Source organism: Rattus rattus, chromosome 9 (genome assembly GCF_011064425.1).
Source record: "Rattus rattus isolate New Zealand chromosome 9, Rrattus_CSIRO_v1, whole genome shotgun sequence".
Classification (NCBI taxonomy): domain Eukaryota; kingdom Metazoa; phylum Chordata; class Mammalia; order Rodentia; family Muridae; genus Rattus; species Rattus rattus.
Window position 1 is genome coordinate 43,772,361 of NC_046162.1, and position 72,089 is coordinate 43,844,449.

At 45.4% G+C, this 72,089-nt stretch overlaps 1 long non-coding RNA gene across 1 annotated transcript; it reads left to right on the forward strand.

The window, feature by feature from the left end:
- The first annotated feature begins 26,538 nt into the window (after window positions 1–26,538).
- Window positions 26,539–28,007, forward strand: LOC116909346. The gene is made up of 2 exons (XR_004389067.1): window positions 26,539–26,622; window positions 27,597–28,007. It is a non-coding gene; the product is annotated as an uncharacterized LOC116909346 (long non-coding RNA).
- Window positions 28,008–72,089: the final 44,082 nt, after the last annotated feature.

The following is a 72,089-nucleotide window of genomic DNA, read 5'->3' on the forward strand; positions in this document are numbered from 1 at the left end:
TGCACTGGGGACTAAGTCTTTGACATGAGCTGTCGGGGTTGGAACACCAACTCCACTGTTGTGTGAGCTCTGCTTAACATCTAAGGTGTCCTGGGCCTCAGTTGCTTCACCTGCAACAAAGACATATTACCTCCCTCGTGAGGCTACTGTTACAGAAATGGATACAGACAGCATCTACCTATCCAGAACCCTTCAAGTGTGGCAGGCTGGCATCTCTGAATGCTACCACTGGCATATGGGCTCGGTTCAACTGACCGGTAGAACGGGCCCTATCTGGAGCATCCGACTCCACCTGGGGTGGCCTGTCACTTGGGCAGTGACTCTGGCTATCACAGGGACCAAATGACCTGAGTCCTGGGATATACTGTGTTCCTCAGGCTTCTTGGTCCATTCAGCTCACCTTGGAAAGCTATCTAATACCTCTTGCCAAATGAAAAACAACCCCAGAGACTTTGGAGGTAACCATGGCAACTGTCTTCTAAACTGGATTATTGTTACTTTATCAGAAAGTTCTCTTCCTCCAGTATCCCAATGCCCTGAAGTTGGATGAATTTTTAAATGTGCTTTTATTGTATCTTGGAGCTAAATCTTTTCTGTGTGCAGCAGAGACCTGTCCTCAAATCACAATGAAAGCTGACAGGAGACTAAGATTTTTTTTTCTTCAAAGCTCAGCTTTCTTCTCCACTGCAACCCACAACTGCCATCTACCAGAGGGTCAAAGGGTAACGTCACACTTTCCATTGCTTTCTCATTGGCTGAGAACAGATGTTGATCACTCACGTTTATGGAGCGAATCTGAGTGAGGGATGTAACGACCACAGCGAGTATAAGCAGAGCCATCCCTACCCTCTTCCTGTGGCTGACCACCTCCATCTCCCAGATTCCTTTAGGCTGCTGCGTCTGCTGGCCCAGAAGGAGTGGAGACTGTGGGGTCCCGACACAGAGACCTGACTGGCTCTGCAGCTGATGGCGCAGGACGCTGAGCAGAGGTGAATGCATGAATGGTTGAAGCCATTCCGGGTTGTTTTTAGCAGTGGATGGTACATGAGACCGCTTTCTCTTTGGTTTCCAGGTTCCAGATTCTGATAGGGTTAGCCTACGAAGCTCAGAGCCCACGGACTAGCTGTGTCTTACAAGTGCTCTGTGACTGAATGAATGTACTGGCTCTGCTAATTAATTCCTTGCTGTGTCTCTTGCAAGTTTTAGATGACAGAATGATTATTGGAGTTCATTATGAGCTACAAAGTGCTCCTAAGTGCATGGGAGTGTTGTGTTGGATGGCAGTAAGAAGTTCACCAGCAGCTTGCCCGGCCCGTCAGCTAAATGGCCTACAAACTCAGCCTGGCTCAGGTTGGCGCCTTCAGGTTGGCCCTGCCACAAAACTGAATTCAACCCTTCCATCCTTAAGCTGATCTTGTCAGATATTTCATCACAGGAATGAGAAAAGTAACGAATACAGAGTCCATTTGCGAGATAACCTGTCCCTGAGGAAAATGGCCAGGCTGGCGCTTCCCTTCGTCCTCAGTCCTAAGCTTAGTCTTAATCCTAAGACCTAGCTCTATCCTTAACCCTAAACCCAGCCCCATTCACCCCTAATTTCAGAGCCTTTACAGGGGAGATTTGTTTTCTATTGATGGAAGGTAGGTAGGTCCTTGGACAGTAGAAGGGAGGAACGTGGATACCTCCACTAAGACAAGGGCCCTGGCAGGTCCTAGGACAGTAGCTACTGGGAGAGAAGTGTCATACAGATCCACAGGCTGCACGTGGTGGGGACAGTGGGTGCAAGACACCTTCTAGCAACTGTGAGGACTGATGTCCTCAGTCCAGGCTCAGTGCTAAGGGAAGTGAGCTGGGACACCAATCTCCTTCTATTTAGGGGTCTCCCCTTCTCAGAGAATGAATTGATGGTTTCTGGTCTTCCCATCTGAAACTCCAATACTCACTCTGTCCTGTCCTCACCCAGTAATGCCTTGGAGCTCATTCTTGGGCCCTGTGGCCCCACCTCTGTCTTTCTTTTTCTTGTGCCTCAAGCCCAGGCTTCTAAGAGAATTGGAGATGGACTAGCTGAGAGCAAGGCTGGAACGGCCAGGGGACAGAAAGCTGTGGAAGGGGTCTGGAGAACACAGGAGAGGTGATGACATTATGTAGAGGGTCAATGGCCAACCAGAAGGTCTGGACCTGAAACCCAGGGCCACTCCTTTTTAAGGGACATCTTGCTGGACTAACAAGGTCAAGATACTGGTACATGGATCATCATTGTCTGTTTCGGCCCCAGGCTGGCACCTGGAGAGCAGTGTCTTCATCCATGAGCGATAGTATTTTGGGGAAAAACTCACTGCTATTTAGGGGAACTGAAGTTAGGCTGCCTATCCTGGCAAGAAGCACGTGTGGTATAAAGTCATTCTCCCTATAGAGGCCAATACGTAAAAAGAGAAAGGAAGGGTTCAGGGTCCCTGTAGCATCATCAAGGGCATTCCTACAGTGATATGACTTCTTTCCATTAGGCTTGTCCTGTTAGTTTCATTTCTATAGCTATGTTACACCCCCGGCCCACCTCACACACATACACATACATAAACAATGTAGTGGAGAAAGGGCTTAGGTTAGATCACAACTCCAACTTATAATTGTTAATAGCAGGGAAATAAAAGTGTCAGGAGCTTAAAAGTCATATCTTATCCAGGCTCAAGAGCTAGACAGATGAAGACATTCCTACTTCCCAGGGCTCAACTCCTTCTCTTATTTATTTGGCACAAGATCCCCTGCCTAGGGATTGGTGCCACCTACAGTAGGCTAGATAGTTGTACCTTGGTCTTGGCTTTTCTACCTTTGGAACCATGAGGGAATACATTTCTGTCATTTTTGTTAACCAGTCTCTGATACTCTGGTACAGCAGAAGAAAATGAACCAAGACAACCCCTAATTTACACATGGGGGAGTTGAGTCTCACAATAGTTGACTAAATTGGCTAAGGGCCGTAGCTACTCAGCAAATCTGGGTTTCCAGTTGATATCGGTGTGACTTTACAGCCCTTATTCTTAACCCTTAGGTACGATTCAGTCCTCACGTCAGTGTCAAATTAAGTTTGTCTCCAGAGACAAAACGTCTCAGAGAACTGAGAAATTGGTGACATTTGGAGCTGTTGAGATTGAATGAAAGGCTGTGGCAGATGTGCCTGACTGCTGTAGCTGGAGGAAGAGCCCACTGAGGCTATGGCATGTGAACCAGTGAGGATGGGAGGATAAGAGCATGTTATGGAGGGGAGCATCATGTTGGTAGACACATGAACTGACAGAGGCATAAAAGATATGAATGGGACAACTACTATGGCTGTCAGCATCCCACTACATGGCCAGCATGCTGTGCCTCAAGCCTGTGTCATTCTGATCTCAATCAACCACAGCATCGTGCTTCAGATGCTCTGACCAAATTTTTGTGTCCTTCTTGACACTTTGTTCTTATTAGTCTTACACCCCGGCATCAGCAAACCCATTCAACTCTAGTTCCAAACTGTGGCTGGAGACTGGTCTTTCTCACCACCCTTCTGCCCCAAGACTTGCTCCAGCCTACACTTTGACCTTAGAAAGCTGCAAGAGATTCTGAACGTGTCCTTGTACTCAGGCTATTTCCCACAGCAAACAGAAGGTGATGTTTTAAAACTCAGCCAGAGGATGGGGAGATGGCTCGGTGGATAAAGGGAGGTGCTGAGCAGGCATGGTGACCTGAGTTTCATCCACAGAAAGGTGAAAGGAGGAAAATCATCCTGCAATTTCCTTCTGACCTCTGTGTGTGTGCATATACATGCTCACACATCATGCACACATGTACCTCATACATACATACACATGCTCATCATGAGCGCGTGCGCGTGCGCACACACACACACACACACACACACACACAGATGCATGAACGCACGCACGCACGCACGCACGCACGCATGCACGCACGCAAATCCTCCACTGGCTTCCATCAGTGGATCTGGAAAATTGGCATCAGTACCACCTTGTTTTCCTGATTTCTTTCTTTCTCCCCTTTGGTCACACTGCATCCAGCTCTTCCTTGAACCCCATACACACCCCCATTGCTGCACTTGTCCCTTGCCTGCTATCGCATGCCTCAGCTTCTCACTTCCTTCACGGAGTCTCCCCTCAGCTCTTCTCCTCTTCACTGAGACCTTGTCTAACGTCCTTTCCCTCTCCACAGTATTCCCCACCCTTCCTTTCTTTCCCTAACCTGTCAAATATCATAGCTAACATTATAGATGCTTACTCTGAATTGCTCAATTCTTGAGACTGGAGATATTTTATTTTACAAATCACTCAGGGACTGAGTTAAAGAGGAAAAGTTTGTTGGATGGAGGGGGACACAGGTTTGGGGAAAGGGATTTTGAGGCCCCAGTGTTCAATATTTGAAGGGGATGTATGCTGTGACAGACATGCGCACACACAAGTGCTCATACACATACACATAAGCTAATGTTTTCAAAATAAAAAAATGAAAAATTAAGGCTGAGAGTTATACAAGAGGCCATCTGATGTCAACCTCTGTCCTTTACACACAGGGGCACAACCTCCATACCCACATTAACATACACTAAATACACAAACAAGGAAACATATACATAAAGTGCTTAGCAGTGTATAGAGCTTGCGTAGTCCTCAACAGACAGTAGTGGTTATTTTATGACTGACCTCTCAGCATCTGCTGCCTCTCAGGATCCAGTGACACCAGTGTATAATGAGTTTGTCATTAGGACTAAATGAAAAAAATGTGGCTGGTGACAAACGTTTTCACAAACAAGTTTGTGCAACGTGAAAGGCACCCTGCACACCAATTACACACATTTTCCTGAGCATGCTGTTTTTTCCATCACACCTTCACACTCTCAGCTCTTTTTGTTCATTGGGATTTATTTCGCTTTCTGAGACAAGGTTTTGTAGTCCATGCTGACCCTAAACTTAGGGCAGTCTCCTGTCTCAGCCCTCCAAGTCTGAGTCACCTGTGAGTCACCGTACCTGCCCACACTCCTGGTTTTTGGCCAAGCTCTCTCTTCTCTTTGGTTGGAAGTTCCCTCCCTAGATCATGCTGCCCAGGTCTGGACATTCATGGCCCAAGTTCTAGTCTCTCTTAAGTGCCAATTCCTCCCGGACATCTCCCTCAGCACCCCTTTCCCAGAACTCAGCCTTCTGGGAACCAAGGCTGCACAACGGCTTCTTGGCTCCCTCGAGGCTCCCTGCTGGTGTGGCACTGAGGGGTTTCTCATACTTGGGGCCTGTAGCTCTGTGCCCCAACTGCACTCGCTTGATAGATGCTGGTTTAATTGGATTATAGTAGTGGAATACAGGGAGCAACTATCTCCTCCTTCACTGTTCCTCCAATCAGATGTCTAACTGCCTCTCCATGAAAGAAATTAATTGACTCGAGGGCCATTTTCCTAAAGAAAAGAAGCCAATTTAGAATTAAAAAAAAATCGCAAGTCTGTTAGGTCTCATTTGAGGGAAACAGGGGACTCAAACCACAGATTCGCAGCACGAAGGCAGAGATGGCACGGCTTCTCCTGGTAAATGGTATATTTAGTGTTTTAAGATCACTTTAAAGTGCCCCCTACCAGTTGAAGTTCCTTCAAAGGACTAAACATGCCACCCCACTCCACTGGGGGGTTAGAAAGGCAGCACCGGAACCTGCTAGCTCTGCTCCAAGTTCCAGTAGCCTGTACTATCCTTAGGTTGGCACTTCCCAGCCTCTGCTAAACTCTCACAGCTGTTTCCTAGACTGTCCTCTCAAACTTCGTTTATCTCCATCCTGGACCATCCTGTGGGCCCCTGTGCCATAAGTTATTTCTTCAGATCTCCCTATCCTGTCATCCATGCCAACTGTCATAGAATTTTCTGGAATGCATGTCTAGACATGTTCTTTACTGTTGAGGTTTCGTCTCCTGTTATGTATTGTAATGCTAAATTCCGTATCCCAAGATCTAGCTGGACTGAATTCTCACATATGCCATGTTTTTGTTGTTGTTGTTTTGTGCAAACCTTGCTCCTTGATTTAAAACTATTGTCTAATAAAGATGTATACCCAGAGACTATAGCTGGGCAGTAGAGAGGTAGGCTGGGCTTCTGTTCCTGGGCTTGAGGTCTGAGGTGAGACCACAAGGAGAGGGAGAAGGAGGAGGAAGGTGCCATGGGGGAGGTGGATCGAGAGCACATCCATGAGGGCCCGCCTGTTGGAGTAGGAGCAGCCTAGGAGGGCCATGGCAAGTGATATCTTGTGGTTTCTGATAGGGAAGTAGACAAACTAGCATAGAGGGTTGATATCAGCCCAGCTCAAACGCTTTAAGGCTTACTATAAACAAAAAGGTTTTGTGTCTTTTATTTGGAAACTAAATGACCTATGGTGAGAGAGAAACCCCCAAATACCATTTACAGCAACACTTTACTGTTCTTATTTTTTTTTCCAACTTGGAGAACTATTACTCATCTGGCTTTCCCTAGCTCTAGCCTGAAGTAGCCAGCTGTACTCGGGGGTACACAGGTGTTCAGCTTTTGTCTCTGAGAAGCAGCAGTAGCAACATCTACTCACCAAGGATTATCTCTGGAGGAGGGGCTTTCAGGGAGCTTTGCTTAGTTCTTTATTATTTTCAATGTCTTCCTGACGTTGGTAGTATACTCATTTGATAGCCAGAAAACACAACAAATGCTGTCTTTACATGTGAGAAGCTATTCCCAGGTTACATTGGGGGCTATGTAATTGGAGACTTGGAAAAGAGGAAGAAAGATGGTCACAGTTCTGGAGAGCTAGTGCCAGGGAAGAGTAGGGGACCTGCTTGTAGCCTTAGGAAGTTCTGGGATGGAAGGGAGAACGGACTCCAACACCGTGGGACACACATGTGGCTGTCACAGAAGGATGGGCTGCAGCTCTCAGAAGTTCTGTGTGCTAGGAGAGAGGTGTGAATATGACCTTGAAGAAGAGCTTGGGGGCCATCAGGTGTCATGATCAGTGGTGCTTGAGGACTAGACTGTGATGGACTTCTCTGCCTGTGGCATTCAATTAGAATGTGGCTGGCTGTCACAGTCAGAAGGAGAAGGGGTAGGAGATTGAGCTGCAGTAGCAGGGGCCTGGGGAGAAAGACAACCATGAAAGGGAGCGCTGGAGTCTGTTGGTACAATGTTCTGAGCTCAAGAGATATCAAATTCCAGTTGAAGAGATGACGTTGTGGGAAGGCAGGAGTGGAGGGGAATTTGGGAGCAGAGTGTAACATGCTTTTAATACTCTGAGTGGATCTATCTATAGCTCTCCTGATTCAGGCTCCCTGTGTCCCCAGTCTCCAAAGCAGCTCCCCCATCCAATTTCCAAGAGCAGCCACAGAGGACTTGACAAAACAGGCCTGTTCACACCAGTCAGTACTCATGAGTCCTTAAAATGCAGATTCAGGGATGTGAGTTCAGATGAGGTTGGAGAACCTGCATTCCAACAAGCCCCAAGGTGGGTCTCAGCCCACTAGACCTGAGGTAAGACCTTGAATGGTCATGGGCATGGCCTACACAATGAATTTGCCATATCCCACAGGCCAGCTGATGGAGGCCAAGATATATCACAACCCCTGAAGTGGGCCGGACCTCACTTACCCAGTTCTCCATTCTCATCCAACTTGCTTAATCCTTCTCTCTTTTCTCCCTCTACATAGAACATTCTTTGTTCATTTGTGAGCTGCTGTGTAATCTCCAGGACCTCCTCGTGTGTTGCTGTCTGTGATCCCAATTCTTCTCAATCCCCACGGAAGTCTTCTTGTCTCCACCTCCTAAAACATGTCCCACCCTTGTAGCACATGCTTTGTCTGTCTTCACATGCGTTCTGTGTTTCCCCCATCAGATAGTGGTAGGCACTCAGTACATTTCCCCTCAACAGGTCTAAATTCAGTATTCAAACAAAGTCAATGAAACTCTCAGGCCAACAAGCAAGAAGTTCAGAGACTCTAAGTCCTTCCTACCAAGAGTCACTTGTTCACTCACGATTATTGCTATTTTCGGTTATTCATAATAACAGAAACCAGCCTCGACATCTGTCAACAGATGATTGGATGAAGAAAGCATGGAAAGTATACGTGGTGGAATTTTACTCAGTCACAAGTAAACATGAAGTCATAGCAGTAGGGAGATAGATGGAAGTGGAGAGCAAGTGAAGTAATCCAGGCTCAGAAATACAAACATCAAATTTTCATTTCACAAGTAGAGCTTATATTCTAGTTTTATGTGCACATACATGTGTGGTGGATTGGGTCATAAAACTAGAAAGGGGATATGAGAGGGGAGAAAAGGGGGAATAAATGAGGGAGTAGAATTCATATCACAGAAAGTTAAATGGGAGTGTATTAGTCAGGGCTCTCTAGAGAAACAGAACTGAGGACAGAGGTGTGTGTGTGTGTGTGTGTGTGTGTGTGTGTGTGTGTGTGTGTGTGTGTGTGTGTGTAAATTGACTAAATTGCCTTACAAGATATGGATTCAGCAGTCCAATAATGGCTGTGTGTATACTACAGAAACCCTGTGTTCTGTCCCCTAGGCTGGATGCCTGAGCAGTCCCAGGGGCGCACTAGTCTTTAAATCAAGTTGGAAGACTCAAGAAATTGGGTTCTGGCAGCAGCAGTGGCAGGGATAGTGTAGCTGCACTCTCTAACAAGAGGTGAAAGCAGGCAGGCAAAAACTCACAGCTTTCCTCTCAGAAGATGCCAGCTACACTGGGGAGGGTCTTTCCCACTCAGTTAATCTTTACCCTCCCAGAAACATGTCTTGTAGTTGGTTCCAGATATAGTCAAATTGAGATCCAAGATTAATTATCACAGGGGACTACAGAGGAGAGGAAGAGGACCAGCAGGGGTGGGAGGCCAGGGAAGGGAGTGGGGAGGAAGCCGAGTAAAATGACAGCATTATTAAATGGAATGATGAAGACCCACTCTGTATCTGAATTTTAAAAAGTCTACCTAAGCAGGGCCCAGCCTGCCACAGGAACATGTGAACATCCAAACTCGAATTCCAGAATTTCTCTCCAGAGCTTATAATCAGGGTCAGCAGACATAGCTCTGAGACCCCTCCCCTTCCACCCACAGCCTTTGCTCTTCTGGCCCTGGGACCCAGGTGACACTGACCTTCTTCTGACCAGAGGCCTGAGTTAGTACTGACACATTGGCTCCCAAGGACTTCCCACTCAGCACCTCTTAACCCCTAGACTCAGTGACTACTTCTCTCATATTCTGCTTGCATCTACCAAGGACTTCAGGCCTTGGTTCTGCTGTCTGCTCCCCCTGGTCTGAGGCGCTGCTCTCATCACACGCAGAATCTGCTCCTACTAACTGCCTGGCTCTGGGGAAACTCTGTCCTCCTGACTGGATTTCCCGGATACCCTTTGGCAGCCTGGATGATGACCACCTTTTCCAGAGTTGCTGTCAAACTGGTGAGGCTCGAGATCTCCCTTTTCCTGGTTATCTTTATATCAACTTGTTATGAGGTAGAGCCATTTGGAAAGAGGGAATCCCAATTGAGAAAACAACTCTATAAGATTGGCCTGTAGACAAGTCTGATATTATCCTGATCAATGGTTAATGGTTAATATCCGAGGTCCTGGCTTACTGTGGGGGCTGCCACTCCTGGACTGTTGATCCGGGGTTCTATAAGAAAGCAGGCCGAGCAAGCCAGTAAGTGGTACTCCTCCATGCCTCCGCATCAGCTCCTGAATCCAGGCTTCTGCCTTGAGTTCCTATCTCTTAGTGACGGACTGTGACCTGAGAGTTTAAGCTGAAACAAACCTCCTTTTCATCCAGATGCTCTTTTTATATCACGTTGTATAGTTGCAGCAATAGAAACCCTAACTATGGCGCCCCTCTTCAGTGAGAGCTGGGCACCTCCCTCGTACCAACCACTTCTGTGTTATCATCTCCAATCCACGGAGGCAGATAATATTCTTGTGACAAGCAGGCCAGGAATTGCTCCCACTGTGATGGCTGCTTTTAAATGTCGAAATGCCACAACTTAGTGTCACCTGACACTAAGACACTAAGTGTCAGTCAGAGAGCCTTGATGGGGAAATTGTCCACGTCAGGTTGCTCTGTGGGAGCTTTGTGAGGATTTGTTTTGATTTGTCTTAATTGATGTGAGAATACCAATCCTAAGTGTGGGCAACATCTTTTGGTAGCGGTCAGATTTAAAAAGAAAAGAGGATACAGAGGAAGGAAGACATTGTTGTCTTGGCCTTCCCCCTCACCACTAAGTTCATTTGCCCTGTTGCTGCTGCTGTTAAGATGATGATGATGGTGCTGCTGGTGGTGGTGGGTGGTGGTGGCGGCGGTGGTGATTCCACCACTGTTATCAGAACAGCAGTTTCAGACTTCCAACGTGGACTGAGAACAAGCAGCTGCCTAGGACCCCTCCAGACCCCCAGAGAGATATTGAACTGCTGAGGCGCCCAGACTTGTGGACTGACTTTAGCCTCTCCCTGTTGTGAGACATCTGTTGTTTGACTATTTCAACTATATTGCTCAAGCTGATTTAATAACTCTCCATCTCCTCTCTCTCTGTCTCTCTCTGTGTGTCTCTCTGTGTGTCTCTGTCTCTCTGTCTCTGTCTCTCTCTGTCTGTTCATTCTACCATGTCTCTTTCTATGTCTCTCTCTGTCTCTCTCTCTCTCTCCCTGTCTCTGTCTCTCTCTCTGTGTTTGTGTTCTCTGTGTGTGTGTGTGTGTGTGTGTCTTCTGTCTCTCTCCCCTGTCTCTGTCTCTGTCTGTCTCTGTTTGTCTGAGGCTGTCTGTCACCTGTCTCTTTGCATGTGTGTATTCACTGTGTGTGTGTGTGTTCCTAAACTTCTTGCTTCTGTTTCTCCAAAGCCTGACTAACATGAGGATCTCCTGCACTTGAGGACCCAGGATGCCACTGTGTTGTCAATTTTTTTTGAGGGCAGTGCAGACCCACCACCCTTTTGCATGTGGGTGATATTCACTGGCATGGTGTACATGTCAGCCTGCATCCTAAACTTCTTGCTTCTTTGGTCTTTCTGTAAACAAAACCCAACCTAACATGAGGATACGAGACACCCACAGGACTCCAGGATGCTCACTGTGTTGTCCCAATCCCTTTTGCCCTCAAGGATCTCTCCTCCCCTTCTCCTTCCTTCCCTTCCCTCTCCTTCCTCCCCTCCCCTTCCTTCCCTTCCCTTCCCTTCCCTTCCTTCCCTTCCTTCCCCTCCCCCCCCCCCCTTCCCCCCCCCCTCTCCTTTCCTTTCCCCCCCCCCCCCCCCCCCCCCCCCCCCCCCCCCCCCCCCCCTCCCCCCCCCCCCCCCTCCCCTCCCTCCCCCCCCCCCCCCCCCCTCCTTCCCCCCCTCCCCCTCTCCCTCCCCTCCCCTTCCCCTCCCTCCCCCTCCCCTTCCCTCCTCCTCTTCCCTCCTGTTTCCCTCCTCCTCCCTCTTCCCCCCACTTTCCTCTCCTCTCCCCTCCTCACTTTTATTTTCCTTTTCATTTCTTCCTTCTTTCCTCTTCCCCCTCTTCTGAGAGAGAGAGAAAGAGAGAGAGAGAGAGAGAGAGAGAGAGAGAGAGAGAGAGAGAGAGAGAGAGCAAGCACATGTTTGAGTTCATGTATATGGAAGCCAAATGTTAATGCTAAGTGCCTTCCTCTGTTGCTTTCCACCTCAAGCTTTGAGACCAGGTCTCTTCCTGAGTCCGAAGCTTCCTGATTTCATTTGTTTCCTGATTTCATTTGTTTAGTTGGCCAACAAGCTGCAGGGACCCTCTTGGCTTTGCTTCCTCGGTGCTGAGATTACAGGTGTGTGTCACAGCACCTGGCTTTTATTTAGGTGGTAGGGACGTAAACTTAGGTCCTCGTGATTGCTTGGGAAACACTTATCAGGCAGAGCCATGCCCCCACCCTACTCCTAAGGATCTAATGGAAAATCCTTGGAATGAAATGCCAGCCAAACCATGGCATTTTGCCTTCACAAATTGCCTTCACTTGGAAACTGAGAGCTTCCTAGTTTTGTCATTTGCTGAGATCACATTCCAGATGCAGGTGACCTCTCCCAGGTCTGGGAAGGGCAGGAGAACAGAGGGACTGTTATCAGGAGGCTGATGAAGAGTTGATTGCTGCTAACCAGACTGGATTTGCCTTTTAAATTATTCATAAACACTAGCTTACATTGTTTATGTCCAGGCAGCTATCTAAGAACTAAATCAGTGGCTGCAGTTGGGAAAATGGCCTTGTTGGAAACACCAAAACCAGATTCGACATCTGAATTATTCAAAGAATAAATTTTCTTTGTTTAGGGGATTGCAACGAGATTTTTGTAATCTCATGATGGAAGGAAGGAAGGGAAGAAGGGAGGAACGGAGGGAGGGACATCCTATGCTTGCGTGGGTTTTGATTTTTTAACCTTGAATAATACTGACCTAAGTTTTTGTCCATTTATCCTGATGACTGATCCTTGTCCTGATTCTGGCCCTTTAGTTCTGAGCACAGTGTTATCTAGAGTCTTCTTGGCTTTATGTGTAAGAATGCTGCATGTGTAAGGTGCCTTTGTGAACTATTGGTTGGAGAAAGTGGAGACTTCCTAGAGTCAGACAAATCTCACATTCAGGATTCTTTAGTAAGGAGACCAACCCCAGTGGCATGGTAAAGGGGACAGGAAGCTCACTGGAACAGTGTCTAAAATAGACAGTTAGCTCAGAATGTCATCCTGTTTGGAGAACAAACACCAGAACTCTGCATATGACAAATGGGCGAGGTGCTCACAGAACCCCAGACTTGTGTTGAGACCTCTGGATTGCCACATTGAAGGATTAACAATTAAACTGAAACAGATCAGATTTTAAGTGATTAAAACCAGGTTCAAGCTACCACATCAATGGCTACATAGAAGGATTAACACATAAGCAGACATAAACCAGGTTTTACGAACTGAAGGCCAGCTTCAAGTTGCCACAATAATGAAATAGAGAGAAAAGTCGCATAATTGCATTACCACATGTGACAGTGCATACAATGAGATTTAATATACATTGATGACTGAAAACCAACAGAAAACCAAGTGTTCCTTGCTCTCTCAGCATGGAGCAGGTAATCTTCTTAGTGGAAGAGTATTCTTCTTTTCCCAGAGCTGTGAAGGATTTGCTGAGAGCAGTTCTGGTCTGCATGGTGTTGAAGGTCCTGCCATATACAATCAGGCCATCTCGAAATGTCCAGAGTCAGGAGGAAAACAGAGTTGTCAATTTCACTAATAAAGTAGCTGCATAAATGTGAACTCGAGAAACTCTAGAGGGAAATGTTTAGAGTAAACATTCAAACTTAGCAAGGCCACTGCACGAGACTAATGAGGTCAGTTATGTTTTATTTGGCATCAACAAAAGAGGGGGAAAGTTCACATGTACCTGTTACAGTATCTCTAAGGTGAAATACTTAGAAATAAATGTAATAGAAAGTTACTAGGCAAATCACATGGCATTGCAGGGGCAAATCGAAGAGGCCTAGGCAAACACAGGGCCCAGATGATGCAAAGTATAAAGATGTCGGTTCTTCCCAAATGAATCAGTAAGTTTAAATAACACTGTAGAAAATTCCAGAACGCAGAGATGCACCACTCCAAAACTTCCATGAAATGAAATGAAAAGGGCTGAGAATTCCTACAATAGTCATTTTCAGATGTCCGGATTGTATAAAGCTCTGGTGATTGATAATATTAGTACATAAGCCAGAAGTACAGTACTAGTACACAGATGGGAAGCTAGACTGGAAAGAGCTACCTACAGTGTGTGTGTGTGTGTGTGTGTGTGTGTGTGTGTGTGTGTGTGTGTGTGTGTATGTATGTGTGTGTTTACATGTGTGCATGCATGCATGTGCATGCATGTATATGAGTGTGTATGGATATGTGTACAAGTACTTCATAACAAAGCACCACACAGTCATGGAGAGGAGGTCTTCTCATTAACCAATGACAGCTCATGTCCACCCATGGAAAATGAATGAAGACCTTTGCCCTAGCCCCCCCCAACACACACACTAATGTCAGCTGAGTTTCATCTCTAAACACAAAGGATCTAATGATAAAGTTTCTGGGAGGCAATAGGGAAATGATACTTATGGACTGAAATTAAACTGGAAAGAAAGCATTGGGCCAGCTAGACAATGCTAACTTCAGAGCTTCTTGGATGATCCCCTGAGAGAATAAAGGACGATGACAAGATGGTGTGCAGAGAGATTCAGTGTGCGGACAGACTGTCAATGCGTGCGGCTGATGGAGACCAGTACAGTGTACGCTTAGCCATCTAGAAGTAAATAAGAGAAAAACATCACACAAAATGAAGCAAGCCACTGGAACAGCATTTAAATGGCCAATATGTTACAACAATTACGCTCAAAATCATTGGGAATAAGGGACACACGTAAACCACAATGAGATCTGTGAGGCGGCTTGAAACAGAAACATTTTCAGTGCTGAAGAAAAGATGTGGAAACGGCCGACGCTTCGTTGTTTGTGGGGTTACATTTGATACATCCACTTCGGAAAATAACTTTACCTGATGTTAGAAAGACGCATGCCCTATTCTCAGGCACTCTGCTCTAGTGTATGGTTAGCAGAAATACCCAGCTATGAAAGGCACACATGGGACTGTCCAGAGCAATGTTACAGCCATAGAGCTAAATGGGAAAAGCCTCAGATGCTCAAATGCAATGTCCACTGGAAAGAGTGGGTTAACGAGGGGTTGCTGAAGTGCAATGAAAACCAGCAAGCCAGACACAGGAAAATACATACCCTGAATGCCTAGACTAAGTCTAGGAACACAAAGCTAACCTATGGTGTGGTCAAGATAATGGTTACCAAGTGGGAAGGCTGGCTGAGTGGGTTTGGAGGCTGGCGACGTTAACACTTGTTGATCTCAGCAGAGCTCCCGTGGATGTGATCGTTGTGAGAAGCTGTATTAAATTGTTAAATCCTCTCCGTTGTGAGAAGTCTGTCTGAAATTTGTATATTTTTGTGAACATACTTTGAGCTTAAATAAAACAGTGCTTTGTTGTTTTAGAGGCAGGGTCTCATGTAGCCCAGAACTCTGGAAATGGGAACTCTATGTGTAGCTGAGGCTGACTTTGAACTCCTGATTCTGTTGACTCTACCTCTCTCAACAACAATAAACGGACTCAGGGGTGATAGTTCAGTGGGTAAAACCATTGCTGTGCAAACACGAAGACTTGAGCTTGGGCCCCACTCACATGAGAGCTGGACTTGGGGCTGTGAGTCCATCATTGGGGGTGGGCGGAGTAAGAACTTGAGGACCTCGAGGACTCCATGATCAGCTAGTCTAGCTGGAATGCCAAGTTCTAGAGTCAGTAAGACCTTGTCTCAAAAAGGAGAGGTAGACGGAGGGGGTCATCCCTCTCTCTGAGGAACTATTGGTTATTGGTGGGTGTTGAGCGTGGGAGTCACTGTCGTCATCTGGTGAGTCCCTCGGGCTTCAGCAAATAGCTCCATACCCATGTGAATGTCCCTGCTTATATTCAGCAGATCACAAAGCAAAATAAAATGAAAAACATGGGAGGGATAGAGGGAGAGAGGAAGGGAGACATACAGCAATAGGGAGGTGTTGACAGGATTAGGAAGAAGATAAGAGAAGGTTCAGGGAGAGTAACTAGATTGTGTTATATGCATGTATGAAATTGTCAAAGAATAAATTTAATTTAAAGACTCAAAATCAAAATGAGGGAGAGAGTAGTAGAGGAGCGGACTTGAAGTCGAGCTCTGGCCTCTACAGATGTGTGCTTATACAGGGCACCAGCACACACAAGGCACCAGCACACACAGGACACCAGCACACACAGGACACCAGCACACACAGGGCACCAGCACACACAGGGCACCAGCACACACAGGACACCAGCACACACAGGTCACCAGCACACACAGGGCACCAGCACACACAGGGCACCAGCACACACAGGGCACCAGCACACACAGGACACCAGCACACACAGGCCACCAGCACACACAGGGCACCAGCACACACAGGGCACACCAGCACACACAGGACACCAGCACACACAGGACACCAGCACACACAGGGCACCAGCACACACAGGGCACCAGCACACACAGGGCACCAGCACACACAGGGCACCAGCACACACAGGACACCAGCACACCAGCACACACACAAGAACACACAGGGCACCAGCACACACAGGGCACCAGCACACACAGGCACCAGGACACCAGCACACACACACAGCACACACAGGCCACCAGCACACACAGGGCACCAGCACACACAGGACACCAGCACACACAGGACACCAGCACACACAGGGCACCAGCACACACAGGCACCAGCACACACAGGACACCAGCACACACCAGCACACACAGGACACCAGCACACACAGGACACCAGCACACACAGGACACCAGCACACACAGGACACCAGCACACACAGGACACCAGCACACACAGGGGACACCAGCACACACAGGACACCAGCACACACAGGACACCAGCACACACAGGGCACCAGCACACACAGGGCACCTATACTTAATTTTGGTCTGGGACCAAAATAAGCAGGAACAAAGAAGGGAGAGAGGGCGATCAAGCATTACTGCATAGTGGGATCCGTGTAGCTCATTCAGCAAGGAGGACCCTGCCTGGCAGAGTTAAAAAAAAATAAAGAGGAGGGAGCCTTCTCTTCTCTTCTCTTCTCTTCTCTTCTCTTCTCTTCTCTTCTCTCCTCTCCTCTCCTCTCTCCTCTCCTCTTCCCCCCTCTTTCCTCCTCCTCCCCTCCTCTCCCCCCCCCCCCTCTCTCTCCTCTCCCCTCCTGTCCCTCTCCCTCTCTCCTCTCCTCTCCCCTCCCTGTCCCTCTCTCCTCCCTCCTCTCCTCTCCTGTCCCTCCTCTCCCCTCCCTCTCCTGTCCCTCCTCTCCTCTCCTGTCCTCTCCTCTCGTGTCCTGTCCTGTCCTCTCCTCTCCTGTCCTCTCCTCCTCTCTCCTCCCCTGTCCTCCCCTCTGTCCTCTCCTGTCCTCTCTTTCCTCTCCTCTCCTCTCCCCTCCTCTCCTCTCTTCTCCTCTCCTGTCCTCTCCTCTCCCTCCCCTCTCCTCTCCCTCCTCTCCTCTCCTCTCCCCTCCTCCCTCCTGTCCTCTCCTCTCTCCTCTCCTCTCCTCTCCTCCCCCCTCCCCTCCCCTCCTCTCTCCCTCTGTCCTCTCCCTCTCCTCTCTCTCCCCTCCTCTCCCCTCCCCTCTCTCCTCCCCTCTCTCCTCTCCTCTCTCCTCCCCTCTCCTCTCTCCCCTCCTCTCTCTCCTTTCTCTTCTCTCCTCCCCTCCTCTCCCCTCCTCTCCTCTCCCCTCCTCTCCCCTCCCCCCCCCCCTCCTCTCCCCCCCTCCTCCCCCCCTCTCCCCCCCCCCCCCTCCCCCCTCCTCCCCCCCTCCCTCCCCTCCCCTCCCCTCCTCCCCTCTCCTGTCCCTCCTCTCCCCTCCCTCCTCTCCCTCCTCTCCTCTCCCCTCCTGTCCCTCTCCTCTCCTCTCCTCCTCTCCTCCCCTCCTCTCCCCCCCTCCCCTCCCCTCCCCCCCTCTCTCCCCCTCCCCCCTCCCCTCCCCCTCCTCCCTCTTCCCTTTCTCCCCCCTCCTCTCCCCTCCCCTCCCCTCCCCTCCTCTCCCCTCCTCTCCTCTCCTCTCCTCTCCTGTCCTCTCCTGTCCTCTCCTCTCCTCTCCTCTCCTCTCCTCTCCTCTCCTCTCCTGTCCTCTCCTTTTCTTTATTCCAGTGACAGAAACCATCCACTGGGCTGATACCACCCCCTGATGCATGGTCCTACCCTGTTCTGTGGTGAGTGGGCGATGGGTTTATTGCCTGGGCAGTTGGATTTGCTTCTTGTTTTCTGCAGGTGTTTCACTGCACTGTAGTCACAACACAGCAAGTGCTGAAGAGCAGAAAATCAATAGAGAACTTGAGTTTATTGGGTCTGATCTTATGACTTCCTATTATGAAATAATTTTTAGAATTGAAATCTAGAAAGTGAGGCAAACCCACAAGTATATACAGGATTTGTAATAACTGCTTCGCTGTTTTCTGTATCTGATCCACCCTGCCTGTGATTCTAAACACCAGGTTTTTTTCTATTCAGCCCACACACACACACACACACACACACACACACACACACACACACACACACACACACACAGCACACACACACACACACACACACACACACACACACACATGGACATTTGCATGTATTCTAGCATATGGCACACTTGCTCACACACCATGGGCACATAAATTCCTGCCATGTTCTTGATCTCAGTTTCCCTACATGAGCAGTGATGGGGGCTAGGTGAAACAGCTTCTCTGATTGTACTTTTCTCAGACTCTAGATCATTGATCTGTGATCCTTGGGTCTCTTTTGAAAGCAAACAGTTAAGCTTGAGGTAAACACAGGCAGAGTTAAAAGCCCTCAGAACTGTGACTCTGGGAGAATCAGCTTGGTCCCAAGTACAGCCACATGGTTTCAGTTTCATCCTAAATAAAAATCGAGGTTTTTCTCCTGCCTGTAGCAGGGTTGTGGGTTGGGTTGGCTGGAACTCAGAGACATCTGCTTTCTCATCTCCAGTACAAACAACCCAGGATAATAACCTTCCTGCCCACAGAGTACTAGCTCTATCCACTCATGCTTCCGTCCTTCCTTCCTTCCGTCCTTCTGTCCTTCCATCCTTCTGTCCTTCCATCCTTCCTTCCGTTCTCCCGTCCTTCCTTCCTTCCTTCCTTCCTTCCTTCCTTCCTTCCTTCCTTCCTTCCTTCCTCCCATCCCTCCTTCCACACTATTTTTTACACCATGTTGGAAGCCCAAAGGCTTGAACAGAACCCCCAATACTATCAGACCCAAATCCCCATTTAGAATTGATCTATAACAACACACCCTCAGCAGGTGCGATGCCTTTGGCAGTGTAATTGGCCAAGGACTGCACAGCGCTCTTAAAGAGCATCCCCAAATGGGGACATCATGTGGGTCACCAGGAGCTGACCCTGAAGTGTCCATCACTCATGGTTGTCTAACTCCAGTAGCTGCCTGTGCAGCTTTCAGTGTTCCTCACAATGCTTCCCTCCCTGAGCGAGTAGAGAAAGCAAAGGCGCCCCTCCCCCAGCAGGGCTGATGGAGACACCCCCAGGCAGAGCCGCCAGGGTCAGTCTGGGTAGCCGCAATCAGCCTTCATGTGGTTCTCATGAGCAGCCGCATTAATGCTGCTCTTGGCTCAGTACAGCACATTACCTGGCTCCCTTTCAGCACAGAGGCTGCTCAGCGAAGGGTATAATTTCCTGACTCTAATGCATGACAAGGTTCACTTAAAGGATAAAATAAAATTACCTTGGGAGGCAGACACTGGGAAGTCATAGATATGACTTGGCCCACAGGGATACCCAGGGCTGGGCAGACTGGGGAGAGCACGAGTCCCCACTGCTAGTGAGAAGCAGTTTCCCTGTGACCCGAAGCCTCAGTTCTACTGAGTCAAGGCTCAGTGTGGCTACAGTAAAGATTCTTTTTGAGACTATGGGTGTCACCCCCAATAGTCCATTGAACTGGCTCTTTCCTGACTGGAATCCATGGATTTAGGTATATTTACCCCATGCTTTACCCACTGGCCTGCCAGCCCACTTTTTTCTTCTATGGAGATCCCTTGCAGAGCTTGGGCACTCTGCAGTCACATGCATAACATTACCCAGCTTCCTGAACTGTGCAGAACAACGTGGGGCAAGGACAGAGAGGGGCTGGGGATATGCAAGGGTTGTTGGGTAAATCATTGACTTTGAATAGAGCTTTTGAAATTGGAGACAAGTGTATGAAACAATGAAGAAGCCATCCTGGCCCATCTTACATTATCCCAGTCTGTAAAAGGACAAGGGACAAGAGCGAAGGGGGTAGAAGAAACTCAGCAGGAGAGCTCCTGTCTGGAGGTGGCAGCATGCAGAATCCAGCTTCTCTCGGAGCCTCTAGTGTCCGTAGGGTCCAGTGCCTTGGCATGGTGGTTAAGTGAGCAAGATGTTTCACAAGATGCTAGTGGAAACTAGATCACCAGCTCCGGCCTCAGTAGAGACTCAGCAGACCTGATTTAGTCACCCATACATGGCAGAGCTACCGTCAGGGTTGGATGAGCCCGGGCTCCCACTCCCTCACTCTGGGGTCAGGGTTGGAGTTAACTCTTGAAGCATTCATCTGTGCCCTGGGTCAGAATCAGTGGATTTTGTGTTGCAAGAAGGACACGGAGCAGCTGGACCCAAGGCATAAGCTTTCTCTATTTCTGTCTCGGCTTGGAGAATATTGAATATTGCAGACCTATCTCCAGCCTGTGAGTAGAAGATTCTTGATGACCTCTGAACTTACTGTGGAGATTGCAATGGAGAGAGACAATGATTATTAGACCTGCATGCAGACTTTCCCATAACCCCCTGAGGATTGGTCCCCTTATCATGATGTCCAACTCATAGGCCTTTGCCCCAATCACCTTACCTTGTTCTGCAAGAGAGGAACCTTGGGTAGGCTCAAGGTCTGTGGTTAAGTGTTATAGTTGTCACGCCACTGATTATTGAAATAGGAAGGGGGTAGGATCTATATCAGAGCAACAGCCACAGATAGACTACTTGGCTGGAGTGAGACAAGAGTCAGAGGATCCAAACTTGACCACAACATTCTTGGACAACATTGTCAAAACCTTGTCTCTCTCCAGATTGCTACTTAGAAGTCTCAGTTTTCAAAGCAGAGTCACTAAAGGCTTAGGCAAGGGATCAGTGAATGCAAGGCATGATGTTAGGTCTGCAGACTGGCAAAGGATGCTTTCTCTATCCTACTGGCTCATTTACTCAGCACCAATGAGATGAGCTTGGGACAGCCCGAGTCTCATTCACACAAAGGACTGGTCCCTTTGAGGGGACTGGAGTTCGGATGGAGACAGGCTTCAAGGAGGAAACACCGATTTTGTGAATATTCATGGAGTGAATTTCATGGTGGGGGGTTAGCACTGAGCATAACAGCTGGACGTGCAGGTTGCAGAGAGACCTAATTTTAGAGCTGTTTTGACATTTTTCCAAGGTTTAGTCACTGGTGCCTGGGATAAGAGGGATCCTTAAATAGAGAATGCTGCTTTCTAAAATGTGTGTCTGTCTAGTTGCTTCCTAGGCACAGAGAAGGTTCTAGCTAGAAAGGGGAAGGAGCTGCCATGGCAAACTGACTCTTTAAGAAAAAAGATTTATTTATTTATTTCATGTATGTGAGTACATTGTCGCTGTCTTCAGGCACACCAGAAGAGGGCATCAGATCCCCATTACAGATGGTTGTGAGCCACCATGTGGTTGGTGGGAATTGAACTCAGGACCTCTAGGAAGAGCAGTCAGTGTTCTTAACTGCTGAGCCATCTCTCCAGCCCCAGGTGACACTTTCTTAAGAGTTGAGTGTATAGCTATCTACCTCGTGGGCCTATTTCTAACAAACACTTCTACATAATTATGTGAGAGAAATGAAAACATATTCCCACAGACATCAAGACTACATAGCTTTCTTGCCATAGCCAAGAAGAAGAAATCACTTAGAAATCTACCATTAAAATGTACAAAGTCCGATAGAGCCAAGCAGTGGGTCTGAAATCATCAACAGTGTAGAGAGTGGAGACCTTCGGGCACATACTCCATGCATGGTTCAGTCATCCAAATTCACATGCAGAACAATTGAAGCCAAAGCAGAAGGGAAGGGACATGCAAGGGGGTCTTGTTTAGATGGAGTCCCAGAGCAGGCAGACTTGTCTGTGATAGAAACCAGATCAGAGGTCACTGTGGAGTAAGGAAAACTGGCTAGAAATGGGCATAAGGGAAACCTGTAGAATGTTGACATTATCTTGTCTTGGAAACATCCTATCTCTTCTCCTTTGTGCTTTTGGGTCAAGTAAAACAGAGTGTGTTTTTGTATATTTCCAGTCTTGACTCCTGGCATTCATTCATCCATGAGCCTCCCTTCTCTGTGGATCTAGAACTGGTACCCTGTAGGAGCCTGGCACAGGTATAGCCTTCTCCTCCTGCCCTGTCCTTTTGGAATGCTCCTGTAAAGCTCTCTACTCCTTCTTTTTGGCTCTTGATTACTTTCTGTGTTTTGTGTTCACAGTTGGTTATATCCATGAGTTAATTCCTTTGCTATATGGATCCTATCTGGTCCCTCATAGGCGTTCAATAAATAAATAAATAAATAAATAAATAAATAAATAAATAAATAAATAAATAAATAAGATGACTAATCTTAGTTGTCAACTTCTCTGGATCTGAAATCAACCTAAACAAAAGTTTCTGGGAATTCCCTTGAGTGATCTTTCTAGGTTAGATTGTTTGAAGTAGGAAGACCCAACCTAATATGGGCAGCATCTTCCAGTGGCAATCTAGACACAAGGGAAGAAGAAGAAAACGATGTGTTTAGTCTGCTTGGCTTCACTGTTGCTGGCAAGTTCATCTACTCTGTGGCTGCCTCTACCACATTACTTTGCTGATAATGGAACCAGCATCTTTGGGCTTCTAAAATAGACCAATGGCCAGCAGTTCTCTAGGAAACCTGCAGGCTTCACAGCTCTAGACTGGGACAACAGAGACATCCACCCTCCTGAGGTGAGAATCTCCAGGATTCTTGCCCTGTGCACTGTGAGGTATCCATTGTTGGACCACTCGGATCCTCTTTTAATATACGCAGTAAGCATGTGTGTGTGTGTGTGTGTGTGTGTGTGTGTGTGTAATTATTGTTCTGGGAATACTGAGTCTGCTGGGTAAGCATTCTACCACTGAGCTACAAGCTCTGCCCTCCCCCCAATCCAACTCTCCCCTACTGGCTTTGTTCTGTATTTGTTCTTCTGTATTTGTCAGGACTGCATTGCATGGTGCTCTGGGCTCCCGTCATTTTTCATCCGTGTAGGATGCGAGGAACACTGAACTTTGCAGGAGCATCCTCTGGGCCTCCTGAGAAGACTAAGCTGCCAACATTTCGTGGAGTAATTAAATGACAAATACCTGCAGGCTCTCAACTAGAAAGCAAGCAGCAGCGCAGCCTTTCCATATTCATAGGAGTTAATCAAATCTGAACACACAGAGGCCCTTCTCAGCCTTTGTCCTAAGGGTCCTAACTAATAGGTAGGGAAACTGAGGCTCACAGCGTCAAGACAGTCTCTTTCAAGGACACACTGGGCTTGTGCAGGGGAGGGCGTATATCAGCGTTTCTTTTCTCCCGTTTCCATGGAGAGAGGGCACGTCTGTGCCTCTCTCTGATGGGACAGAGTCAGAGGCATTTCCATCTTCTCTCCAACCCGTTCCTCTTCTGAGAAGAGGAAGCATTATCAGGTTGGGAGATTGCTGCAAAGAAGAGCTGCTGGCAGACACTGCCCAGCTTTCAAACATCCCAGTTTCTTCACATGTAGTGGGCTCAGGGTCAGGACTTCCTCATGCATGCCAAGGAGATTCAGATTCCCCAAGCTCCTCAGCCCTCACTGAGAGGGGAGATAACAGTCAGGCCTCAGCCCAGGGTGAATACCTCACAGCATCTCTATTGGTGATGAAGTTGCTAGCGTGTGGTGATCTTATGGGGCTTCCTGTGTGTGTTCTCAGAGTTAGGTGCAAAGAGCACTTTTGTGCTGTTAAAAAGTTTCTGGACAGGGGCTGGGGTCAGCCTGATTCTGGCTGCCTGCACAGACAAACTCCTTAAGGGCGATGGGAGAACTGGATAAGTGAGAGGAGTTGTCAGGAGAGAGCTGTCTCAGTTTCTTGTCTGAAGGACCAGATGGATGGGGAGGTTGCTTAGAACAAAGAAAGGACCACGGGAGATAGGGAGAGGAAGGGTTAAAGATCGTGCAGTCTGCAGGGGCTGCAGAGCATCCTGAGAGGAGTCCAGGAAAAAGGTGGAGACATAACCACATGGAGGTCCGAGGAGAGGCCTGGGCTGGTAGGAAGCATTCGGGCACGTGGGTGTGGAAATACATTTATATGGAGGGGACAAAGAGAGATAGGGAGAGAGAGAAGGAGAGGGAAAGAGACACAGAGAGAGACAGAGACAGAGAGACAGAGACAGAGAAGAGAGAGACAGAGACAGAGAGACAGAGAGAGACAGGGAGATGGAGACAGACATACAGAGACAGAGACAGACATACAGAGGGAGACAGAGAGACAGAGAGAGACAGACAAAGGGACAGAGGGACAGAGGGAGAGACTAAGAGGCAGAGAGTTTGAAGACTGGAGTGTGAACTCAGGAAAGGCTACACAGGGACTCGAAAGTTGAGCAATGGGTGGATGAAGAAGGTGAAGGGTAAGGAGATGGGGACCAGTAGCTTTGAAGCCAGGACTGTGCTGTGTCTGGAGCACTAAGGGTAAAGCCCACAGGCCAACAATCATAGTCTCTTGGGAAATCTCTAGATATGCAAATTCTTTCACTCTGCTTCAGACTGCTTCAGAGGCCCAGCTATCTCTGGCTGAACCAACACTCTAGTTTAAGATTGCATGGTGTCAGAGAGAACCTTCGTACACATTCCTCAGGTTCCTGGCTGCATTAGACGAGTTTTAATGCTACAATAAACACCATTTTTAAACTGATACTTGCAGTTGCTTATTGCTGGTATGTGTAAATGAGCTGATTTAAACTGATCTGTAGTACAGCAGCCTTGCCAAATTCCCGTGTGAATTCTAATAATCACATGATGGATTTGTTCCTTTGGATTTCCCGTGTGACTCCTGAATCAAATAGGAAGATGACAAGGAAGAGGCCATGGATTTGGAAATCAGCTCTCTCCATAGACTTAGGTTCTTAACTAATAGGTGGGGAAACTGAGGCTCACAGTGTCAGAACTGTCTCTTTCTAGGACACACTGGGCTTGTGCAGGGGAGAGCGTGTATCAGCCTTTCTTTTCTCCTGTTTCCATGGACAGAGGCTAATCTGTGCCTCCCTCTGATTGAACAGAGTCAGAGGTATTTCCATCTTCTCTCCAACCCCTTCCAGTGAAAGCTGGGTCACTGGAAAATGGTGGGCCCCAAGTTAGACTGCGAAGCATTTTGCTAAAGGTCCTGTGTTTTCAAGAGAACTTTCTTCGTATACTGGATTACAGACAAGCCAGATTCTCCCTTTTTGTCCCATTAGGACTGCCATACTTGCACAAGGAGCCAAAGTCAGAAGTTGGCCTTGTTGATTGACATATTTTCCATGTAAGTGGAAGGACACAATTTCCTCGAGTGTGGGCAGGATATTATTCTGGTTACTGTGGCCAATGATCCTGAGTTCCAGAGATGTGAAACCTTCAATTCTTAGGTCCAGACAAACCAGCATGATTCGTCCTGCTTATCTCTGACTTGGGTGACACATGACAAGGCCATAGAGATGTTCTGGGTGATGTTGCCTCTCGACTCACAGGACAAAGACTTAGGTGTAGTTTCCATCTCGTGCCAAAACATCGTTACTTTCTATCCAGTAATCACAGGCAAGAGAAGGTATTCTAGGGACAACCTAGAAGTGCCTCTGATTTTCAGTTTAAAACATGAAATTGAAAAAAGCCAAAAAATTAGAGCAAGTATGAGACTATGGGTTTCAAGGCAGAGATATTCCTTGGTATGTTCATCAGTACTTCCTGGCAGGGCCTTTAGATTTGAAGCCAGTCCCTTGGAAGATATCTGTGTGTGGAAAGATGATGGCTGGGATGTTAGAGGTGACCAAAGGTACTACAGTTGACACTAGGTTCTGATCCCTACAGCCAAGATAGAGATCCCAAGGCCACAGTGTCCAGACTCATATTGGTTTTCAGTGACCTCCCCATTGCCTCTCTCACTGTCTCTGTGGAAGGCTGAGTCCTCAAGGAATGAACCTTCCAAGTTCTCTCACCGCAGGCTGGGTGCTTGAGGATCTGGGTGTCCTGGTATCTGGCTCAGTAGGGATCCTGCCATGCCTCACCACTCTAAGTAACTGGCTTCAGGTCGGTTTTATTTGCATTAGGAAGAAATGGGAATGGTTAGATGTCAAGTCAGAAGCTCCAGAGTCAGACAGTTTGAAGCTGGGCATGGTAACACATTCCTGTTCCCAGGAGACAGAAGTAGGCAGGTTTCTGAGAGTTCAAGGCCAGCCTGATCCACAAAACAAGTTTCAGGTCTATCAAAACTACATAGTGAGACTTGTCTTTAAAAATTCTTAAGCTTGGGTTGGAGAGATGGCTCAGTGTTTAAGAACCCTGACTGCTTTTCCAGAGGTCCTCAATTTAATTCCCAGCAACCACATGGTGGCTCACAACCATCTGTTATGGGATCCGGTGCCCTCTTCTGGAGTCTGAAGAAAAAGTTCTTCAGCTTGGGGTTTAACTTAACTTTTCTGAGTCTGAGCTTCCTTATGTCAAATCTCTCAAAATAAGCCTACAAAACCCACCAGGTCACAGCCAACAGAGTCATAATAGAGGCAAGGACTCAGAATGCCAGACCATGGGATGGCAGAATGTTAGAGGACAAGTGGTTCACACATTCTCCACTATCATCCTATAGACACCTGTCAGTCATTTACAAAGACTTGAACCCAAGGCCCTGTCTACTTGAAGTCTTGAAGAGGACCTGGCTCTCTAATCCTGGGAAGGTAATGACCCACTTTTGCTAAGGTTGCAGGGTAAAGGAATCCAGTGCTGAGCAAGGTCTGCATTATACACAAAAGTCACACACTCCGGAGACATTCATGGAGGAACCCTCTGTGGCTACACAGATCTTGCAGTATGTCTAGCGACCCATTAAAGACACTGCTGCTGAGGCAGGGAGAGCCTTGGTCTCCTGGGTTGGGAAGAGAGTGAAATCCACTAGGCCTTGTGACATAGTAGGTGATGCCAGAATCCAGCTCTTTCTTTCCATTCCTCCCACTCCCTCACACTCTCTTTTCCCTCCTCTCTCCTCTCAGAAGCTCCCAGGCCTCAGGTTAAAGGTCAAAGTCACAGAACCGCACCAGGTCAGTCACAGGTCCTATACGCTGAACCTGTGGCTCAGGACACTGATACAGGAACAGTGCTGAGGGCGTAGGTACATAAGACAGAGAGAGAGAAGACATATTGTCTTTAGATTGTAGGTCATAGTTTTGGGCCAGAGGTCAGGCAGGTTTTATGGCTTTCAAAAGAAGCCACAGTTTCTGGGTTCCAGAAACCAGAGCTAATGGGATACAGGTTTCAGCTGCCCACAGCCAAAATGATTTCTCCTTTCTGACTTTTAATTTCTTACGTGGCTAAATGGAAACAGTGGCACCTGCATCTTAGAAAGTTTCTCTAAAGGTGGATGAGATTCTTCCTGGAAGCAGGATGGGCCAGGTTAGTACAGAATCCTCCTCCATTATAAATACCCAAATGCAAACTAATTGGTTAAAACAGAACTCAGCACCAAAGAGAAAATTCTCAGGATTTTAAGAGTGTGAGTTAAGAAACATGGACATCATGATCACACCACTAATCAAACTGAGCCATGGCAACCTTGTTTCATTCTTGTCATTGCTTAAGTAAAGGTCTTGCTGTTAGACTAGAACTTGCTACATAGACTATTGACCCAGAGATCCACCTGCCTCTGCCTCCCTAGGACTGGAATTAAATGTGTGTACAACCATGCCTGGCTACAGCAGCGTAATTTCAAGAGTTCCAAATTGGATGCAGCCCAAGCATCCTCCTCAGACAGAACAAGTAGAGATAAATTCAAATGATAGAACGTTGCAGACAACGACAAGAAAGAAGCTAGTTATACCAACAATGTGGATGAAATTTGCAAACAAAGCCAAGTAAAGAAGACCGTGGAGTGTTCGTGTTCTCTGAGTTTGTCCATAGATCGAAATAGAGATGGAGACAGGAGCTCTGAAATCAGGCAGTTGATGCATGACTCTATGCATTTGTCACAACCCATGGAAATTTATGTCACGAAGACTGAACTTTAATATATACAAGGCTTTTTTCTTTCTCCCTTTTTAAAAAAATAAACTAGGATGGCAAAACACAATGTTATCTGTAACAAATAAATATGTTAGAAATACATTGCGTGACAAAACTGAAGCATTGCGGGATGGTGAGAGCTGACCTGAGAAAGGCTGGAAAATGATGTAGTACTAACGACAAAACGACCCGTCCTCAAGGATCCTATAACTGAGAACGGAACCAAGGATGGACTGTACCAGAGGATTAGCCAGTTCCTGAATACTGGCCATACCTGAGGACAGAACTTTAGCTGACCATTTTGCTTCTCATTGGGACATAGGCTGGCTATTCTAAAGTTACATTATAAGCAATCTAGAGTTGAACATATAGGTTAATAAGTGGTGAGATTTCGGAAGCCAGATTTCTCCCCATAACAGAGACGTGCACATACAGGGCGGTGAGGCTAGGATGTATGCGCTGACGTTGGATTCAGGCCAGGGTATAATAGGGATACAGAAGGAGGCAAAAATAATTAAAACTCTGGATGCACAGAGGGGTTACGTACAGTCGTACCTTTCTTAGTTGTGTCCATTGACAGTTGCGTGATTTGGCCAAGCTGTGGGCTTAAACAAGTGCTCTGAGTACATTCAGGGCAGGCTGGGCATTCTTTTATTTTCTTTTATTTTTCTTGGATATTTTATGTATTCACATTTCAAATGTTATCCCCTTTCCCTCCTCTCCCATACCCTGTTTCCCTGCTTCTATGAGGACACTCCTACTCCTACCCATCCACTCCAATCTCAACACCCCAGCATTACCCCACATTGGGGAAATGAACCTTCACAGGACCAAGGGCTTTTCCTCCTATTGATGCTGGACAATGCAATCCTCTGCCACATATGTGGCTGGAGCCATGGGTTGCTCCAAGTGTACTCATTGGTTTGTGGTTTAGTCCCGAGGAGATCTGCTGGGGTCTGGTTAGTTGATATTGTTGTTCTTCATATGGGATTGCAAACCCCTTCAGCTCCTTCAGTCTTTTCTCTAACTCCTCCATTGGGGTCCTCTTGTTCAGTCCAACAGTTATCTGCAAGCATCCTTATCTGTATCAGTAGGGCTCTGGCAGGCCTCTCAGGAGACTCCCATATCTGTCTCCTTTCAACAAACACTTCTTGGCATCAGCAATTTTGACTGGGTTTGATAGTTGCATAAGGGATGGATCCCCAAGTGGGACAGTCAGTCTCTGGATGACCTTTTCTTCAGTCCCTGCTCCACTCTTTATCCCTCCCATGAGTATTTTGTTCTCCCTTCTAAGATACTTTGGTCTTCTTTGAGCATCATATGATCTGTGAATTTTTTTCTTAGGTATTCTGAGCTTTTGGGCTAATATCCACTTATCAGTGAGTGCATACCATGTATGTTCTTTTGTGCCTGGGTTACTCCACTCAGGATGATATTTTCTAGTTCCATTCATTTGCCTAAGAATTTCATGTAGTCATTGTTTTTAATAGCCAAGTAGTACTCCATTGCATAAATGTATCACAGTTTCTGTATCCATTCCTCTGTTGAAGGACATCTGGGTTCTTTCCAGCTTCTGGCTATTATAAATAAGGCTGCAATGAACATAGTGGAGCATGTGTCTTTGTTGTATGTTGGAGCATTTTTTGGGTGTATGCCCAGGAGTGGTATAGTTGGGTCATCAGGTAGTACTATGTTCAGTTTTCTGAGGAACCTCCAGACTGATTTCCAGAGTGGTTTTATCAGCTTGCAATCCCACCAACAATGGAGGAGTGTTCCTCTTTCTCCACATCCTCACCACAGGCTGAGCATTCTAAGGTATTAAGATGAGATATACTAAGTGCATTTCATCATTCAACGTTGCCAGTGCAAGCAGGGTTTGTTGGGATGAGCCCTATTATAAATTGAGGAACATCTGTACATGACATTCCGAGACAGGTAAATTGAGACAGTTGCAAGGGGTGGTGATGTAGGGGAAGCTTAGCAACTATGACACAAGGGAAACTTCTAAGGCAATGAACTGTTCTGAGTGATGAATCCGTGACACTTTGTATTGATTGAAAGTCTTGTAACATCACAACACAGCAGAGAATCCTAAGGTGTACAGTTTTTACAAGACCATTTAGGAAGCTGAGATGCCTACTGACTGTATCATAAATGAACGGAACAGCTCCCTGAAAGAGACGAGGGGATGGCAAGGAGAAGAACCTTGGAAATAAGTCCATAAGACAGACAACTGCATAAGAACTTTGTATTTGAAGAAGTAGCTTTCTATGGGGCATGGAGCATTCATTCCGAATCCTCTTTACATGCAGGTGAAACCAAGTGTAGGGGGCGGTGGGGAGGGCCCAGCTCTCTCACTCTTAGTGAGGAGGCTACAGATAGATGAGAGGGGGAACTGACAACCCACATGGTAACTAGTTAGCATTACAGACACAGTATGCATTTGTCTTTATCTCATGAGAGATACAGAAACTAAGTATTTGGAAGCATATGTGCATACACACAGGTCAACACACACAAAGATCTCTTATTATCATGTAAGTTCAGATGAGAAGCAACTCCATTGGCCTCCATTTACCCCAGGGAATATATCCCAAAGATCCCCACGTACTGTGGATTGTTGCCAAGCTCTGTGTATAGACTCGGGGTCTTTATGTACAAACCTAGCATACTCTATACTTTATATGTTACACACAACATGCCTCCTCTTGTGGATCACCATATCATCTCATGGCTGACCCTGCCCACTGTGCCTTGGTTCCACTATTATGAACTCTAACCCTCTGAAACCATATCAAAATCCCTTTTCTGATATTCCAGTTGAATTTGTAAGGAAGTTAAAATTACATGTATGATGACACCAACGACTGAGAGTGTCTCTAGCAACAGGACACATTCCTGTTACTCTCCCTACTATAGCTTCATGGGAAGGGGAGCCCTGTGTTTTGCTGATTAAACTGGGTGGAGTAGAACTCACGGAAGCTTATAAGGTCCGGTTACAGGAAGAGCTGACACTGGTTCCAACTTCTCAGGCAGGAGAATTCAGTCTCTCGTTACCTTCTAGCAAACAGGGGTGGGGCATTTCCATGTGAGTTTGAACGAGGCAAAACTGTTCTTGTTAAGGGAGCAAATTATGACTCTGAGACTCATCGGGAAATTCACAGATGCTTACTTAAAGCCGAACTGACAGCCTTAAAGAAAGGAGGAGGAATATGGATGGAAGACTCTGGGGGAGAAAAAGTGTTTGGGAAAATTCAAAAATTCCTGGAGAGAGAGATGGGAAAAGAGCAATTAGTGGAGCTCGGGGAATTCTGCGGAAGAGGGGAGGGGAGGAAGTAAGAGGGAGAGGGGTCAAGGACACTGCAAGAAAACCCACAGATCAATCAACCTAGGCTCACAGAGACTGAACCGATAATCAGAGGGCCTGCATGGGACTGACCTAGGCCCTCTGCGTATGTCACGGTTCTGTAGCTTCGTCTTCCTTGGGGATCCCTAACAGTGGAAGCAGGCGTTGTCTCTGACTCTTTTGCCTGCTTTTTGGACCCTTTCCTCCTACTGGGCTGCCTCCTCAAGTCTCAGCAGGAGGAGAGGTGCCTAGTCTTACTGCAACTTGGTATGTCATGGCTGGTTGACATCCATGGGAGGTCTGCCTTTTTCTGAAGAGAAATGAGGAAGAGTGGGGCTGGAGCAGAGGAAAGGTGTGGGGAGGGGTGGGAGGAGAGGAAGGACAAACTGTGGTCAGAATGTAAAAAAGAAAGAAAAAATTTATATAACAATTATATAAAAAAATTGAAAACAACTGGAACAGAGTTCGACTACAGACAGAGCAACATTGTTGCAGACTTTGCAGGACTTATGGCGACTTCAAGGACAGCACCTGCAACTCTTCTTTACCTCAGAAACTCTGGGCATTTATGAGCTGCTTACAATTTTAGAGAAGAGGAGGAAGCATCCATGAGGTCTACAGGCAATGTTTAGAGAGGGGAGTAAGCAGCTTTGTGAATGTTTTTCACTCAGTCAAAATGGAAATGCCTTGAGGTGATCAAAATACAGGTCTAGTGGTGTTTAGACAATGGAAATATTACAATACCAGGCTTAATATAAATTAATTATGATGAATGTAATATGCTCTTAAGTAAAATGACACACTGTAAAATATTACCAATTAGAAGGATGTGTACATATAGAATTAGTATTTTGTGCCCCTCCTCACCCAGCACTAGGGACTGAACTCAGAACCTCACACAGTATAGACTAGGGCCTCCACTGAGCTCATCCCCAGCCCTTTAGTACTTATATCTGAAGAGACAATTTCAGTTTTGTTGGCCTAGTTATTTGGGGCAGCCATAATTTAATGGTTTAATAATTGTTTACTTTCTCAGCTTTATCAACTTACTTATGCCCAGAAAATGGGTAGTTAATGAAATACTATAATGAGAAATGATCTTGTTCTTTCTCTTTTATACACACAGTATTGATACACTAGAGGAAGAGCTGGTTCTCACCTGAGGTGGGATGGGATGGAACAAGGTCTCGCCACACAGAACATCACAAAACTTAAACCGTGAATCGTCTACTTCTAGGTTTTCTATTTAATATTTTCAGACTGGGTAGCTGACATTGTGGAAAAGAACATCTTGAACTGGGGAAATCATTTCATATCCTCATAGCACTGCACACAGTCAACATGCCCACACCTCTTGGTTTGCACTCTTCTCAAAGTAACAATAGCAGGGCATCTTGGAGAAATGATTAATGCTAAGACTAACTAAGGAACTGTGACTGTGGACCATGTAGTGCCAGAAGGTGAAGAGATATTCAAAACACACAATACAAGGCTGCGGAGACATCTTGGTGGTTAAGAGCACTTGCTGCTCTTCCAGAGGACCCGAGTTTGGTTCCCAGTACCCACGTCGGGCAGCTCACAAGTACTGTAACTCCAACCCTAGGAACCCAACACACTCTTCTAGCTTTGTACACTCATAAAAACACTATATACATGCACATATAAACACACACACACATATGTATGTATATATACCAAAACACTGCAAGCACACATATACACAAAACATTGAAAAGACAGAGGAACTACCTAAGAGACTCAAAATGGCTGTGGCTGAAATAGTTGTAGCCACGAAATAAAGAAATAAATAGCAATGGGTCCACACTAGCATAAATAAGTGGTTGAATGAATAAGTGGTAGAGAAGAGACAAATCTCTCCTGTAGAATAACTCCAAGTGATTTAGAGAGGCACCTTGTCCTCAAAGACACGAATACCACCTCTCATCCCTACACTGCAATCCTGAGGCTCCATGGCCATTAGTACAGTTTGGGGTGTGAGGGGTTAAAATAAAGTATCCTCACAGCAGAGAAACCTGACAAACATAAGGTTTGTTCTCTTCAGGACAGCAAAGCTGACACCAACAGTCACACGTGGTGCTGGTCTGAGGGTCCTTGCTCTGCTGTTTGGAAAGAATATTCCCCAGTGAGTACAAATTAATAAAATATGAGACCAATGAGACAAGGCTAGGAAGGATAGTCTGTAGCTTGGTTGGAGAACTTTTGAGACGGGCTGCAGTTCCAAAACCCGAAGAATTCAGCTCCTATCACAGAGGAGCCAGAAGAAAACCACCTGTAAGTCTATTTGGGTAGGGAATCCTGATGTCTCTTGGACAAAATTCAAATATGAATGAGACGAGGCTAGGGAGATGATTAGCAGTTGTTCTTATTCCTTGCAGAAGAGTTCAGCTCCACACACTGAAACACACACACACACACACACACACACACACACACACACACACACACAGAGGTTAATCATATAATTTTAAATAAATTTAATTTAATAAAATAAATTTAATTAATTTAATTAAATAAATTTAATTGTAAATAAATTTACAATTAAAATATGAGTAGAGTGTGGGATTTAGTTAATAATAAAGTATCAGTATTGATCTGTGCATTGTAACAGATGTCTTGAAACAATAAAGGCAATACTGATGCCCAGAAACTCAGTACCATTTCTCCAAGTGTTCTATGAATACAAAACTATTCCACAATGAAGACCTTACTTTAACATATACAGAGACAGAGAAGAAGAGGATCATAGTGAGAAAAATAGACTAAATCCCGAAGAGAGACCCAGATAGAGGGAAAACTGGGGAAGTCTGTGAAGGGATGCAGGGAATGAGCAGAAGAAAGATGGCAGGCACCGATGGACAAGGTGAGCACAACCTCAGCCATACTGTTCCCTAGTGGAACTCAGAGTTGACTTCCAAAAGGAAAACCACATGACTGCTGGGCAGCCCTACCCTCAGGGCAAACCCACATCTACAAATATCAAACCAGATAAAAATTGTGGTGTGACAGTGACTCCGTTGGCATTTGGGAGGACTCTATTGGTGGCAAGTGCCAGGCAGGCCCCATCCTCAGAGACCCTATTGTTAAAAACTGAGCTGTCTCAGGGACCTGAGATCAGGGAACATCCACAAGTCAAGACCTTCAGTTTGGCTTGCTAAGAGATTTGGGGTGAAAGAAAGCTGAAAGGCAAGGGTGGGGAGCAGCTGGACAATGATGGACGGAAAAGTGCAGACAGCGGGAGGCTGGCTCAGGCAGGCAAGCACATAACGATGGAAGGCTCTGCCCTTGGGTGTGGGAAACAGTCACCATCATCAGCTGGGAATCTCAGTGGAGTCTGAGCGCTCTCTGCCTGAGGTAGCAGAAGGTAGGATGACGGAGGTGCTTTATCTGTCAATCACTGCTGGAGAGCTGGAGAACTCAAAGTCCCAGGGCTGTACATGGTACTCCAGGGTCACCCCTCCAGCAGGTGATTAAAGCTCAGGAGGACTGGGAAGCACTTTTTCCCTTTGACTTCCTTACTAACTACACATCAGGCAGGATTAAAAAAAATCTAAGATATACAAAGAACTGTAAAAATTAAACATTAAGCCACCCGATTATTCAGTGAATGAATGGGATAACTGACTGAATAGATGGTTCTCAAAAGAGGAGACACAGATGTTCAGTAAACACTTGAAATGGCATGCAGCATCCTCCGCCATCAAGGAAACACAAACTAAAACTGCTTGAGAGTTCACCTCACCCCAGACAGAAAGGCCATTACCAAGAAAATAAATGGCAAGAAATGCCACCAAGGACTTAGAGCAAGAAGAACCATTATACATGGATGGCCGAAAGGTGTGGAGTCTTGTAGCCACTATGGAAATCAGTAGGAGGTTGTGGGTCTCTGTGTTCTCGTGGATCATTGGCCGATACAGTCCACACTGGGCAGTGGGAGCAGAGACATTAATCAGGGGCTTCGGAAGCTCTCTGAGTACATACGGTGACTAAACCACAGGGGACCCACAGTCACTAGGCAGATCAACTTTATTTAGGGTGATTGAAGGCTTACAAGGTTTTGGGGGACTGAGAATAGGGACATCCAAGATGGGCTTAGGGTACCTAGAATACCTCATTGGCATGGGGAAGCATTGCAGGACCCTCAGGGGCTGGCTGAACACGTTTTGTCAGGAGAAAGGACATTGGTCCTATAAAGTAATTCAGTCTATGTGATACTCCTCAGGTAGAGGTGTATATGAGGGCTTAGAACTCCCTGGAGGAGGTCAGAGAAGGAGAAACCCTGCTAACAAAACTATTGCACAGAGCCCAGAGGCTGTCCTGTCATGGTGGACTTTGGCCTTAATTAGCAGTTTCCCCACAGGAGATCTGAAAAAAGCAAGCAAGCTAGCAAATGAACAAACAACAACAGAGGAGAAGGAACTAAACCTATAAAGTAGTTATACTCCTGGGAATCTATCCAAGGTTCTACATCGATGTACAACATAGATACTCGCACACCAGCACTTTTAGCTATGCTGCTTACTGTAGCTAGCAAATGGAGCCAGCGTTAATGTCCATCATCTGACAAACGGTCAAAGTATGACGACATGAATGTATGAAGGTGCTGTGATGGAACCCAGCATGCTGTACACTAACCTAAAAAGCTAACTTTAAAAAAAAAAAAAGAGCAAGATTGTACCTTAGAAAAGTAATTGTCTCACAAACAGCAGGGGAACATAATTTACAAAAAAAAAGTCTTTGTTTCTGGGTTTGAGTGTATAGAATTTCAGACTATTGAATAAAAAGTATTAGAAAAACACCAAGGCACATGTTCACAATCAAACCTTGGCAGTTGGTGGTGTATTCTGTAGTGTTAAAGTCCTGAGGAAAATCCAGAAAGTTCCTACCCTAAAATACAGCAAAATAATTAGCTCTGGTGAGGGATGGGCTGGACTCTCCTGGAGAGGCTTGTAGTGAGGTCTCTAGGGTTGTGGTTATATGGGTCATACCTTTCAAAAAATTAAAAGCTGTACTTCATGCCTTGTAAATTTTTCTGTATGTGTGTTACAGCTCGCACATGGTTAAAGAAAGGGCTAAAGATAAAAATGTATAGAGATGTTCTGTCATTGATGAAAGTCACAAGCCGCTAAGGATTCAGTAAGTAAAATTATTTGTTTGTTAATAAATAACATACTATTTTCTCTCATACTATACATCCTGACTGCAGTCTCCCCTTCCTTCACTCCTCCTAGTTCCTCCCCCACCTTCCTGCCTCACCCCCTATCCACTCCATCTCTGATCCCTTCAGAAAAGAGAAGGCCTCCCAGGGATATCAAAAGAGCACGGCGCAACAAAATGGGATCAGACTAGGTACAAACCCCCTCACATCAAGGCTGGACAAGACAACCCAGTAGGAGGAAAGGGTCCCAGGACCAGGCAAAAATAAAACAAAACAAAAATCCCAGAGATACCCATGATCCGACTGTTAGGAGCACCACAAAATCGCAAGGTAAACAAGCACAACATATGCACAGAGCGCCTAGCACAGTCCCACAAGGCTCTCTGATTGCTGTTTCAGTCCCTGTGAGCTGCTGTGAGCCCTGGTCTGTTGATGCTGTCCACCATGTTCTCCTGGTGAGTTTCCAAGGCCAGGAGTAAAATTAAGTACAGGTTAAACAGCCTGAAACTCCAAGTCCAAAATATGACACACTTTAGAGTATGAAACTTTTTGAATGTCTGGGCACCAAGGATTGGGGTTTTTCAGATTAAGGTTACTCCGCTGGATTAATAATATACAGTGCAAACCCTCCAGCATCAAAACAATTCTGACTCAGAAGCCCCTCTGAGCCCAAGCACTTTGGAGAAGGGACATCCAACCTCTGGGATAGAATGCTCACACTGTTCTACCCGGAAATTGCATCTACATAGGTCGTGCTGTTTTCTGAATGGAATATTGTAAGGAACATATATTAAATTTGTTCTTTGACAATTTTACACACGTGTCTAATGCATTCTAATGATTCCCACCCCTGTCCTCTTTTGTTTCCTCCTCACTGCTGTCAACCCCACTTTCTCTGCAAGTTCCCACACTTGTGTCGAATGGAGTGTTCCTCATTAAGTGTTTTTGTTTGTTCTGTTTTGTTTTTTGTTTGTTTTGGCTCTGGTTTTGGTTTTTGATGTAAAAGAACAAATAAGAGAATGTAGACATGTTTCTTACAGTAAGTCAGAAGAGCAGTCACCTAAGAAGGGCTAGGACTGACCAGATTGTTCAGTTCTAGGGGCCATTGCTTTTGATGTTTCCAACCTGTCACTATTGTGTAAATGCACACAGAAATTACACATCACAGTTAAGATAAGTGGACTCTGCGTGCTTTTACTCATGTAGGTTAAACATTGATCAAGAAATTGAAAGTAACACTTTAGGCACATGCCTGAAACACCCTGTAGGTATTGGATGGGGTTTTTCTGCAGGGCAAGCAAACCTGAGTGAAAGGGAGTGTATGGCAGACACAGTGCTAACCTGTGACCCATAACCCATGAGTAGGGAATGCCCAGGCTCCAGGGCTGGGGGAGGGTATTACCTGAAGAACCATTCCCTAGCTCTCCTCTCAGCCCATCCTCCTTTTCTCTTTCCCAGATTCCTAGTTTCTCTGACACCAAATGGGACCTGAGTCTCTCTGTAGATGCTTATGTAGGGGATATGGCGCGAATGTGAATTGTCTTTCAAATTTCTAGGGAAGGGCTTTGCTTCAGTGGCTAGCCCTGAACTGGCCACAGGAGTGGGCACTCTGGAACCTGTGGCTGGGGCAGGTCAAGTCAAATACACATCAGTAGTGAGCAAGGTGACAATGTGGGCTCCTGAAAAATGGCTTATGTAACCAAAGGGCATCGTGGGTAGAGGTGGAGTCCCAAATCTAACAGATGTATTATATTCCATGGCAGTGACCCATATACTCCACGTGCGACCCTGTTCCCTTAGTTCTAGTGCCATAGTTATGACTAATGTTTTCTCTCTGACGACACTTCAAGTTTGTGACTATCACTTGGCCCTTGTAGATTTGGGAATTTTAATGTTAAGTCCCATCTGTACATGAGATAGTAAGTTCTTGGAAAAGAAATGACAGTAAGCAAACACCTCAGTCAGACTTAGCTCCGGGTGTGCACAGTGATGTGGCCCCTAAGCCTGGGCATCGCCACTGACCCCTTCATGGTAAGCTACAACTGCAGCTGGCTTACTATGGATCCAGCGCCCATGTTCCTATGACAGGGATTTGGGACTGAGAACTCTGCACATTTAAGCAGTGACCCCTGGAAGAACATTCACTGCCAGTTCACACATCTCTCCAGCCACATCCAACCTGCTTTTCTCTAGTGGGCTATGGAGTGCCTGATACCAGAGTAACATGATATTTGCATAAAGTAGAGCACATTGGGAGCTGCAGAAAGAGCTGGGGGCGGGGGGTTGCAGATAGAGGCTATTGGCAGTGGTCTCTCTGTCGTCCCCACTGTGAAGAAGGCCAGGCTTTCTGGGATACTTTGGACTAGCCTGTCTTGACTAGCCACACTGTGTCTCACAACTACTCTGGAAGGTGTGATGACACCAGGAAACCCAGGCTCTTAAAAGAATTCCAAACCAGGCCTCCTGACCTCTGCCCCATGCTCTGCCCACTGCCCTGTTGTGTCTCTGAAAGGACTTTTAGGAAGACAGAACAAAGCTGCACATGGAGAGGGTGATCAATATCCCAAGACAATGTCCTGTGAGAGAACATAGACATGTGATGTTAACAGTTAGGCGTGTCCAATCTGCCTCACACACTAAGGTTTAATTTTGATTTGGTGTGGTGTGACATGTGTGTATGTGTGTGAATGTGTGCATAGATGTGTGTGTGTGTGTGTGTGTGTGTGTGTGTGTGTGTGTGTGTGTGTGTGATTTTTTTTGTAACTCAATTCCACAGGTTTGGAATGTTAACTTTGTAGATAACAACATTGTGTCACAATGCAAAAAATCTGGACACTTCTCTAAACAACCACCACTACCAGCAGCAGCAGCAGCAGCAGGTACAAATCAAAGGACCCTCCTGCCACATCAACCACTCCCCCCGTTTCTCTGAAGCTCCAGGGATGAGGCAGTACCATATTTAAAATAAGCTTGCAGCAAGAAGGGAGAGGCAGAGTCCAAGACTGGAAGGCTGGAGGTCATAAACTCCTCATTAGGACAGAGTCTACTGCTGCTATTAACATAAGGGATCCTTGGCTTTCAACGCCTTGGTAACTGTCTCCTGAAGAATCTCATTGAACATCCTGGGTACTTTGATCATTTTCAATAAAAGTGACAACTTAGAATGTTCTTGCATTTCACAGTTGCAGACTCGAAGCTGAAGCTTTAAGACGGGTAATCAGCCACAGGTGAAATATGCAGGGGAAATACGTTGTTTGTTGTTCTCTTTTCTTCTCCTTCTCCTTTTCTTTTCCTCTCTGGGTTAGGAAAACATTTTTGCCTATGGAATTGGGGTGGATATGACTAGTGGCTTGGTTGAGGGTCTGTGGGATGCCTTCCTTATTTCCCTAAACATTAGCTTTGTTATAACTAATAAGAGACGAGGTTCCAGGCTCAGACACAGAAGACGCTCACAGATTCCACGTTCTGTTGTTATTACCCGAGAAATACACATTCATAAATCTGTATGTAAACTAAAATGTGTACATGTTGATTTAGAAATTTCTATATTAGCTAGCACCAGTGTATCATGCCTTTCCGGATCAAGGCTGGTCTGTTATTATATATAGTTATCTACGACTGACATACACTATGCTTTACCTAGCTGCCAGGCATGATGTGAAGTCTCTCAGCATGGATTGTCTTGTTGTAGATGAATAAAATGAAGTCACAGAGCTCATTAAACTTGTCAAAAGTCATCCAAATCAGGAGTAATGGATATGGGATGCAACCCCACTCAATCTCTCTCTAGTCTCAATATGTTCTACCGCTTTCTCACATTGGTCTTTGGTAGTTTAAATTCACCTTAATTGAAGACGAAAGATGAATCTACTCACTCTTATCCTTAATATTCTTCCATATGACCAAACAGGACTCCAGATTTCCCGGGGTTTTATCCAAACAGTATTAATCCTCATCAGCCTGCACCTACATCCTAATTGTGAGGCAGATCACGTTTCCATAAATAGTCCACCAGTATTCCCAAATCCACATACTCTTACATTTGATACTCTTCCTACTAAGAGAAGGGTTTCTGTTTCCTCCCATGAAACCTTGGAGGGCTTGTTGCTATGGGATTTCCAAGGGATAGTCATATAAGACAACATAAACTTTCATAAAATTCTCTTGGGAAGCTGTCCCTTGGAACTTAAGTCAGGCCAAGAGAAAAAGTACTCTTGCAGAGATCCACTAGGAAGGGTGGTTCATAGGGATAGAAACTGAGATGGTTCTCTCCACTCTCAGTCCAAGCCGTGATCCTACCTGGCAGCTAGGGCCAACTGGCCAGCACTGTGAGTAAGTGGGCCACGCTAGACACAGATCTTATCCAGGCAGAATCAACTTCGCTAATGCCACACGGAGCACGGGCACAGCTCTCTCACCCAACTCTGTCTAAATTGCAGATTCATGAGTAAAACAAGCTTTGGACCACAGAGCATGATTCCTAGTTTATCATCCGAAAACTGAAACAACTTCCAACCTCTATTTTCTTTCCAAACTTATACTTTTAACTGTCTCCTACACATGTTCCCTCCAATGTTCTAAAAACCTAGACTTGCTGTGACGAGTGAGTCTCATTTCTACTTTGGACATAGAAATTTCACAAAGAAATGCCTTTCTCATCTTTGTCATGAGAAACAAAAAGCCAGATAACCTACAAAGTGACCAGTCTTCCTAAGCTCACCGGGGTCCTGAGCAGCTGACTGGATGGAGCCTGAAGCCCTGAAGAGGACAAAGCAGGAAGAATTTGTCTGGGCTCATGGCTTCAGAGGTTCAAGTCCATGTCTGGCCCCACTGCTTTCAATTCTGTGGTGAGGCAGAGAACCACAGGGGAAGAGAGCTATTTACCTATGGCAGCCAGGGAGCAGGGCTCATGGAAGAAGAGAGGAGGAGGAGCTGGTGCAGCAGGGAAGAGAATTTGTTGTGCAAGCATAAGTACTCAGCATCCCCATAAAAATCTTGGTCTCATACTTGCAACCACAGTGCTCTGTGGGTGAAGTTGTAGAAGAGACAGATAGATAGTGCTTAGTTCTAGGTTCAGTGAAAGATTCTGTCTCAGTGAATAAGGCAGAGAAAGATAGAGCAGGATACTCAATATACTCCTATGACCTCTACATACATGTACACCCCTCCCCCTCCTCCTCTCTTTCACACACACACACACACACACAGAGAGAGAGAGAGAGAGAGAGAGACAGAGAGACAGAGAGACAGAGAGACAGAGAGACAGAGACAGAGTCATAGAGAGTTGCCAATGACAAGGTACTCTTCAAAGGCAAGTCCCAAGCAACCCACTTATTCCAACCACACAAAATATTTACATTCCCACCACCTACAAATATTACCATCAGATTTTGACTCCACAAACAGATTGATCTGTTGATTAGCTTAGAGCCTTCTTGGTCCAATCTTGTCCTGATGATTAGATCTATTTTATTTGTGTGCAAATTTCTTTTTAGGGTCCTTTCATTTGTACTCATAAGACATACGGGAAGTAAGGAAGGAGCCTAGAGAGCTTGAGTCCGTGGCTAGACACACAGGCTCAGCTGCTCAGCTCACAGTGTTAGCATTGCATCATTACGACAAAATGCCTCAGACCGTCAGCTTGATATGATGAATGCTAATGGCTCCAGAGGTTTGCATGCATGCTTGGTTGGCTCCGTTGCTTTGGGGCCCATGGCAAAGCAGAGCATTGTGGCCGGGGGCTGCTTATCTCCCAGTGGCTGAGTATTAACCACATTAACAAAAGGTAAAGAACAGACTGGGGTCCTTAAGCCTCCTCAAGGGTGTGTCCTCAGTGAATAAAATTTATTCTGCTAGACCTCGCCTCCCGACATTTCTACCACCTTTCACTAGTAACAGCTTCAACACGTGGGCCTTTGGGAACAATCAAACTACAGCAGGTGCAGACACAAAACTCTGTAGTTAGCGGACTAGCTCTAAGCACAGGTATCTGATGGTCCCAACCTGGTATTTTAAGCATCAGTATCACTTTTAGGTCTGTTTCTGTTGGTTTCTATCTCTTGTTAATATCTGGTTCATCTAGTCTTCTCGTGTGTATCTAACGGATTTATTGCATGTCAGATGTTGTGTGCAGAAAAATAAAGGGTGAGGTCAATAAACTTCATTCTTGAGAGTGGACACACTTCTTTCCCCACCAGAATCTTAGTATTGGTGTTGAAGTAATCTAGTGAAGGAATAATGTAAGTGAGGGTGTTTTATTGATATCCTTCTTTCTGGATTCTCCCCTGGTTCTGAGTCCTGTAGAGGTGGTTGTCTTATGTTCAGTCTTCATCTGGCTTTCCAAGGGTCTTTGCTGCTTCTCTTTCATGTGCAGCTCTTAGCAGCTCCTGCACACCTAGACCGCAGAACTTGGTTCCATTCTCTCATATCTCTAGCGTCACCTTGCTGCCATGCTCTGAGTGAGGCTCATGAGGGTCCAGGGCTTTTCCTCCTTGACCTTGACCACCTCAGCCTTAAGCAGACTCTATGTAGCTGGGCTATAGAGATTCCTGTTCCTCTTCCCTGTAGAAGCTGAACATTTCCTCAGAAACATGATAAGGGAGAGATGCTTGGCTCTATCCAATGAAACGATGTCCTCTAAAAATGGAAAACTCTGTGTAACTATAAAAGACATTTTTAAAATGGAGTTTTAAACTGCTTTAAAATATAATAGACTGTCTGAGATGTTTTAAAGAGTAATAATGTTTTGGGGGTTTATAGCATCTATAGAAGTAAAGTATATGTCTGCTATCACACCAAAAGTCGGAAAGAAGACACAGAAACGCACTGTTCTTGGGTTCTTCCATTGCATTTGAAGTGGTAGAGGAGTATGTCAAGGAAGACTGCATTAAGTTAAAGAGATGTATCATAAACTTGACAGCACTTATTAAAAAGTGAAAAAGAGATTTGACAAATAAACCAGCAGTGAAGACAAAGGCAAGATATTAAAAATGTCTAACGGATTCAAAAGAAGGCAGGGAATGAGAGCCAAATAGAAAATGCTAGCTGATGTAAGCAATGGGGAAGGGGAGGACACTGACCTTGGGGAGAACCAACCTGGGGGTGCCTGACCTGTTGGGGGACAGTGTGGGGGAACCAACCTGGGGTGACACCAACCACCAGCACAAGGAATGGGAAGGGGAAGATACTGACTCGGGGGAGGAAGACATGGACCTTAGTGGTGACACTGGCCACCAGCATAGTCAGTAGCAAAGTGGGGAGCACAGACCGGGGAGAACACCAACATGGGGGAGGAAACTGACTGCCAGCGCAAAAGGCTTCTGGACCTGTTCTGCGCTCAGGTGAGTGTAGCCTTCTTCCAGAGCCTCAGCTGCTGTGATGTGAATCCAGCTTTCTGTCAACTACTTCTAAAGTGTCAAGGCCATGGGTGGGGGGAAATAGATCTCTTGTCTTTATTCCTTATCTCACAGATCATTTTAAGCTCCAAAGAGTCTTTATAAAAGGTTAGTGATTGTATCAAAAGCTATCTGGAGATAAAACTACCTAACACGTGGTATATCACTCAGAAGTCCTGGAATGTGTGTTCTCCTACTTCAGACTCAGCACTCAGAGTCCCATATGCTTGCTTTCTGTCTGAAAGGTAATCGTGTGTGTGTGTGTGTGTGTGTGTGTGTGTGTGTGTGTGTGTGTATGTGTGTACGCGCATGCGAGTGAGAGAGAACCTTGAATTCAACTTATAAAGGGAAAACATGAAGTTACGAGGAAGATGAGATGGAGGGACTAGGATGAGTGAGGGGTGAATCTGATCATTTATGTATATGTCAGATATTTATATAATGTCAGTAAGGACATATACAACCTGAGTTGTGTATGAATGCCTTGAGTGAAAGAATGAAAAAAAGGAAAAAATTTCCAGCTCATATTATCATATTATGAGGCCAATGTTGTTACTCTGATATACATATATAGTCATATGAATATATATGACTATATATGTATGAAATTTTCAAAAATAAAAATAAAAGTTTTTAAAAGATAAAATCAAGTGTTTTATTTTATTTTATTTTTTGAGAATTAAACAAGACATTTCTTTTTTACTGGATATTTTCTTCATTTACATTTCAAATGTTATCCTCCTTTTCTGGTTTCCCCAATGGAACCCCCATCCCATCTTCCGTCCCCCTGCTTCTATGAAGGTGCTCCCCTTCCCTGCCCTGGCATTCCCCTACACAGGGGCATTGAGCTTTCACAGGACCAAGGGACACTCTTCTCATTGATGCCCAACAAGGCCATGCTCTGCTACATATGTGGCCGGAGCCCTGGGTCGCTCCGTGTGTGGTTTTTGTGGTTTAGTCCTTGAGAGCTCTGAGGGCTTTGGGTTGGTTGATATTGTTCTTCCTATGGGGTTGTAAACCCCTTTGGCTCCTTTAGTCCTTTCTCTAACTCCTTCATTGGGGACCCCATTTTCAGTCCAATGGTTGGCTGTGAGCATCTGCCTCTGTATTTGTCATGCTCTGGCAGAATCTCTCAGGAGACAGCTATATCAGGCTCCTGTCAGCATGTACTTCTTGACCTCCACAATAGTGTCTGGGTTTATTGACTGTATATGGGATAGATCCCTAGGTAGGGCAGTCTATTGACGGCTTTTCCTTCAGTCTCTGCTCCACGCTTTGTCTCCATATTTCCTCCTGTGAGTATTTTGTTCCCCCTTCTAAGAAGGACTGCATTCACACTTTGGTATTCCTTCTTGTTGAGCTTCATGTGGTCTGTAAACTATATTTTGGGTATTCTGAGCTTTTGGCTAATATCCACTTATCAGTGAGTGCATACCAGGGGTATTCTTCTGTGATTGGGTTACCTCACTCAGGATGATATTTTCTAGTTCCATCCATTTGCCTAAGAATTTCTTAAAGTCATTGTTTTTAATAGTCGAATAGTACTCCATTGTGTAAATATATCACTGTTTCTATATTCACCCCTCTGTTAAAGGACAGCTGAGTTCTTTCCAGCTTCTGGCTATAAGGCTGTTATTAATATAGTGGAGTATGTATCCTTGTTATATGTAGGAGCATCTTTGGGGTATATGCCCAGGAGTGGTATAGCTGGGTCCTCACGTAATACTATGTCCAGTTTTTGGAGGAACCTCCAGACTGATTTCCAGAGTTGTTGTACCAGCTTGCAATCCCACCAACAATGGAGAAGTACTCCTCTTTTTCTACATCCTCATCAGCATCTGTCATCACCTGAGTTTTTGATCTTAGCCATTCTGACTGGTGTGAGGTGGAATCTCAAGGTTGGTTTGATTTACATTTCCCTGATGACTAAAGATGTTGAACATTTCTTTAGGTGTTTGTCAACCTTTCCATATTCCTCACTTGAGAATACTTTGTTTAGCTCTGTGCCCCATTTTTTTTCTTTTTTCTTTTTTTCTTTTTTCGGAGCTGGGGACCGAACCCAGGGCCTTGTGCTTGCTAGGCAAGCACTCTTCCACTGAGCTAAATCCCCAACTGTGCCCCATTTTTAAAAGGATTATTTGGTTCTCTGGAGTCCAACTTCTTGAGTTCTTTGTATAGATTGGATATTAGCTCTCTATCGGATGGAGGATTGGTAAAGATCTTTTCCCAATCTGGTGGTTGCCATTTTGTCCTTTGCCTTGCAGAAACTTTGCAGTTTTATGAAGTCTCATTTGTCTATTGTTGATCTTAAAGTATAAGCCATTAGTGTTCTGTTCAGGAATTTTTCCCATGTGCCCATTTATTTGAGGCTCTTCTCCACTTTCTCTTCTATTAGCTTCAGTGTATCTGGTTTTATATGGAGGTTCTTGATCCACTTGGACTTGAGCTTTGTACAGGATCGATTTGCATTCTTCTACAAGATGAATGGATCAATTTGTACAAGAATGGATCGATTTGCATTCTTCTACAAGATGACCACCAGTTGAATCAGCAACATTTGTTGAAAATGCTGTCTTTTTTCCACTGGATAGTTTTAGTTCCTTTGTCAAATATCAAATTACCATAAGTGTGTAGGTTCATTTCTGGGTCTTCAATTCTATCTCACTGATTTAACCTACATGTCTCTGTACTAATACCATATAGTTTTTAATTACTATTGCTTGTAATACAGCTTGAGGTTAGGGATGGTGATTCCCCTGAAGTTCTTTTATATTTTTGCTATCCTGGGTTTTTGTTATTCCAAATGAATTTGTAAATTTCTTTTTCTAAGTCTATGAAGAATTGGGTTGGAATTTTGATGGGAATTGCATTGAATCTGTAGATTGCTTTTGGGAAGATGGAAATTTTTACTATATTAATCCTGCCAATCCATGAGCATGAGAAATCTTTCCATCTTCTGAGATCTTCTTCAATTCCTTTCTTCAGAGACTTGAAGTTCCTGTCATATAGATCTTTCACTTGCTTGGTTAGAGTTACGCTGAGGTATTTTATGTTATTTGTGACTTTTGTAAAGGGTGTCATTTCCCTAATTTCTTTCTCAGCCTGTTTATCCTTTGAGAGAGGAAGGCTACTGATTTGTTTGAGTTCCTTTTATATCCAGCCACTTTGTTGAAGTTGTTTATCAGGCTTAGTAGTTCTCTGGTAGAAATTTTGGGGTCACTATTATATCATCTGCAAACAGTGACATTTTGACTTCTTCCTTTCCAATTTGTATCCTTTTGACCTGTTGTTGTCTAATTGCTCTGGCTGAGACTTTGAGTATTATATTGAATAGGTAGGGAGAGAGTGGGCAACCTTGTCTAGTACCTGATTTTAGTGAGATTGCTTCAAGTTTCTCTCCATTTAGTTTGATGTTGGCTACTGGTTTGTTATATATTGCTTTTACCATGTTTAGGTATGGGCCTTGAGTTCCTGATCTTTCCAAAACTTTTAACATAATGCAGTGTTGAATTTTGTCAAATGCTTTCTTGACATCTAATGAGATGATCATGTGGTTCTTTCCTTTGAGTTTGCTTATATAGTGGATTACATTGATGGATTTCCGTATATTGAACCATCCCTGCCTCCCTAGCATCATGCCTCCTTGTTTATGATAGATAATGATTTTGAAGTGTTTTTGGATTCAGTTTTCAAGAATTTTATTCAGTATTTTTGCATCGATATTCATAAGGGAAATTGGTCTGAATTTCTCCTTCTTTTTTGGGTCTTTGTGTGGTTTAGGTATAAGCTAATTGTGGCTTCATAGAACGAATTGTGTAGTGTTCCTTCTGTTTCTTTTTTGTGGAATAGTTTGAAGAGTATTGGTATTAGGTTTTCTTTGAAGGTCTGATAGAATTCTGCACTAAACCCATCTGGACTTTTTTTTTTTTTTTTTTTTTTTGGTTGGAGGACTTTTAATGACTGCTTCTATTTCTTTAGGGGATGTGGGGTTGTTTAGATAGTTTATCTGATCCTGATTTAACTTTAGTACCTGGTATCTGTTTAGAAAATTGTGCATTTCAGATTTTCCAGGTTTGTTTCGTATAGGCTTTTGTAATTTCTGAATTTCCTCAGTTTCTGTTGTTATGTCTCCCTTTTCATTTCTGATTTTGTTGATTTGGATACTGTTCCTGTGTCCTCTGGTTAGTCTGGTTAAGGGTTTGTCTGTCTTGCTGATTTTCTCAAAGAAGCAGCTCCTGGTTTTGTTGATTGTTTATATAGTTCATTTTGTTTCTACGTGGTTGATTTCAGCTCTGAGTTTGATTATTCCCTGCCATCTACTCCTCCTGGGTATATTTGCTTCTTTTTGTTCTAGAGCTTTCAGGTGTGCTGTCAAGCTGCTAGTGTATGCCCTCTCCAGTTTATTTTTGGAGGCATAAGTTTGGAGGCAGAGCTATAAGTTTTCCTCAGCACTGCTTTCATTGTGTCCCATAAGTTTTGGTATGTTGTGCCTTCATTTTCATTAAATTCTAAAATATCTTTAATTTCTTTCTTTATTTCTTCCTTGACCAAGTTATCATTGAGTAGAGCATTGTTCAGCTTCCATGGGTATGTGGGCTTTCTGTTGTTTTTGTTGATATTGAAGACCATGTTGGGTCCTCTTTATGTATCCAGTCTGTTAGTCTATGTCTTTTTATTGAGGAATTGAGTCCTTAGATATTAAGAGATATTAATGAATAGTGATTGCTGCTTTCTGTTATTTTAGTCCATGGTGATCTGATAGGATGCACAGGATTATTTCAATTTTCTTGTATCTGTCGAGGCCTGTTTTGTGACCAGTTATGTGGTCTGTTTTTGAGAAGGTACCATGAAGTGCTGAGAAGAAGATATATTCTTTTGTTTTAGGATGAAGTGTTGTGTAGATATCTGTTAAATCCATTTGGTTCAAAACTTCTGTTAGTGCCAGTGTGTCTCTTTAGTTTTCGTTTCCATAATCTGTCCATTGATGAGAGTGGGGTGTTGAAGTGCCCCACTGTTATTGCATGAGGTGCAATGTGTGCTTTGAGCTTTAGTAAGGTTTCTTTTATGAATGTAGATGCCCTTGCATTTGGAGCATAGATGTTCAGAATTGGGAATTCATCCTGAGAGATTTTTTTCCTTTGATGAGTATGAAGTGTTCTTATCTTTCTTGATAACTTTTGGTTGAAAGTTATTTTATTCAATATTCGAATAAAATTTTTCCAGTCTTTTACTCTGAGATAGTGTCTGTCTTTGTCACTGAGGTACATTTCCTATATGCAGCAAAATGCTGGGTCCTCTTTATGTATCCAGTCTGTTAGTCTATGGCTTTTTATTGAGGACTTGAGTCCATTGATGTTAAGAGATATTAAGGAATAGTGATTGTTGCTTTCTTTATTTTTGTTTTTAGAGGTGGAATTATGTTTGTGTGTCTCTCTTCTTTTGAGTTTGTTGAAAGAAGATTAACTCCTTACTTTTTATAGGGTGTAATTTCCCTCCTTGTGTTGAAGTTTTCCATTTATTATCCTTTGTAGGGTTGGATTTGTGAAAAGATACTGTGTAAATTTGGTTTTGTCATAAAATATCTTGGTTTCTCTATCTATGGTAATTGAGAGTTTTGCTGGGTATAGTAGCCTGGGCTGGCATTTGTATTCTCTTAGGGTCTGTATGACATCTGCCTAGGATCTTCTGGCTTTCATAGTCTCTGGTGAGAACTCTGGTGTAATTCTTACAGGTCTGCCTTTATATGTTACTTGGCCATTTTCCCTTCCTTATTGCTTTTAATATTTTTCTTTGTTTTGTGCATTTGGTGTTTTGATTATTTCGTGACAGGAGGAGTTTCTTTTCTGGTCCAGTTCATTGGAGTTTTGTAGGCTTCTTGTATGTTCATGGGCATCTCTTTCTTTAGGTTAGGGAAATTTTCTTCTATAATCTTGCTGAAGATATTTACTGGCCCTTTAAGTTGGGAATCTTTGCTGTCTTCTATACCTATTATCCTTAGGTTTGGTCTTCTCATTGTATCCTGGATTTCCTGGATGCTTTGGGTTAGGAGGGTTGTTTTTTTTTTTTTTTTTTTTTTTTTTTTTTGCATTTTTATTTTCTTGATTGTTGTGTCAATGTTTTCTATGGTATCTTTTGACCCTGAGATTCTCTCTTTTGTCTCTTGCATTCTGTTGGTGATGCTTGCATCTATGACTCTTGATCTCTTTCCAAGGTTTTTTTTTTTTTTTATCTTCAGGGTTGTCTTTGTTTGTGATTTCTTTATTGTTTCTATTTCCATTTTTAGATCCTGGATGGTTTTGTTCAGTTCCTTCACCTGTTTGGTTATGTTTTCCTGTAATTCTTTAATGGATTTTTGTGTTTCCTCTTTAAGGGCTTATACCCATTTACTTGTGTTCTCCTGTATTTCTTTAAGGAAGTTATTTATGTGTGGGATGATGTCATCATACAGGTGAGGCAGGTACAGGATAGAACGAGGCTTGTCATTGGACAAGAAGGAAGAATGGGTGGGAGAAAAGTTTGAAGGAAGAGGAGGAGATGGCAGAGTAACATCTGAGAGAGAATGTGGAGGTTGATGTTAAGATTCCATGCTGTACCTTTACAGGTTGTTATGAATGTTCTTAAGGGATGGATGTGTATAGGGCTTTCTATGTTTAGGTGGGCAATTATATCTTATCAATTGGATCAGAGGTTATTGTGTTGTGTGTTCTTTCATGTTGCAGTTTAAGTTTAAGAGAATATGTGGCAGCTGGGACACTGAGTTGCCACAGAATCAGGATATGTATTTCTGCCATGGTGGCAGCCTGCCTTGGGAACTGGATAGATAGAGAGATTGTTGCTAGGCTCAGAAAGAGGCCTTCAGCAGTGTGATTTGGTATGGAACAGAGCGGGTGAGATGCTTTGCTGACTGAGATTAAGATATTTATCAGATATCTTGGGGCACTGCGGTGCCAGACCTAGTGGGGGATAAAAGACAGCATTTTATTTATTATAATTTTACAATAACATTTATGTCCTTCTTAAATTCATCTAGCACATTCATGAGATCAGATTTTAGGTCTGAATCTTATTTTTCAGGTGTTACGGTATCCAGGACTTGCTGTAGTGGTAGAACTGGGTTCTGATGGTGTCAAGAATCTTTGATTTCTGTTGCTTATGTTCCTGAGCTTGCCTTTAGCCATCTGGTTATCTCTAGTGCTACCTGCCCTTGCTGTCTCTGACTGGAGCTTGTCCCTCCTGTGATCCTGATTGTGTCAGATCTCCTCTGAGGCCAGCTGTCTCTGCGATCCTGGGATCCTGGGATCCTGGGATCCTGGGATCCTGGGTGTGTTTTTTCGGTGTGTTGCAGTCGTGGGTGGGAAGCCCGAGTTTGCTCCAGGCACAAGTGCAAGCTGGACGGAATCCATGCCTCTGGCTGGTGGGGGTTTGTGTTTTCCTGGTTCCTGTGAGGGTCCCAGTTATGCTGGGTGTTCAGAAAGATGTTGTGGCCTTAACTGTGATCTTGAGTGTGTCAGAGTTCCATGCTCCTGGTTGTGTCCAATCTCCTAGGAGTCGAGTTTTCTCTTTGATCTTGAGCGTTTCAGAGTACCTGGGTGTTGGGCTCCCTCTGGGTGTTGTAAGCATAGATGCAGAGCCAGTATCCCAGGTCTGCTCTGGGCGTAGGTTCAGATCAGAAGGGTCCTGTGCCCCTGGCTTGGTGGGGGTTCCTCTGTTCCTGGATCCTGGGGGACCTAGTTACTCTGGATGTTGGGGCAGATGTTGTGGTCTCCTGACATGTGATCCTGGGTGTGTTAGAGTACTTGAGAGTCGAGCCTCCTCTGGGTGTGTGGGACTGGGTGCGGAGTCAGCATCCAAGGTCTGCTCATAGCACTGGTTCAGACAAGAATGATCAAGTGTATATATAATAAAGCAAAAGAAAAGTAGCTAGCATAGTCATATAGTTAAATACGTATATTTAAACCAGTGATAAACAATTAAATACAAATGGCTTCAACTGTTATAATAGAAATGCTATATTATATTAATAAAGGGCAAGACACATCTCTATACCATTTTCAAAATGCACTTTATATATAAAATCATCAACAAATTGAAAGGGAAAGAACAAGAAATGATATATAACTTGAAAACCAATATAAGAAAGCTGGAGTGGCTGTGTCAATGCCAACCAAGTAAATCTCAGAGCAAAGCATATTACTTCAGACCAAGATGTAGCTCATCAGACAGCATAGCAAACCTTCATGAGCACACACTTAACAATGGAACCCCAACATGTGTAAGGCAAGAATGGCTTAAGATATAAGGAGGGTGTACTTATATATAATAAGTAAATCTTTTTTTAACAAAAGATGCGAGGAGGGTTGGACAAATCACAACTGCACACATCTCATTCTTTTTGTAATCAGTATGATGTGGACAGGAAATTAGTAGGATATATACAACCTGAGTTGTGTATGAATGTCTTCATTGAGATAATAAAGAAGAAAAAAGTCCATTGTATACCTAGAAGTAAAAATATTTAAAACATTTAAAGAGTGATATGTTTTCACAGTATGTTTCTAAGAGAGGAATCATTCCCAGGACAGGAAAAGAGTTGCTAGAACTCAATAAGAAAAAAAGAGCACAACAAAAACCCAAGATGAAGTCCATCCTTTCACTAAAGAGGATATAAATGGAAAGAAAGCGCACAAAGAGATGCTAGATATATTTAATAATCAGCCATAGGGAAGTGCAAGTGTAAACAAAAATTAAACAGCGCCCTATCTTAGTTACTCTTCTATTTCAGTGAAGAGACACCACGATCGAGGCAACGTAGAATAAAATGTTCAATGGGTGAGTCCAAGGCCATCGTGGTAGGTAGCATGGCAGCAGGCAGGAAGGTGTGGCACTGGAGCAGTAACCAAGGGCTTACATCCTGATACACAGGCATGGAGCAGAGAGAGCTAACAGAGAATAGGGCATTTGAAACCTCAAAGCCCACCCTCAGTGATCTGTCCCCCGGGAAGGCCAGACCCCCTAATCCTTCCCAAAAGCTTCCACCACCTGTGGACCGTGTATTTAAATATATGAACGTGTGGGGGCCATGGCGGATTCTATACCCACTGAAAAAACCAACATTAAAGCAAGCAAAGAAACAACAACAAACTGGCAACACAGTTTGGTGAATATGAAGAGCAACAGATGCTCATAGACTTGTGGTGCTGACACTTGCAAAAGACTTGGGTGACTCTGACAATGTAGAGCACACATTTGCCCCACTCTACAAATCCTGTTTGCAGGTATCTTAGCATGAAAAGTAAACATGGATCTCACAAACACCTACGGCTGCCTTGTTGTAACAGGTTCACACTGGTACACTGGAAGGAGCTAGGATGCCATTCAGCAGGTGAAGGGTTAAACACATTGCATGCCACACACACACAGTGAAATCTGATCCATGAAATCAGAGGTAAGGGTCCATCTCTGTGGTAACATGGATGATGTACAAAGCCTCATTCTCAGTGAAAGAGGGGACAGGTGACAGGCTCCATTCCGCACTACTTGTTTGATACAGTCAGGGAAAGTCACGTGGGTGCCCGTCATGGCTGTGGATACAGCTGTGGGGTTCTGAAGAAAAGGGAGTAGAGGAAAAATATTGGCAGCTGATGCAAGTGTTCTAAGCCCCATCACGGTAGTGGTTGCACAACTGTACACACACAGCAAGGATCGTGGGCCAATTTTATGACATAAAATTTCCTTTTCAATGAAAAACTTTGAATTTTCCACCTTGAACCCACCATGTCCCTTCCCCACACTAAGTTATCCAAGCTGCACGGCCACCCACAAGTCCCTTTATGCCCATGCACATTTACTAGGCCCCATAGACCCCACCATCTGTTTTCTTTGCTCTTCTCTTGCTCCTTCTCTGTTCTCACTGCCCCATCTGACTTTATAATGTGTCTGTCTCCAGATGACTTATAGTGGTACCCGGAGTGGACTTCCCCCGAGGAGCACATCACTGCCTTATTCAGAGCCCTTGCTCAATACACAAGGCATTCTTCAGAGCTTAGCAGATAACAAATGCCTTTAAAAAGTGACACACATGGATTGGAAAATCCTTTTCTATGTCACTGTCCCTCCCCACGCTCTGTGTACTAGGCACAATGATGGTCCCCCTCCTGTGACACTTCCCTTATTGGATGCTAGTCATCATGCCTGACACACTGTGGCTATTCATCTCTACAGCCCGTGAGGCAGCTCAGTGTTCAGAGACTGTACACTGGCTCTAGCCTTTCGGTTTTGAATCAGGAGCCTAGCACTCATGCGACACACGTTTTGAAGAATGTTTACAACACATGTTCCTTCACATGGGAATGCTAACTGCCTCTTTATTGTGGCAGTTATGCATGTTGGCTTGATGTACTGTCCTTTCTTCCTTTTGCCTTGTTTTGGATAATTGTATGATCTCCTCTAATATAGATTTAGTAGGGGGCTTGAATGATCTGACCTGTGCTCATAGCTTGAAGGTGTATGATTTCTGTTAAACACTGCGGACAATATGAGAAAGGGGGAGAGGGAGAGTTAAGGGGAAGAGGGGAGAGGAGGGAGGGAGGTAAAGGAAGGTAGGTAGGCAGACTGTGTTAAGTGACAAATCACCTTTGTACCCACCAGGAGGATGCTGGAATCTGCGTTCCCACTGAAGGGGAACAGAGTGTGACTTGGAGTGTCTAATGTAGCACTGAGCGCAGGATCTGGGCTGGGTTTTTGCCATATTCCAGGAATCCACACTTCTTCCACAGCTGGATCTATTAGAAAAGGTACCCTTTGCTTCCAGGCACTCAAGAGTCCTCTACTGGCGTCTGTGGGAGCTGTGTGAATGATGCGATATGCAGTCTCTATCCTCAGGATTCACACTCCCTAGCCAAAGAGCCATCACTTTCCCTCAGTGACCAGTCCTTTATGGATAAAATCCAGATCTCTGCTAGTCCTAGGTCTTAAAGGCCCCCATGCCTTATAAGTACCTGGCCACCTTGCCGACTGCTGAGCTCCACTCAGAGTTCTGATTTGGCAGGTCTCTGGTAGAGCCTAATACATTTGCATTCCTAACAGGCCCCTAAGTCATGCTCAGGCTGCTGTTGCTAAAACCATAATCCGGGGATCTGTCTTGGATCTTCCCTGTCCATCGAAACCTTAAGGTCAGATCACACTCCCAACAGACATCCATCCTCCACCTATACACCAGCTTCACCAAGTCTCCTGGCCATTCAAGCATCATTGGTGACTCCCTTTGTGGAAGCTGGGATGTGTAAGAAGTGTTTGGACCCTGAAAGATTTGTTATCTATACAGATGTTTTACAGTTCTCAGCTGTGAGCAAAGCAGCTTCCTTGGAAGCTGAGTATACACTCCAGGGACCACCGTAGCATGGGTTTAAGAAAGGAGACAACAGTATCTCCACCACTGTCCACTTTATAAAACTGTTGCTGAGGCAGTAGAGGTTAGCCCTGACCAATAGTAATATAAGGTTAACCATGTGTGTCACTTTAAATAGATTCTTCTAGAAATGGAGGCATGGATGAGGGGACAGAGCAGAGGTAGGGGGAGGGACTGGGAGGAGAGGATGGAGGGGAACTGTGATAGGGATGTAAAATGATAATAACACATACTCTACATCATATTCATGTGCTTGGAAGAATGACAACATTCAAATAATTTTAGGATAATCCTAGAGAGTCTTTCTTTTAAGAATTAAACAATTAACATTGTATGTGCTTGTGTGTCTGTGTGTGGATGCGTGCATACATGTGCATTGCCTGTAGAGTCCAGAAGACAGCACTGGATGCCCTGGACCTGTAGATACAGGTGGCTGTGAGCTACCTCATATGGGTACTGCAAGAGCAGTATGCTGTCTTGACTGCTGGGCCATTGCTTCATCCCCTGGAGATTTTCCTTGGAAACGATCATCCTTCCCAAAGGATGGACACAGCAGAGAATCTGCAAACGCATCAATAATCTTAAAAAAGAAAAACCTCAGTTACATTAACATCTTTGGCCTCTCTTGAACTTTGAATTCATCTTTTTTCTGTATAATTTTGCAGCCATGCATTAGTCATTTGGAAAACATCAGTCCGCTGGGTTATGCAGATCTTTCGGGTGTTGACACATTTCATTATCCGATATTATGAATTTACATTTGTTAATATCACTACAAATCTCATCAAATAGGTCTTTAAATATTGAGAGCTCCTGGGCTCATTACAGCAGTTAACGCATCTCCTAGTCTCTCATTTTCCTCTGAAAACTTGATTTGTTTTTTAAAAAAAAAATCACCCACCACCAAGACTGTAAGTTGTTTCTCTTGTATTTTAATAAAATTCTGAAAGATAACTAAGCTCGGGTAAGCATTGTGTGGTTATCAGTCATTCCTTCACAAAAATAGAGTTCCATCAGAAAGAGTGATTGAAATCACAGCGTCCATGATCATGTGGAAGCCTTTCCCCAAACAGCCATGGTTGCTAAAGTAGCCCACATGCCTGCGCACGTGTGCACGCATCTGCATGTTCATGTGATGCTTTCCCTGTGCTGTGGAAGCTGGCAGTCAGCCCTAGGTGTTGTGGCTGTTTGCCCTTCTCACCCACCCTGTTTCATTTTCCTATTTATGTTTCTCTAGACAAGATTTCTCACTGAGACCTAGAGCTCTCAGTTAAACTAGGCTGGCCGGCCAGCAAGTCCAGCCTGTCTCCGCCTCCTCACTGCTGGGAGTATAAGCATGCACTGTCCTGTCTGCTTTCACATGGTTTCTGGAGACAACTCAGGTCCAGACGCTTGTGTGGCTTTCACTGGCTAAACCATCTGCCCAGCCCCCAAGAGATGTGTTCTTAAGAACCAACTGCTAATGGTGTGGAAAATGTCCTTTGCTTTGTTTAAGATATCCATGAGTGACACTGGCCCTTCCTTCCTTCCGATTGGCAGTAAGAAACCTGTGTCTGCTGGTTCAGTTTGCTGCCGCTGTCCTCATGTTCAACCACGGCATCAGCGGCATCAGTGTAAATATCTCATAATGGAAAAGGCAAAATAGCATATCACTAGTTTTATGAAAATTGCTTTGGCCTTAGGGGTCTTTTGAAATGTCTCTGAGGCCCCCAAGAACCCTAGATCATTTGCTCTCCTGAGTTCTGTGATCTGAAAATTGGTCCATTTGCAGGAGCTATCCTCTCTGCCTGCAGGGTTCATCCATCTTCCTCCACTTAGGAGAACTCAGCCCTTCTTTCAGACAACGCTTTAGCGATGCCCGGATGGTGCATGCTCACTGCTTCTTAGGCTGAGGCTGGAGTTGTCCTCTTAGGAGCTGGGCAGGGTTCTGACTTCAGTGAGAAGCCAGTGGGGACAGATCAGGCAGAGGCCCCAGGAGGGCTTGAACAGGTACAGAGCTGTGGCTCTGTGTGTGTGTTCCTAGGTCAATAACCCGAACGCAGAAAGCAAATTCAGAAAACTGAAAGCATGAGGGGAAAAGAATTAAAACTGCAAACAGGAAAAGAGAGGTCAGAGGAAAGTGGTAGGGACCTAGTGCGAGAATTCCTTGACCAGAAGAGAAGCTGCTGAGCGTGGTCAGTAGAAACACAGTGTATGAGACAAGTTAATTCTTGAGAATGTGAATATTCACTTAATCTGTACAGAGAAACATGAATCAAGGGGCTGGGAAGTTCAGAATACCTAAGTTCTCGTTTGTTTGTTTGTTTGTATCTGGTGTGTGTGTGTGTGTGTTTGTGTGGTGTGTGTGTGTGTGTGTGTGTGTGTGTGTGCATGCATGCAAATGCATGTGCCTGTGCACATCATGCATAAATTAGGAGAAGGACCAGATGGTTTTTTTTTTCTTATCACCTGTTCCCTTTGAAACAGGGTCTCCCAGAGGCGGGAGCTGCCTTTTTAGCTGGGCTGCTGGTAGCAAGCCTTCATCCTTCCGGCAGACTCCCAGCCCCCAAGCACTGAGGTTACAGCCACCTGCAGCCACATTTGGATCTGCCATTGGGTGCTGGGGATTTGAAGTCAGATGGCCAGGGCCGTGCTTGCACAGCCAGTGTTCTTATTTCCAGAGTCATCTCCCCCTCTAAGTTCTTTGATAAAAGCATGAGGTGAGCCAAGGGTACAAGGTTTGATTGAGTACAGCTAAGAGTTGGCAATGACTCACACCGTTTCTCCACCACCTCCAGATTGTCTTGTCAGTGGGTCCCTCTCCAGGGCAATGGCATTATAATGAGGAGGAACCATTTATAAAGCTCTCCCTGCATCAGTGGGAGACTGATGCAGCATCCCCTGCAGATCTGAGAATATGTCAGTGCGCAGGTCTCCTCTACCCACTAGTGTAGCGTTTCCACAGATCAGAGGCACAGCCCCCCTTGTGCTTTAAATCTCCAGTATAACTTACATGCTATGTAATTGCTACATTGTACTGTTTGGGGAATGAAGACAAGGAAATGTATATCTGTTCAGTAAGGCATTTTTCTCAAATGTGTTTAAGCCACAGATACTGAACCTTCACATACAGGATAACAACTGTGGATGAAGCTAACAATAGATGTCAGCTTCTCTCCATCTTTGGGGAGGACGCAGGAAGAATTGTGGAGAGAATAGAGCTGCAAAGTAGGTAAATGATGATGTTATGAAGGAAGGACATGTGCGCTGCCTCGAAAGGCTCACATGTGAGCCTAAGAACTTGGGATGGGGTTTCTGAGGTCACCTATTCTATCTGCCCCTGATATTTGATGGAGCCAGCCTGGGCTAGAGCGCATATGGCCCCGGACTTAACCAGACTACATATCACACGGTCCCCAGAGCCAGTGTTTTGTCTGTTAACTCATCATCAGATCACACTTGGAAGGGAGACACAGTGTTCAGCAGAAGCTGGCCCCAAATCCGATCATTTTACTGAGCAAGAAACCAGCTTGTCTCTGTTCACGTCTCTTACGATCTAAGTGTGTTAAAGGGGGTGTGGCTGGGAGTCTATAATTGAAAAAGCTTTCAGATACTCGTGTGTGACTTGTTGATAGATGTGACTCTGTGTTGGGGGTTACGGGGGAATCCTTGCTGACAGGGTAACAAGAATCTTGGGGTTACCTCCAAACATGTCAGTGTAGGACAGGGGTTAATGCTGGGGACTTAATTCAGCACCTAGATCCAGAAAGCCCCTTGAGTCTGGGCTGGTGATTAGAAAGGAAGAAAAAAGCCTGCCAAAAGCTAGGAGATATCAAATTCGGCAGACCCACGAACAGAGGTGAGAAAAATCACAGGCTTATTAAGGGCGTGGTGGACATACTGGCCTTGTATGGGTGTCCTCAGTGGATTAACTAGCAGAAATGTGATCTTTCATGCTTCTGGAGATTAGAAGTTGTCACACAAAACATCAGCAAGTTTTCTGCTTCCTGGAAGACTCTGAGGGATTGTCCGTGCATGCCAGGGCTTCTCTTAGTTTCTGGTGTTGCCTGCAATATTCAGAGTGCCTTGACGTGAAGTTATTTGATTCCAGCCCCTCCTTTATCATTATTCTGCATAGCTCTCAGTGAGGGATATTTCTGATGACGGCATCTCACTTTGAATCCATCTACAAAAACCTTATTTCCGCATAAGATCACATTGACAGACAGAGTGTTGAGACTTCAGTATATACATTGTCAGGGAAGAGGAAGGGAGGGGAGAATGTGACTTACATCAAACCCCTACTGCAAGCAGCTGAAACTTATCCAAGAGGCAGCTAAACCAGGGGTGGGGGTGGGGGTGGGGGTTGGTCACAAATCCAATCAGACTTCTGTCCCATGGGTGGTGCTCAACCCCAGATTTGTAGGTTCTGGTGAACAAGACTGGTAAGGAGAAGGCAAGGAAACCTTGAACCTTAATACACAAGGATGGGTAAGGGTCAGCTCTCAGGAACAAGAGGGTTGAGGAGAGGTGGGATCTGCAGTGGCTGTATTTCTGGCCCACATCCCTTCTTTGGGCTGAAGGAATCTAATTCCCCACTCATGTGGGTCCCACTGTACAGGTGACACTCAGGGGCTTTTACTATGAGGAAGGAGCCAGGAGAGGGGTGAGCAAGGGCAGAGATGCAGGCAAAGCTCACAGCACCCCCTAGGGGGAAAGCATCCCCTCCACAGTGTGCCCCGGAGAGCTCAAGTCCGGCTGTAAGGGCAGGTTCCATTCATTCTGGACAACTCATCCATTTTTGTCTTGATTTTCCCCTGAGATGACTCATTGGTCTGAGCACGTCCCTCCTCGATCAGGAATGGGAGCCACGGAGAAGTCTGTGGTTCAGCACCCGCTAAAGTCATCGGTGACCATGATGGGTGTATCTGGGGGTCAACAATAAAAGACAGGGGCGAAAATTATTCAAGCTCTTAAAAATGGGATAATAAGGTAACGTTCCTCCTCCCGGTATGAGCTCATTTAATTGTAGAGATCTTAATAAATTCAGCCTGATTAAGTCCAACCTTGTGGGGGAAGGTTATTCAGTGTTGTGGAATTAATTTCAACAGAAGGAAAAGAAGGAAAAAGTCAGAGAAAGGAAAAAAGCTTTCAGTGAAGAAAAATGAGGAGGTGTATGTGTGAGTGTGTGTGTGTGAGTGAGTGTGTGTGTGTGTGTGTGTGTGTGTGTATGTGTGTGTGTGTGTGTGTGTCAGCATGGTCTGGGGACCATTGGTGGACAGTGAGTTCCAGGATGGCTTCTGAAGCCAGACCATGGCCTTCTTAAACCTGCTGGAACCCCACACACTGCCTCCAGATCTCTGACTTGGCTTATACACACCTCAACAAAGAGAATCCCCCAAGGTCTGTAGAATAATCCTGGCACCCTGCTTCAACTCACCCATCTCCTGCTTAACTCCAGTGCTGCTTTGCCCCCAAGTGGCTTCAGGTTCCTGCCACTACAGTGCTCTGGAGTCCTTTACTTACCAGACACTTGAACTTGGAAACACTCACCTTCTGGACTTTGGTGTGTAATCCTCCCTGGGAGGATGAAGTACTTACAAGCAGAGTGGTCACCCTTGCCTAAGGAAGGCTTGGGTCTGAGTGTCTGTTTGTGCTCTCCCCCCCCCTCCCTCCCCCCCTCCCTCCCCCCTTCCCCCCACCATCTCTCTCTGTGTTTTTTTTTGGGGGGGGTGTTGTTTTGGTTGGTTGGTCTTTCCCCCATGGCTCAGTGCTAGCTATGGCTAACATAACCATCTGGATTTTTTCGTGTCAGACTGCTCAGATTACCTGTTGAGTCCTTAATGCTGGCCTTGACCTACAAGTCATCCTGAAAAAGATCCCTACTTTAAAAAGTGGGGTTCAAGGGAACTGAGGGTTACTGGCTCATGTTCAAAAGGCAGTAAAATAAATCCACCCCCAGGGCCAATATGGCCTCTAATAAATGTGAGGATTTAAAATATGCATTAATTAGACAATCTCTGCTCCTTTGCCCAGGTTCAGGCTCACTTGTAAGGAAGCATCAGAGAGCAGGACTCTGACAAGGGACAGAAAGGAAGGACAGAGGACATGTTCCCTCCCTTCCAGGCAGAGCATTGGTATTGAGGGCACCTCCCAGTGTAGGGGGACTAAGCTGGTACTGAGTTTGGGGACCTCACGAGTGAGTTCACTACAAGTTTGGTTAATGGTGTCACCTTGGTGGATATCAAACAGGACACGTGCTGTGCTCCAGGTTGTGTCCAGCTGAGCGTTCTGGCTCCTTGCCTCGCTGAGCCCCACAGCTGTGACTTCCTCACTGTCTGCAGCTGATAGGCCATTAGGCCTAAAAGTCACACCTCCCACCTGACTCAGATCCCCCTTTCCCTCCTGCTGGGTCAGGTTTGTGCCCTGTTTGGCTGGGGGGACAGGAGGAGCTCTGGGTCCCTCCTTTTCAGCAAGGAGCCTGCCTCTGAGACCTGCTCTCTCTTTGTCTGACAGATTCCAGATCCCCATCCTGCCAAGGACACCTCTCTCCCAAACACAACGCCAGATAAACACAACCCCAGAGATGAAACGGAAGACAGTACAGCATGGAGAGGAAGGCATGCTGGGAACAGGGCAAAATCCAAGGCCTGGAGTCCACAGGACTCCCTTTGAGGCCTCACAGCATTCAACTCCATTTCTTGACTACTCCATTCCCCATCTCCATTCAGTGCTCCCTCTTTTCTACCATGGCTGCCTATAGAACTTCAGAACTGCCACCCATGGCCCTGGCACCAGGCCCCGTGTAGTGGGTGGTGGTGTCAAACTGTCAGAATCTAGTATGACCTGGGAGATGGACCCCGTCAGTCTGGGGGGGGGGGGATTATCTTGACTACGTTAATGAGGTTGGAAGACCTTCCCACTGTGGGTGGCACTGTGGCTGGATCCTTGACAGCATAAATGGGGACAGAAGCCAAGCAGTAGAAGCACTCATTGTTCTCATCCCTTGACTGCAGTGTGACCAGCTGCTCCAAGGTCCTGCTGTCTTGACTTTGCTGCTATGACTGACTGTTAGCTAAAATAAACCTTTCCTTCTGTGGGTTGCTGTTGTCAGGGTATTTTATCACAGCAACAAGAGAAGACACTAAGACACCCTGGCAATGACACTGGGTCAGAGGGGAAGTAGGGACCAAAACCGAGCCCGATTCAGATCCCCCCAAAAGGCTTCCTTTACTCTCTGAATCCTACAGGGGGCGCTGCCCTGTAATTTGCAACAGTGACCATGGGCCAAGAGATCTATCTCCCTTTACCTAACCTTTACCATGTTGGTCTGGCCCACTGTAACTGTGGTGTCGCAAATCCATCTCACACAGCTGAGTAGCCTTTCTGAAGGTGCCAACAGGACATTGCCACTTTGCTGCTTGAAGTTCTTCTCTTTCAGGAGCCTCTAATTATCTTCAGCTGAGTCTGAGTACCCAGGACTACTCTGCCTGGCTTACATGTTTTCCCAACCCCCCTGTCTTAGCTGAGTTGAACTTCTGGCCTCTCCTCCTATGTCCCTTTCCCAGGAGGCCTTGACCCCACAAAGCCAAAGTGGAATTTTAAGAATCATCAAAGTCAACATTGTTACCGTACTAACTAAAGACTAACCTTTTGGTAATAGTAGAATTAATTTATTGGGTTGCAATCAACACCTACTGATCTGGGAATAAAAGAGAAAACATCAGAATGACTTTTATTCAATAATGGTGGATATTGCCTGGTGAAACCATTGGAGTCACGTGTGACTTTATGCATGCATATCTGGGCTGTGTATATATACATATAAACTTTGAAGTCCATGGCTGCAAGTGTTTCTGCTGCCCAGCCAGGTTAAGAATCATGGTTTTCGTGGGCTGGGGATTTAGCTCAGTGGTAGAGAGCTTGCCTAGCAAGCACAAGGCCCTGGGTTCAGTCCCCAGCTCCGAAAAAAAGAAAGAAAAAAAAATCCTGTGAAAGAATCATGGTTTTCATTTCAGGAGCTTTTAGAAGCTCAGAGTATTGGCTGAAGCTTTCACTCCCACCACTGTTCTCATTCTTCTGGGTCTCTTTGTGAGAGTTACAATGGGTATGTGTGGCTATGGTCGAATTGTGCCTCTGAAGCTTCACCTCCCTAGAACCATTGCCCGGGTGCTCAGCACACTCCCCCACCTCTATGCACTTAGCTCCTGCCTGTGTGAATAGCCGTGGCCCAGATGTCTACTGCCTGTGGGTGTCTTATGTACACTGTAGAGCCACTGCCTTCCAACACTTGGTTGACTCTCAGATGGTCGTGAGAGAAGCTGCCAGATCTCACTGTACCAACTGAGAGACTCTTGTGGGATCTATTCTTGGCAGTTGGTGAGGACTTGGCTTCCCCGCCACCCATAGCCTGTGGCCAAGAGGAAGTGTTGGGGAGCCAACCCAATGTATACCTTGCTTCTGATCCAGGTCCACGGACTCCCCGAGAACGGTGCTTACCTGACTTTTATAAACAAGGACATTCATCTTTGTCAGCCCTAATGAACCGCATTTGTCAGACAGGAACCAGGGAGCAGCTGTGTTGGAGGGAGACAAATCACTTAATCCACAGCTCCTGATGTGGCAGCCCCTGGTGCGATGGAGATCATGGCATTTAAGCATGGAGGAGCCTGGAGGGTGCATGCGGGGGAAGAGCTGGCTGCCCTCAGTGGTTCCTGCCAGGAGGGATGGTGAAGGCTGGCAAACCCAGCGTGCGCATTGGCTGGTGCTTCTTTCCCTCATGCAGCACCTGCTTCTGGGTCGTGCATCCTGCAGACACCTGGACAGGAAGGGAGACACAGAGCTGGCAGCCCCTTGTCCCAGCATGGCACAGGCTCAGGGAAAATGATGGTGATCTGAATTTTGCATTCTGGTCCCACCAACTTGCTTCCTTTCGAGAGTATTTAGAAAAGGCTATGGAATTCTAAGGACAGAAACCCATCTCAAGTGAGCTCAGGCAAAGCGAGAAGGGACGCTCAGCAGCTGTGCAGCCATCGTAACAAGGGCACAGCTGGGCTTCCTGAAGAAGCCCATCAGAGACCGCAGACAGGATGTGGATGCCTCTGCCACCTCCTTTTCCTGTGCTCCTTCCTGCAGCACGCCTGCCTCCATCTGCAGAAACGGGGCCACGGGCAGCCCTTGCGTTTAGGATTCCATCATAGGAAAGTGGATAGAGACTTCTATGATGCGAGTGGGGAGATAGTGTGGGGCGAGGAGGGAGCCGGAGGAAAGGGAGGAAGCTCTCGGGAGATGGGTATTAAAGCCTTCCAGATACGTTTCCAAGAGCCTCATCTATGACATGAAAGGTTATCTGAAGCAGTTCCCACAGGGAACACTCAGCTGGCACAGGAGAGGCACCAACCATCTCGGGGGGAAACGTGGGAGTTAGCAGAGATGATAGCTCCCGCCACCCTGATGGTCTTATCCTTACTTCCGCTCCAGTCCCCTCAAACCCAGCTTTCCCTCCCCTGGATATACTTTCAGGTCCAGAGAGAGCCAGCCAATCATTGCTCTTTAGACACTCGGAGTGAGATCAGGCAGGAAGGTGGGTTTTAGGATGCTGCTCTGTTCCCATATAGCTTTCAGGGCAGCATTTGATATCCGGAAGTGACACCAGGCTGAATGCTATGCTTTCCAATAGCTGAGCTTGGTCGGCTTTTACAGACCAGGGTCTTACTAAGCAGCCCAGCCTCTGAGACAGCCAGGCTCAGATACACCCTACACCAGGGTCACCTTGCTTTTGAATGGTGGCACTGGCCCAGCTGGCAAAGGCCTTTCACCCCATTCTCTCAGCAGCATGTAAACTTTTTTTGATCATGAACCTCAGTAAAAATGTTTCTGATTAAAAAGAAGGCAATTTTATCTTGTGGCACCAATGTATTATAAAACATGAATATGTTTATAAAACCAAATCTCAGAAAGTATACTTCCATTGTAGGAGTCATGACTTCACACCTTTCATTATTGTTTCTCTTTTTTATAATGTCATTTTTTTTCATGGATCACAGATGAGACTGACTCTACATTTTGATACCACACATAGCTCAGATATTCTTCCCATAATACTGTCACATCGAACAGTCCTCTTTCTACCAAGAGGTCTGTGTACAGTGTCCCTTCTGAATGCCAGGCTTTTGTCCTAGCTTTTTACATGTGTCTCATTTAGTTTTCTGTTGCTTTTATTATTTGTAATGGAACTGAGGGGCAGTGACTGAGACCAGACAGTAACAAAATTCTGAGTAAAATGAATAACAAAACCCGAGCCGTGAGACTAGGACACTCTGTAAGACGCAAGACATCCCTGAGTAGCACTACGTGCTGAGAGAGGTTAAAGGTAATCCTGGAACCTTTGGTGCTTCTCCCATGACGCCATTCTCTTAAGTGGGCTAGTATCGGCAACTACTCAACTGGCCAAAGATGAAAGTGGCATTTGGGATGACTGGGACTAGCTCAGAAGTCTTGTATCCTCTGCCTTGGTATCTCAGGTTACCTCTGTGGGTATCCTGGGCCACTGGGTAAAAAATACAATTACCCCAAGACACCATTCCAAAGAGCCATGTATAGATTCTGTGGCCAACAACAGGAGTTCAGTCTTCTAGCCATGGCCAAGACCCAGACATATGAGCAAAGATATTGTGGCCGCACTAGATTTACTCATATGGAATAGAAGAATTTCCCTGCTTAGTTGAGCCCTACCCTATCCCTAACCCTAGCCCTTTATGCCCTCCATATGAGATGCACTGAGCTTCCTACATATCATAACATGTTGTTTCTTGGGTATTTCACTCTGTGGTTAGTATCTGTACATGGCTTTGAGAGCATCAGGCCACCTCTTCCTATATCAGAACAGGTCTCAGGAGCTTCTGCCCATCCCCATTGCTACTCCAAATGAGTCTTAACTCTATGGTTCAGTGTGTCACAAAGTTTGTCCTGCTGGTGCCTCGGTCCCTAGGGTGGCAGTGTTCACATAGGGGAATCTCTAAGAGGTAGGGACTAGTGGAAAGAGGTTTGGTCAGTGGTGGTACTATCCTTGGAAGTGATAAATGTAGTTCTCAGGATACCCTTGATACAAACAAATTTCAAAAAAACAAGTCTGGGTGTGGGGCTGAAAGGATGGTTAAGTGGTTAAAAACACATTATGCTCTTGCAGAGGACTTGAGTTCAATTTTCAGCAACTTTGTTGGGCAGCTGCCTCAAACTCCAGCTCAGGGAAAGCCCAGTGCCTCTGGCCTCTGTGAACATCTGTACTCACATATACATTAACCCCACACAGATCCACACACACGTGTGATTAAAATTAATGATAAAATAAATCTTTTAAAAATATTTAAGAAGCAAGCTTGGCCCCTGAATCTCTCTCATTTCACGTCACTCCTTGTGATCTCACTCCTGCGGCCGTCCAGCCATTATTACCAGGCTCCCACCAGAGCCGAACAAATGTTGGTGCCATTCTCTCTAGACTTGAGAGCTAAACAAACCTCTTCTCTTTATAAAGTACCCTGCTCTGGGTATTTTGTTATGACAACATAAAAATGAACCAGTAAAAGCCAATCGTGGCACACATCTGTAGTCCCAGCTCCTTGGGAGACAGAGCTAAGAAGACCACTCCAGCTCGTGAGTGCAAGACAAACTCGGTCAACAAAGTAAAACCCCAACTCAAAAACAAAGGCAGTCAGACAAAAGCCAGACTAGACAGAGCACCTCCTGAATGGATTCTTTTGATGATATGTTAAAGGTGGTCCCCAAATGCTCCTGTCCTACTCTGTCGCCTGGGTTACATGAGTTCAGAACTTGATTATTCTGTGTACTAGGAGATACACTTAGAAGGGCTTTGGGGGTCTTCTCTAATCCCATGCCATCCATGTTAATCTGCCCTGCTGCCCACTGCCTTCCTATGGCTCTCTTTCAATGGCTACAAATTAGACGGGGAGCACCAACTAAGAGGGAATGACCAAGGCACGGAAGTGGGCATGAATAATAGAAAAGCATTGCCTTCCACGTCCACCGAAGTCTCAGGATGGCCAGCTGGAGAGAGAAGGGGAAACAGCTCTGCAAGGGGGACATGTTTGTTGTTGTTTCTTTTATTTTAATTGATTTCATGTTTAAGAATTGCGAGTACCACGCCCCCTTCTGCTTCACAGCTCCAGAAGAAAGTACGAAGCATATAAAAATATTAGCTGTAGTTTATGTATCTCAAGCCGCTCCATCTAAGCTAACTTCCAGTTTAAGTAAACACAGAAAAGTAGTTCAGTGTTTTCAAAAAGATTTGATGAACTTACCAGGTCATCTGTAAAAACAAATTGGTGCCATCATTACAAAAAGTGAGCACTTAAAAGGAAAAAATGTGGAGAGAGGTGTGCGAGCCACTATTGGACATACGTTTGGGGGCAGTTGGAGAATGGATACTGGATGATTGATACTAGCTATGTATGGTTGGTTACTTGTCCAAGCTGTGTAACACTGTAATCATGGTCATGTGAGAGTTCTTAGGAGATCACACTTAAATATTTAGAGGTGAAATGTCACTCTATTTATATCCACTTATTTAAAAAGTTATTCATTTCTGCTTATACTTACATACATACCTATATTTTCTATATCTAAATACATATATATATATATATATATATATATATGGAGTGGGGGAAATCTCCATTTTTTGATCAGAAAAAATATATAAGTGCCCATTGTATTCTTTTTTAATTAATCAATTAATTAATACTTATTCACTTAAATTCCACTCACTGTCCCCTCTTGGTCACCGGCTCCCACAATCCTTCCCCATCCCCCCTTTACTCTGAGCAGGTGGAGGCCCTCTTGGACACTTCTTGAAAGATGTCTTGTAGCACAAGGGCTCAGCACTACACAGGGAAGGAAAGAGATGCCTACGAACAGCACACAGACTCAGTACCACACAGACACGCTGGTGAACAGCACATGGGCTTAGCACCACAGAGGGAGGGAGAAGAGAGGCCCATGAACTCCTCCCCAGGAGATTGTGCTGTGGGGTGATGTGGAAGGACAGGGAGACGCAGTGGGGGAGGAGGTGTGTGAACTGTTTGTTACTATTTACCCACATTAATAAGATGTTGAGCAACAGACTCCCCATAAAAGCCACAGTTAAAATTAGTAAGCTGTTCGCCCTGTTCTAACAATATGGAATAATTAATTTCCACACTTGGGTTTTTTTTCTCCTATAAACAGTAATTAAAGAGAAATATTATATAGCTGCACCTGTTTTTCACTTCAGCTTTCCACAGTGAGTAAACCCAATCTTTTATGGATGAGAGGAGACACGCGCCGGGGAACCTGTAGGAAGAACAACCTTCCCTTGAGACGTGTAAGAAATCTCAAAGTATTAAGGCAGATGGCAGCTGTGCTGGGCGTGGGCTGTTCCCACAGTGAAGACGGAGACCTCATGCTCCACTGACTTCAGCTCCCCAGAAAGTTTCAGGGCTATTAGGGGAGAGAGGATGTTCTAGGAGCAAGAAGACTCCTGTGAGTCCATTACTCGGAGGATGGGCTAACCTCTACACTAGCTCTGGTTCTCTGACTGGAATGGATTCTTGTCTTCATATGTGGGTGTCAGAAGTGGCCCAGAGAAAGCCAGAGGCAGTTGGAGTTCAAAGGTTCTCAGTGCTCCACTGGCAGATGTCAGCTCTTCCCAGCTGCTTATCCCTCCTCAGATGGAGGGCTGCGTCCACACGGTCACGGGGAAGCTGGAGCCAGAAGAGGCAAAGAGCTAATATTTGCACTGCACTGTACAGTCGACTCTACAGCTTCCCGCAATCACTATGCAAAGCTCCCAGCTTTCTAGCTAAATCCCAGAAGGCACTGGGCCCCATCTGCCTCATGGAAATTCCAATGCCTGGCCAAGGTACCTGATGGCTCCCTGCAGTCCAGGCACTTGGGACAAGCAGATGCCGGCTTACCATGTGCATAGTTTATGTTTCCAATCCCACCTGGCTTTCTGTTAACAACAGCCTGCCTGTTGGCCTGTTTGGTCCTTGAACCCTAGTCGGTTTTATTCTTGGAAAAGGGACCCTGCATCAAAATAACATGGTTATTTTTGTTTTTTTCTCTCTGGAAGGAACAAAGCTGTAATTGGAGGCCACGGGCCCTGAGCAAGGACTTGGGGTACAGTTCAGAAGTATAGACATACGCCTTGTTTCTTCAGTCTTAACAGACACAACTTGGGCTGTGGAGTAAACATCATCCTCACTGACTGCACAGAGCCTGTCACAATGCCAGAGCAGGAAACCATGTCAAGTTCCCTGTTATAGTTTGATGATTTAATACGTGGGGATCTGATTGGTAGATAGGTTGACACCGAGGAGGAGACTGTCACTCACAGATGAGAGCCATGGGGAACTTTCTACTGGATTGGAACAATCTTACTGTATAATGTTTACCGTGCCCACTCTTCTATACCTGCCTCCTAGGTGACCAGGAGACGGGGGGGGGGAATCTCCCAGAGGTGCCTCAAATTTCTCTCTCTCTCTCTCTCTCTCTCTCTCTCTCTCTCTCTCTCTCTCTCTCTCTCTCTCTTCTCTCTCTCTCTCTCTCATCCTTGAGATAGGGTTTCTCTGTGTAGTTCTGCCTCCTGGAACTCACTCTGTAGACTAGACTGGCTTATACTCAGAGATCACCCTGCCTCTGCCTCACAAGTGCTGGGGTTAAAGGTGTGTGCCACCACCACTGACCTAAATTTTCACTATTTCAAAGTGCCTTTCCCCATATTCTCTCCATTGCTGTCTGTCTTGCCCAACTCTTGGGATGTCATCCCAAGACCCAAAAGTGGCAAGTTAGCTAGTCCACTGCAGGGTTGAGAGCTCATGCAGTTAGATGAAGGTTGGAGAAGAGTCCCAGGTCCCTCGAGTTCCACATAACATTACCTGCTTTAAATATTTACTTCTCATTGTAAGCCTGTCCCTTCACTGTCACCTCAAATCTGGGAAGCCACAGTTGTCATATGACCTCAATATATTAGTTCTGTTCCTTTCTGTCTGTAATGCTTACTCCCTGTGGTTGGCAGAATCACATGACCCCTGTCTTGATTCACTTTCTGTTGCTAAAATGAAATACCCAACGCTCCCTGACTGTCAGGCTGGCTTCATGTTCCTGATGCCATGCCTTCCTGCTATGATGGACTCTATCCTTCTTGGGCTATAATCTAAAATCAACCCTTTTCTTCTTTAAGTTGTTTTTGGTCATGGCATTCTAATATAGCGACAGTAAAGTAACCAATGGGTACGGCAAGGAGACATTCTAAAGAAAACAGATTTATTTGACCTCGCAGTTTCAGAGGTGATGATGTTTGAGAGCAAGATGGCAGCATCTACTCAGTGTCAGGCGAGAACTTCAGGGCAGAAGGATGTCAACTTCGAACAGAAGAGTAGCAAAAGAAACACGGTACTGCAAGGTTCCCCGCTTGGTTTTACTTCATGTATATGAGTACACTGCAGCTATCTTCACACACACCAGAAGAGGGCATCAGATTACATTACAGATGGTTGTGAGCCACCATGTGGTTGCTGGGATTTGAACTCAGGACCTCGGGAAGAGCAGTCAGTGCTCTTGACCACTGAGCCATCTCTCCAGCCCCTGACTGGCTTGGTTTTAATAGCTTGTGTTTGAAGTGGCCAATCCAATCTCTAGAGACCAAAAACTTATAAAAGCATCAGTCCCACATAACAAGGGACCAATTAATGGTCCCTCCCCCTCTCAGGATCAGCAATATCTTTGGCAGGGCCAAACCATGTACACCACCCTAATCTTCTGAACCTGTATGCAAACCGGTATGTGATAAAGGGAATTAAGGATGCTTATCAACTAACCTGGAAAGAGTGAGGTGTCCCAGAATTATCTGGGTGGTCCTTAAAGGTAGGAGAAGTGGCCAAAGGGATCTGAGGAAGACTCAGTCATGGTGCTGACTGGGAAGACAGGAGAAGGGCAGGGAGTGCAAACAAACATCTCTGGGAGACACAACAAACAAAACCAAGAAAACAGACTCTCCTCCAGTTACTCCAGAGGAATGCATTTCTATCAATGCTTTGACTATAGCCTAGTAAAGCCTTGACCTGTTCAGATGTGCAATGAACTTCAGTGTGAGTTGAAACAGCACCATCAGAAAGCTTGTCCACATCTCTCACATGTCCTTTCCACTCACACCTTCACCACCAGAGTGACCCCTACTACTATCAATCAGAATTGTACATGTCTTTGCTTAAGTCACTATCTAAATCAGAACATGTGCTTAGTCATCCATTCTCTAATCTAAGGAGGGAGACCCCTGGTCATGGATGAACAGTCCTGTGAGTCCAACATCTCAGTTGTAACACATGTATTCCAGGACCTGGAGTGCAGTGAGTGCACATCTGTGGGATTCCTTGAAGCAGGTTGAAATGTTTAAGCCCATGAGGTCTCCCTTGAAGCTTTTTTCTTCCACCAGACACCCAAGTTGGCTATCTCATCTCATTATTACTAGAGGAAAGGAAGTGACTATGGTCCTTTTTTGAGTCTCCCAGAGTGGGTGACACTGAAATTTGCCCTCAATTGATGGCACTGTTTGGAGTGGGGAGGATATGGAACCTTTAGAAGGTATAACTTGACTAGAGGGAGTATGCCTTTAGGGGTATGATTTGAAGTTTGTAGCCTGACTCTACTTACTACTTGCTTCCTGAACCCAGCTTCCTGTGTGTAGACAAAATGTGAGCTCCCTGCTCCCTGACTGTCAGACTGGCTTCCTAATGACATAACTTTCTGCCATGATGGACTCTATCCTCCTTGGGCTGTAATATAAAATCAAC